Below are 68,491 nucleotides of genomic sequence, written 5' to 3'. Positions count from 1 at the left end.
GAAAAAAATTAAGACTTTTAGGTGCGCCTTATAGTGCGGAAAATACGGTATATATATATATATATATGTATATCTATATATATATGTATAAATATATAAATACATATATACATATACATATATGCATTGTGATTTTTGTATTTTTAGTTTTAGTTTACGTACGCATGTACATACATATGTATTTGTTTTACGTTTGTTTTTTTTTGCTAGACTGTCTGAAACTACTTTCAGTGTTGTTCATGTAGTTAAAAGGCCAGATCAAAGCGGCGCTGCCAAGAGCGGCTGCCTTTTCCAGCAGCTGCCCCTGTTGTTTTATTGTCTGCTCCTATCTTCGGTGTTTTTTCTTCCCGTTTTGACAACTACACTATGGATTACTTCTATCCTATGGACATGGGTTTCAACGCACAAGAAATGCGTGTATTTGAACTCCTTGCCCTGAGGAATTCTCGTGCCGGCGTGATGAAGGGGCCCATGGTGGAAGAAAAGCCGAAGCTAGCGAAGCGGCTAGCGGCGTTATAAGTCTTCGGTACCATCCGTAATCATGGTAAATGCGAACTCACGACCAAATATGATCATCGAGTGCTTTTTGAAATACATCGAAGCGCACAGGGAGCGCAGTTGCTGTGTTTTGCGGAAACGTGGCTCACGTTTAGCATTCCGGACGCTAACGTGTAGCCACCCGGAGCCACCTGGAGAAATCCGGCTTCAACGTCGCTAAACAGAGACATGAAAGCCGGGGGGAATCGGAGAGGAGGCGGACTTGCTAACACGAGGTGGTGTATCCCTGGATTCTCACAAAGAAAAGATTTCCATCTGCCGCAGGAATGTCGAACTTTTGGACTGGCGTGACGTCATCCACTCCGCTACAAGCACCCTCGGGCATCATGTTAATCTGTTAATAAACAACGGGGTAGACTGCTGGAAGTGTGAATTTCCCTACGGGGATGAATAAAGTATCTATCTATCTATCTATCTATCTATCTATCTACTTTATAAATATATATCCCAACAAAGACATGGGTTGAGACGCAAAATAATACAAATGTGAAGAAGCTAATTAAGTGGTCTGACTAAGCATGTACTGTATCAAATGGCGAAATGCTGCACTACACAATACAGCAACATCTAGAGTTTAAGTTATACATCGTATAACTTTTAAGTTACAAACAAGCTGGATGTAGTTAACTCAATTCGTCTTGATCAATTCAAGATATGATGAATCAGCTTAAATATGTGCAAGTAGCAGAACACACAAGATTCAACCACCTTTGCTTTAATCTTGAATGTAAGTTTATCTGTAATACGGATTGATGGGGATAATGTCTTCAAAACATTTGTTCAACATTTGTTAAATTGAAAAAGTATTTATCTTATGGTGCACATTGAAATTATGTTTGTCTATCTTTTCCAGGATAAAACTAGAGTAGTGTCTCCCATTATTGATGTCATCAACATGGACAACTTCCAGTATGTGGGAGCCTCAGCTGATCTCAAAGGAGGTACAGCAGCATAAAATTATCTAGAGTTTACTTTTGGCATCACTAAAAATGTCACATATGAATCTCTATAAAGCACATTTTGCATACTCTTCATATGTCTTTCAATACGGCAAAAGTTACTACTTGGATGCCGGGCTGTCTTCATAAAGTAACATAACAATGTAACGTACATTTAACAAACTACACTCTAATTAACGTATTGTCTATTTATAGGTTTTGACTGGAATTTGGTGTTCAAATGGGATTACATGACTCTGGACCAAAGACGGGCAAGACAAGGCAATCCTATCGCCCCCATTAAGTAAGGCACAAAACTTCTATCACCATCAAATTATGAAATACTGTTTGACTTTTAACCAAGATTGTTTCCTTTCCTGTTGTAGGACCCCCATGATAGCAGGAGGTCTGTTTGTCATGGATAAGGAATACTTTGAGATTTTGGGGAAATATGACATGATGATGGATGTTTGGGGCGGAGAAAATCTGGGTGAGTGAAGTTTATGTAAATGCAAGATATATATATATCATTAGATATACACAGTGAAATATACTGTTATTTGGGATTGATTCACTGCCGTTTTTGGAATGGTTTATATTTTTCTGAAAAAAAAGCTTAATTTCAGGCAAGGAAATCACTCAACTTTAGGAAAAATTCCCTGTTTAGAAGTCATAAAGGGTGATCTACGGTAATTGTATAGATCTGGGGAGAAAATCTTTTGAGGTTGGGAGGGGTATTGTGAGATTTCCCAAAGTGGATCAGGCGTGTTTATTGGTGTGTTTGAATAAAAATAAGTATAGTTTGCGCGAGCAGGAGTACTCTTCGTATTTTTGTGCGTAACGCAAATTCGATTTTATTTCATTATCACACTATTTTCAGGGTTTGCACAGGTGCTTGAAATCCTTGAAAATGCTTGAATTTAATGTTGTGTCTGTGTCTGATGTTTGAATTTTCGTTAAAGTACTTGAAATTGTTGCCGATACCAAGTTTTGTGGCAGTCTGACTAAATAGACCACGCAATAAATGAAGAAAAAAAATGGAAAAGAAAGCTTGTGTAAATGACGCCGAAACACCTGCTCTGGTGGCTTGTTATTATGGTGTTGTCATGTGAAGCGTCACCGCCCCCCACTGGTCGCATCCAACTCAGCCCCCTACTGGTCGCACCCAAGAGGGCAGCTCTATTTAGAACACTGACTCTTCCGTCTCCCAAACGGCTCCTCAGATTTTTAGTTGTTTTAATTATATATTATCAATGATAATAAAACATGCACCATGTGATTTAGTAAATGCACCGAATTATTTGGTAAATAGTAATTTCAGAGGATCCATGAAAAAAGACAAAATATAAATGAAAATATTCACATATCTATAAAAAAAATTAAAGACAAAACTGTTTTGGCTTTTCACACACACAAAAGATTTAGAATTCGAAAAACGACACATAATCCCTGGTAATGCAAAGCAATGAAGTAAAAATAGAACTGTTAACAATTCATCCATCCATCTATTACAGGGGTGGCAAACAAGTTTGACACAGAGCCAAAATTTTTAACTGTGAGAGTCAAAGAGCCACACCACGCACTGACCTGCCATGACAGACACACACACACACACACACACACACACACACACACACACACACACACACACACACAATTAAAAACATTATTTCCCATAACACACTCCTCTTTTTACAATACAACAAGTATTGTTCTTGTGTTGATTTCAAGGAAAGTGTCCACCCTCAATACACACATCAAATGCACCTTAGCCAGAGTTAACACGGCAGCGTTCACGCGAGGGGAGGAGGATTTTATTAGAACTCTCATATTCACAACCAATTGAGGTATTTGGACTCTCCAGAATTAGATTTCAAAAACTGATATAAAATCATGCGGAAAGAATCGATAGAGCAAGACAAATTCATTGAAAAAACGTTATATACCAGGGGTGGCAAACAAGTTTGATACAAAGAGCCGAAATTTTTAACTGAGAGTCAAAGAGCCACACCACACACTGACCTGCCATGACCGACAGACACACACAAACACACACAATTAAAAACATTATTTCCCATAACACACTCCTCTTCTTACAATACAAGTATTGTTCTTGTGTTGATTTCAAGGAAAGTGTCCACCCTCAATACACACATCAAATGCACCTTAGCCAGAGTTAACACAGCAGCGTTCACGCGAGGGGAGGAGGATTTTGCAGGGGAGTCGGATTTAGGCACTACACTGGCATTAAACCTAACTTACGCAGATGATTGGCAGTCAATTATGTGTTGTGAGCAGCATAAAAACAACAAATCTGCCAAATTAATTTCAAAATATTATTTATTATTTGTGATTAACTCTGATGGATTCAAGTGTGTTTTAAGAGGGGGAAAAAACTAAACCTGAAACGAAGCAAAGAGCCACAGTACATAGAAAATATGCCGCATTCTTATTGGCCAAGAGCCGCATGCGGCTCTAGAGCCGCGTGTTCGCCACCCCTTATCTATTATCTGCACTGCTTTTTCTCAGTATAGTCGCGGGGGTGCTGAAACCCATCCCAGGCATCTTCAGGCAGTTTAGACACAGATCATCTCTGAAAAACATTGAAAATAAATTAAAATAAATAACACTGAAGGCAAAAGATCAGCAGTTTCTAAGATTGAGAGATTGAACGCACTTTGCTTTGGAGCATCAATATTATTGAAATGAGTCCAGATTTGGCTCATCACCAAGATGGCGGACAATTATGTCACCTCCCTGTAGAACATGGTTCCAAAACTATGTACTTGAGCAAGGGTTTGTGTGAATTTTTCCTCTAGAAAAGTCCTTATAAAAATATTTTACCGGTCTCATATATTTTTAATACTGACAGTACTTTTTTTTGGTCTTCCGTTTTGAAGTCAATTACTACCAAATAACTATCAAGCCCATTTCAGTGTGACGTAGCCAAGCTGCTCATCCATTGTTGATGCCAGAATTCATGTCAGTGTATAGCAGCCCATTGACAAAAAAACATCATAGATCGGAACAGCTCAAAATAGCTCAATGTTTGTACTATCAGCAAGATAGCGACTTTATTATTCATCAAAGTCAACAAAAAGAAAATACCTTTTCTGATCGGTGCTGGATTTCTTCTTATATGAAGGTACTGAAAAAAAATTGAGAAAGTGGCCTTGAAAGTGCTGGAAAAATGCTATAATTTGGCCATGAAAAAGGTGTACGAATCCTGTATTTTTATTCACCGTACAACGGACAAATGTGACAGAATTAAGAAAACAAAGTCGTCCTGATATATAAATAAATGCAAAAAAAGCACAACGAGGGAAAGAATTCTTTGGTGTACAGTGAAGAAAGGTATTTGAACACCCTGATATTTTGCTATTTGTCCCTCTTCGAAATCATGGAGGGGTCTGAAACTTTTATCTTTGGTGCATGTCCACTGTGAGAGAGATAACCTAGGAAGAAAAATCCAGAAATCACGATGCATTTTTTTTAACGATTTATTTGTGTGATATAGCTGCAAATAAGTATTTTAACACCTGAGAAAATAATGTTAATATTTGGTACTCTAGCCTTTGTTTGCTATTACAGAGGTCCAACGTTTCCTGTAGTCTTTCACCAGGTTTGCACACACTGCAGGAGGGATCTTGGCCCACTCCTCCACACAAATCTTTTCTAGATCAGTCAGTTTTCTGGGCTGTCGCTGAGAAACACGGAGTTTGAGCTCCCTCCAATATTTTTGATTGGGTTCAGGTCTGGAGACTGGCTTCTTATGGAGCCACTCCTTGCTTTTCCTGGCTCTGTGCTTTGGTTCGTTGTCATGTTGGAAGAGCCAGCCACGACCCATCTTCAATGCTGTGACTGAGGGAAGGAGGTTGTTCCCTAAAATCTCACAATACACGGCCCCAGTCATCCTCTCTTTAATGCAGTGCACTCGTCCTGTCCCATGTGCAAAAAAAACACCCCCAAAGCATATTGCTACCTCCGCCCCCATGCTTCACAGTAGGAGTGGTGTTCTTCGGCTTGTACTCTTCGTTCTTCTTCCTCCAAACACGCTTAGTGAAATTATGACCAAAAAGTTATATTTTGGTCTCATCTGACCACAAAACCTTCTACTATAACTCCTCTGTATCATCCAAATGGTCATTTGCAAACTCAAGACGGGCCTTGACCTGTGCTGCTTTAAGCATGGGAACCTTTCGTGCCATGCATGATTTCAAAGCATGATGTCTTAGTGCATTACCAACAGTAACCTTGGAAACAGTGGTCCCAGCTCTTTTCAGGTTATTGACCATCTCCTGTTGTGTAGTTCTGGTCTGATTCCTTACCTTTCTTAGAATCATTGAGACCCCACGAGGTGATATTTTGCTTGGGGCTCCACTCAGATTGAGATTGACCGTCATGTTTAGCTTCTTCCATTTTCCAATGAATGCTTCAACAGTGGACCTTTTTTCACCAAGCTACTTGGCAATTGCTCTGTAGCCCTTTCCAGCCTTGTGGAGGTTTACAATTTTGTCTCTGGTGTCTTTAGACAGCTATTTGGTCTTCTCCATGTTAAAGACTTACTGATTGTATGGGGAGAACATGTGTCTTTATGCAGCTAACGACATGAAATTATCTGAAATGATCTGCATTTATATAGCGCTTTTCAAGTCAATGACTTCCCAAAGCACTTTACAATGTGCTCCACATTTCCCAATAGCGGCCTTGTATTGCAGCCATGTAAGACGCTAACCTGCTTATTGGGGGTATTAGGGGTTCAGTGTCTTACCCAAGGACACTTCGACATGTAACACGGACAAGCCGGGATTCGAACTGGGATCCCTTGATCCCAAGACGAGTGCTCTACCTCCCGAGCTACTGCCTCCCTCAAACAGGTGCGTTTTATTCAGGATGATACAGGGAGTGCAGGTGGACTTCTAATGGGTGGACCAACAGGTCTTTCAAGGTCAGAATTCTGGATGATACACAGGTGTTCGAATACATGTACTTATTTGCAGCTGTATCACACGAATAAATGGTTCAAAAATCATGCATTGAGATTTCTGGATTTTTCTTTTTAGTTTATCTCTCTCACAGTGAACATGCACCTACAATGAAAATTTCAGATGATTTCATGATTTCTAAGTGGGACAAATGGCAAAATAGAAAGGTGTTCAATTACTTATTCACTGTATGTGATGATAAATGGGACTTTGAAGGACATAACATAGATACATTGTAAATGTAATGTTGGTATTGTGTAAATTATTGTCAATAAATGATTTGTATCATGGCAAGTCAAACAAAATTTTATATTTTTATTTTTGATCAAAAATAGGGGTGCGCGTTATACACAAATGATTTCGGTATTTTCCTCAGACCCTTCTCACCTTTTTAAGCCCCGACTCATTTTCATGCCTGTAGTTTACACTCTCTGTTGTAGTTTATCCCTAAACATATTACCATAAAGTCTTTCTCCCTTTTATTTTTTTGTTCGAATTAATTTTAGATTGGGAATTTGTCTCGAGCAAGCAGATATCTGACAGTTGAATTTGCCATAATTATATTTTTAATGAAGTGAAATTGCGAATTACACATGCTCAGTAGCCTAGATGGTAGTGTGCCGGCTTTGAGACTGGGAGGTCGCTGGTTCGCGCCTCGACCGACACATACCTAATTGGTATAATGGCGGCGCCCTCTGGCTGCGGCTGCACCGACTCGCTACAACGGGTCAGGTGTATCGACATTTCGTTCTGTGTACATTGTTACAAAGAATGACAATACAAAGGAAATTATTATTATTATTATGTATTTGATCTTACATTTCAATGAATAGAATGTGAGTTTAACTCTGCCGCGGCGCTGCCGACATTTATAAGGCGCTGATAGCTCGTATAATAATCCAATGTTTTTTTTATTGGCCCACTTTTGTTGCGTTTCAGAGATCTCATTTCGTGTCTGGCAGTGCGGAGGAAGTCTGGAAATCATCCCTTGCAGCCGTGTGGGACACGTTTTCAGGAAGCAACACCCGTACACTTTCCCTGGTGGTAGCGGCACTGTCTTTGCAAGGTGACACACTGCCCATACATTAAACCTTAAGCTACTATTGCTGCATCAACTTTAATGATCATCACTTTTATGTTTAACCCCTTATTGATAATCGGCTGGCCGTCGTTACATTGATAAACAAAGTCGCGTCTTTACGATGTCACAAGTCACTGAAATACGTCATGCCACATATCAATTAAAAGCTTTTAAACTCTTGGGATTCAAGATATGATGACCAATTAAATACTCAATTTCAATACTCATCACAGAAAAAATCCACTGTCAGTCTGAAACGAGATACAAAAAAATTTAAAGACTGGATAGCTCACCCAAAAGCACTGGAAACTTAAACATGACACGATTCCCCACAAATATGGTGTGAATGTAAATTCACGAAATTCCATTGAATCTAAACGTGTAAAATTATTTACTCAAACACACGATAATGCGGACAGATTAAAAAATAATAATCCGCCAGAAGCATTTCTTTATCGTTTGACGATCTTTGTCGTGAACCGTCTGTTTGGCTCCATAAATTCCCTTAAACAATTAACAGAAAAATGTTTTAATACACTGTTTAGTTTTTCAGATTGTGATAAAATTTGACAAGGTATTGCATACCTGTGAACCTCCACGGTTCCATGCCCGTACAAACTGTCGTATTTTCCCATCCAAAATACAACATAATCGTACACTTTATTTTTTTTATTTTATTTTTTTCTCGGAATGATGCATTACGGGAAATCCCCAGTCGGCAGGCGCATGCGATTGACAAATTTGCGTTTTTCCGTACAGATTTCCTTGTACGTCGTACTCGTCTTAAAATGCATAAAAAAAACGTACAGGTTGACAGGTAAGGTATTCGGGTAAGGCTTCAAGCAATTGTCTGACCTGTTTTCCAGCTAAGATGCCCATGCTACACTCATTTGCAGGCATTTAATGGCAGAACAAAATTCAGGCAAGAAAAAACTTTTTCTGTGTGTTTCAAGTCAGATTTCTCAATGTAAGTATATTTTGCAGTGATTATTTCATTTTGTTGACAAACTTTGTAGTCTTTCCTTTCAAAATAGACCAAAAGCATTTATATTCTCCAAACGGTTCAAGAACAGCATTCAATTTACTTTGGGTAACGTCTTTGATTGGGATTTTAGGCAAATTTTACAGGAGCGGGACGGGGTTAAAGAATTACACTATGTAGTTTGAGGGTGTGACTTTATTAGCTGTTAATGTTCAGCGGCTGAAGACGACATTTAATTATAGTCCTAATATTCAACGGTAACATAATTTGCACTCATCCATTACATAGTCATTAAGATTTTCTCATCTCATTAGATGTGCTTAATGAAATGAGCAGCCTTTGCAGTGTCAGCCGTTGCATGTTAGAAGCTGTGCCAAGTGAAACTTTCGTTCTTTTCGGTGTGTCGAAAACTAAAAGGTTAATAGTGTTTGTCACTTAAAAGCCTTGTTGTGTAATATTTGACCACTAGATGGCACTCTATAGTCTAATGTGAACAAAAACCAATGCACAGTGTAGCGACAAGTCGCAAAACAGACATGGCAGCGATCTTGGGTAGGGATTCCACTTTATAAAACAAATACAATTTCTTCACCTATAACTTTTTTTTAATGAAAATTAACAATGGTCCAATAGTTCCGGTATGTTTTATCTAGTATTCAAATTAAAGTTTTTTTCTAACACAAGAAAGCACTTAATATTACACACTGTCCCTTTAACTAGAGAACTCACTTGTTCTGTGCATGGAAATTCAACTCACCCGTGGCCACTTTTAGAAGGGAAAAAATGTAAACATAACAGATGATACCTTTAGTAAATTAACATTGACATATTTTAATACGAGTCTGTTGGGGCAATATTTATTTCAACAGTTGCGGGGTGAAATGAAAATGCCTCAACATATCTTGTTTTTGCAAAACATCAGATGATTTTCTTTTAAAGCATTTTAATGCTACTTTTCTATGTCTATTTTCAGAAAACGGGTCAGAGCAACATTTACATCCAAAAATTAAGTTATGTTCTGTTGCCAAGCTATTTTGCTATTTTTACTCAATTTTCTTGTTGTACTAAAATAAGAACAAAATAGTTTCTAATCAAATTGAAATGAGCACATTTATTTCCAAATATGTACAATTTGTATTTTTATTTACTTCTTTTTATATACAAAAACTACCTCATAAAGACATAGAAAATTAGCATAATGTTAAAATTGTAACCCGATAATTTGACTTAAAAACATGATTTTGTTTTACCTTTTTTTTTCTAGACTTTCTAAAACGACTTTTTCCAGTATTGTTCATGAAGTTAACCAAGTTCATGAAGTTTACCAAGTTCCAAAATAAACCTTACTTCTTAAATAATATATGAACATCAATCTTTTTGTTTTTATTTGAAGTTGTTCCAAAGCCCAACAAAGACATGACTTGAGGTGCAAAATAATAGAAATGTAAAAAACCTTCTCAAGTGCGCTGACCATGCATTAAATGACAACTGTAACCAGTATTTACCCGCTGCTTATGTGCCCCACATGCATAGGTGTCAAACTCTGTTTAGCCTGTGGGCCAAAGGGTAGAAAAAAAACTCCATTGAGGGCCGGACTTTCAGAGTAAGGAGAGAAAGAGACATGCGAGAGAAGGAGAGAGAGAGAAAGACGGAAATAAAATAAAATAAAAATAAAGAGAACACGGGAAAGCGTGAACAGCGAGAACCAAATTGGGGGATCGACAGAAATTAAAAACAACAGAAAAAAAAAGCAAAAGACGGAAAAGACAGATGAAAAAGAGAAAGATATAGAGAAAGAGAACAGAGAGAGACATTGAGAAAGAGAGAAGGAGAAACAGAATGGAAGAGAGAGAAAGTGAAAGAGAAAAATGAAAAAGGAGAGATAAAGCAATAAATCGCTAAGCAATACAGACTATGAAAGCATTGAAAAGGAAGAGCACCGCTGGCAGTGGTGCTTTTAGGCATGGGTTTTTAGGCATGGTGCGGCATTTTTTCCGTGACACATGAGGGGTGGCACAAGATCTTAAAAATATATATATGATAATAAATGTGCGCCGCAAAATGGTTTCTGTTTATCTAGCAACATACGACTTTGCCTCTTGTCAAATGGGCGCCCCCTTTGTTTCAGCTCTGACACCCCTGTTTGCTTCCAAGGTATCCAGAGACTGACACTCAGGCTGTGCGAGCGAGGAAAAGCGAAAGGGAGAGGCGCAAGGGGGAAAGTTCACCTCTGACTGGCTCTCTAAAAATGAGCAGCTGGAGGAGATTTTGTGATATGCATAGGGAGGATTTTTTTTTTTTTTAAAGACAAAATCGTTTAACATAACAGGTCGTACATGGTTTTGTTTTTTTCCCCATTGCAGAGAAAAGAAAGATAATAAAAACTTGTGATATTTAATATTCTCAATCATACAATATATTCAATATTCATAAAGAAGCAACCTCCCCAAACATACACGCATCTGAAATACCAAAACATAATAACCAAACAAACCGAAACAACAACAACAAACAAGGAAAAAAAGGAATGATAATAGTAAATCAAAAAATGCTTAAGGAGTATTCACTGTATTACTATACATAAAATAATTAGTTGGCGGCTTAAGTCTTCCAAATGATGCACATTATTCTTAACTTTGAAAATACAAGCTATGCATTTTCTGGACTGTGTAGTATGGAGGTGAATGTCCATCCTGTAATCACCATTAATCTCGAAATAGGGGAGCAGATCGCTTCTGACGATATTATTGATTATTTTGCATCAAGGAAAGCCATAAATGTCAGATTTTGGTTTGATTTCTTTTCATTATACAACTACATTTTATTTAGTGTGTTTTCAAATTTGTGTGATTGTGTGATTTGCTGATTAAGAATATAAGTCTATTTTGTTATTTTATATTATTGTTTTCTTCACAGTTTTTGATAAATATTTGCCATTTGTATGCATATAGTGTATTTGCATTTATTACTTAAGCATTTTTTTATAAATATTCGCCACTTTTTTGTATAACGTGTATTCATATTTTGGGGGAAGGGGGGGTGATTGGCTGTGGTCTCGCCCAGGGAGTTATTTAGTGTAAAACCGCCACTGATCCCTGGCCTCACATCAAAAGAATGTTCTCCCTAAAAAAGGGTGCGAAACACCAGCTACAATATACAATGTCTCATGGGTTTGAGCCTGTTAAGATAAGTATTGGGGCTTTAAATGTGCTACTTGATGCTACATGTGCTTAATTTATTTATTTGATTTATACTATTTTTATTATTTATTTATTTTTAGTCACTTGAATTTGCGTTGATTATTTTAATCTACTTTTGAATTAAATGTTTTTTGTTGATTGGATGTACTTTGATAATTTGATAATCTGATTAGCTGTTTTTAAAAAAGTCAATAAATATGACATTGCTACAGTTGCTCAATACGAGTAATTTTTTCTCCAATTTTTTACTTTCACTCAAGTAAGTATTTAGATGCCTGCTTTTACTTCTACTTGAGTAATATTATTCTGAAGTAACAGTACTTTTACTTGAATAAAATATTTGGCTACTCTACCCACCTCTGATGAAAACCCACAAAACAATCTGTAAATACTTGAAAATACAGGCCAAGCACCCAGAGCAATTTGATTGGGTGGGTGGATTTTTGCACACATAGCGCACTTCCCTCTCTCTTTTCTGCCCAGCGCCCTCTGCGCCAAAGGTAAATTTATCTGTATCCTTCTTGTTTGCAGTATTTTGGTACATTTACACAAAAGAACCCTGCTCTAACCATTATTTACGGAAAAAAAGCGTCAAAATGAGCCTCTACAATTTTAACCCTCTTACAACCACGGAGGTGCCAGTGCCCCCGTTTTGAAAGCGCTATTTATATCACCATAATCCTGCGACTATTGGGCTAAAGAGAAAGACGGGCTTTGGGGGAATATTACAAAAAAATCAAGTTCAATCAAAGTAGTTCTCCAAAACACACACATGGTGGCAGCAACTTCTCACAATAGTATCTCACAGCCGTGATTGGTCCATTGTGTGGCAATGGACAAATCACAGGCACGAAATGACAAAGAATGGGCATAATAAGTAATGCATTTTGTAGAACATTTTTGTTATCTGTAATCAATAAAAAAAAAACATTTAAATCCTTTAAACATTACTGTATTACTTTTGATTCCTAAAGGTACTAATGGGTCATGCATGATGTGCGTTTCTATTTCCAGAAATTGCTTCACCATCTAGAATACAGGGCCATAAGATTCAAAATTCAAAGTGTTTATTGTCATATGCACAGTAAAGAACCACAATTCCCTGCACAATGAAATTCTTACTTTGCTGTCCACACAGTTGCCAGCGGAATAAAACTAAGAAACTATATACATGTATACATGAAAAATATAAAACGACTGCTCATCGTGAAAAATAGTTGACAAAATATGGACTACTGAGAGAGCCAGACTTTTTTTGTTTATAGTTCCTTTTTCCAATTTATGTTGTCTTACAATGTATTCATGTTCCAGTCTCTACTTTATTATAATCCTAAAAAAAAAGTCAATTTTTTGTTTTGTTTTTCATTATAAACTATTATTACATTGTCTTAAAACAATATTTTTAGTAGCTATTGCCAGATACTGAAAGTTTGAGTTGTTTTGAAAAAAAGAGCCAAAGGTAATCACTCACAACATGACTCAATCCTAACAAAACAATTCCAGGCGGCTTGTATGATACTGGGTCAATAAAGGGTTAAGTAACTGCGGGAGGGAAAATGATAAGTGTTAGTTGTTGATATCGGACACAGGGTCTGACATTATTAGTTTATTAGTTTATAGATTTGATCAAATCATCAATCAGTGAAATAAAAATGTACTGAAGAATTAGCTTTTTTGACTTAAAATACGATAAGAAAGAAGAGAAGAGCAGACAAGATGAAAACAAAAACATATATTTTGCTTATATTGCTTTGGTTCAAAAGGGTTCCTAACCCATGCTTTAAATTAATTTAGTATACAGTAATATGAGGCCATGTATTCAAGTACAATCCATTAACCCCTGAAAGTTCCTGTAAAATTTGCATAAAATCCCATTCCAAGAAGTACCCAAAGTATATTCAATTATTTTATTGAACTATTTGGAGAATATAGATTGTTTTAGTCGCTTTTCAAATGTAGTACTTTGAAGTTTTGTCCCAAACTGAAATAATCACTTCATGTCTGACTAACATTGAGTAATCTGAAGATGAACAAAACTAAATCGAAGGTTTTTTTTTTCTAGCCTGACATTTTTTTTCAATGAGTGCCTGCAGATGAGTGTAGCATGGGCATCTTAGATGGAAAACAGGTGAGAAAATAGCTTGAAGCCTCACCCTAGTACCTACTTTGATCACAATCTGAAAATAAACATTATATGTATTCTACATATTTTTATGAGGGTAATGCTAAATGTAATTCACCCTGGTCATCCTGGAAGGGGAATACCACTTCTCAAGGTTTCTCTTTTTTAGGTTTTGAGTTGTTCCTTGCCCGCATGTTGGTTTAAGATCAGGTAATTGTATCATTGTAATCCTGTGCAGTCCTTTGAGACATTTTTGTGATTAAGGGCTATATAAATAAATTTGACTTGACTCTAGGCGTTTCCAAAAGTAGCCATTTGTAGATACCTGTTTACAACACTAAAACCTTTCATATAAGTATTTCACTTTGGCCATTTTTTTAGACATTGTGAAAGAGTTGTAAATGTTTGACTTTTCCCAGAAATCAATCAATGATTGCGCATAATTGCCTGTCATAATGGTTTGTAAAAATGAATCAGAAATTACGTTGCAAACGTTTATTTTCAGCTGTGATATGAATACGACCCCAGAAAATGGCATACAATTATGTTGGGAATTTCTTAGCCTAATCAATGTGTCAATCAATTATCATTGTAATCTCTTACTACTGGCTGAAGATATTCGGAGCTACATGAGACGATTACCGTTTTATCAAACAGGCTCATATAGGCTAATGTGGCTGTGAACTGTTAAGAAAAAGCCTGCTATAGGCCGAAAGTAGTGTCAATCAAAAGGTCAGAGGCTAACTACCATATTGGGAACAATTTTACATGTCTGTTTATCTTCAAGGTAGTTTTGGAGCCAAACAAACCGAATTCAACAAGAAACGTCCAGCAAAGCAGAAATGCGTTTAGGAATATTTTGTTTATCATTTGGCATTATTGTGTGTTTTGTAAACATGTTACGCGGTTGGATTCTCTGGATTGTCCTAGATGTATCAAATCGATTTTGCAAACATTTAACTCATTAGTGACCGCCAGGGACGTCATTGGTTAGTTCCGCCGGCTTTATAGTTTTCGGGAATCTTGTTTCAGACTGATCGTGATGTTTCTGTGATTAGTACATTTTGAAATGGTCATAGCATAGCTAAAAATATAATCCCAAGAGTTTAGGCTTTCCAATGAAATGTGGTATGATGTATTTCAGTGACTGGTGACGTTGTACAGACACATATCTGTTTATCAACAGTCTGGGGGCAATTCTTTATGAAATATTCAGTTTCTGGTGAAAATGACTAAATAAATGCTGCATACATCAGCACAACCCCCCCCCCTCAAAAAACAGATGCGACCATTAGCGACAAAGATGAAACCGGCAAAGCTTAAGGTGCAAGTTATCGTAGTATGCACTGCAGTTGATGAAAGACCAGTTTCTCTCGTCATGTCTGCCGGTGGTCACCCCAGGGAGGCATGAAAAGGCTCCAGCTGATGACATTTTGCTTGCTCTCCCAGCCACTGCTGTGTATTCAGGTTGAGCTGGCCCATCATAGGCAGGAGAGTCTCTTTTTTTTGTTGTCTTTTTTGCAGAGATGAAGGTTAGGAAGAATGTGTTCAGATAGCAACCTGACGACGTAATGATAGATAGATAGATAGATAGATACTTTATTCATCCCCGAAGGGAAATTCACTTTTCCAGCAGCATCCCTAAGCTGAGAACAATCGAAAATAACTGAGAACAATCGAAAATAACACGGGAGCTGCTGGAGTGGCTGCCATTGTATGCAGCTCTCCTCTAATGAACCTCTTCATTAATATTACATGTCATCCTGTGTCACCCCTACAGATGCAGTTAATTAGAAGTGAATTGTACAAACTCTAGACTTTTTTGAAAAATGTCAAATGGAAGCTAAGGATTCTTTTTTCAAAGGTTTTTTCAGTCTATTTCAACATAGACACTCACATTTTATCTAAATCCCAGAAGGGGTAAAAAAATAAAACCTCAAAGGCTTGCTGCCCGACATAATGTAATAATTCAATACATTTTATAAATAAATATGTGATTGTAGTTGCCTCAATTGTACTAAGATGCAAACCACATATTCTGACAATTATTTTTTATTTGATATTCTTTTTTAAGCACCTACCACTAAATCCCTATGAGATAAACATGGAATTTTGGAATGTAGGCTGTACAAACATGGGGACAGTATGCATCATCCGCTATACACAGGGTTTGCATGAGTGCCTGAAATCCTTAAAAATGCTTGAATTTTAATTTTGTGTTTTTAAGGATTGAAAGCTGCTTGAATTTTAGGTGAAGTGCTTGTAAATGCTCTAATTTTTGCCATCTTTCCCAACAAATCTTATAATGCCAAAATTAAATGCAAAAATTTAAGGTAGCATTTCCCAGTGGTGAATTGTAATAAAAAGAGCATCCTGTAACCTAAAATGTAAGCTACATATCATTTTTAATACCTATATCGGGAGAGATTTGTCTCAAAAACAAATATACATATTTTACTCAAGATCTACAAATCATATGTCTGTGAATGCACACCCAAGATATATTTTTTGCACCACAAAATTCCTGATTCACAACGTATTTTTTCCTCAATGGTACTGGAGTAATTGAAAAACTGGTTTCGGGAGTCCTTAAAAAGTCTTTGAATTGGGCCATGAAAAGGCGTACAAACCCTGAATACAGCACATCTGCCATTTCGATGGATCTAGCTGACTCACTGTTCAACAGCTGTCTGTGACAACATGAGGAAATAATGTAAATATAGCCAAGTGGCTCCGGGCTCTGTGTCAACACTGCTTTGCCAGGCAACCTACACTGAGAGAAATAACTAGATAAATAAACACACGACCCCACTTGACTGTCCAAATAGAAGACAGCTGCCCGAGATTGCTGTTAAGATGCACAAAAACGCTCATCTAATTTCAGGCTCACTTTTTTCATCTTCTCTGCTCTTTTGTTCTTTCTTACCGTCTCAGGAACACAAGGAGGGCTGCTGAAGTCTGGATGGACGAGTTCAAAAACTTCTACTACGCCGCTGTTCCTTCAGCAAGAAATGTACCGTATGGAAAGTAAGAGCTCATCTTCAAAAAACATTACCTTTTTAAATCAGATGAATTAAGTCATGTTTTTTTTGTATAGCCCTCATTACAGGTCTTAAAGGACTGCACAGAGCATGAATTATTACAGTCTACAGATTATTATTACATTTAAATTATATTATTATTATTATTATTACACACCATCCCCTAATCTAAAACCTACAAAAGGGCAAAGAAAAAACTCAACCTCAGCATGAGGAAATAAAAAAACCTTAAGAAGGGGCCGCACATTAGGTAATTCCCCTTCCAGGATGACCAGGCTTCAATGGATATCGCAAGGGCATCAACAAACAATACATGGACATCATCAACATGAAATATAGGTAGCTCAAAGGCCATAGAATATCAGTGTCTTTTAAGCCAAGATTTAAACCGTTCCACAGAGATTACAGATCGACTCTCAGAGGACAGAGAATTCTACAGCACCAGGGCCGAACGCTCTTGAAACTGCAGATTTTTTTTGGGCCTTTGGGATCACTAGTAGACCAGCATTGTCCAAGCGAAGGCTCTAAGCAAGAACATAAGGGGAAACTAAATCTGAAAGATATGAGGGGGCAAGTCCATGCATAATATTTTAGAATACCAACAGAACCTCAAAATCACATCGTGTAAGATGGGAGGGAGCCAATGCAGGTTAGCTAAAATCGGAGTAATGTGATCAAGCTTTCTTGTCTTAGTTAAAAGCCGTGCTGCAGCATTTTGTACCAGCTGCAGGCTCTTGATGCTAAATTTCGGGAGACCCGAGAGCAATGTTCCCTCTAAGCTGCTATATGCGCAATTGCGCACTGCCCAGAGCTTTTCCGCGCGCACGAAAATCTAGCCAGCTCACACAAAAAAGGGCTCACACTTGCTAATCAAGAAGCGAATTAAGTCAAAGTTACAGTGCAGGAAGGTAAAAATACACGGGTTCCCCTGACGTTGTGTTCTAAATGCGGTATTTTGAAGTCAAGGTCGAAGTAGAACGAAGTTGAGTAAAGTCAGTTTTTCGAGAACCGACTTTTTCGGCTCGACTCACTAAAAAGAACCGGCTCTTTCAGGTCCTTAACGGCTCTCCAGGTTGTTTTTGCTTCTTACAGGACCAAATATTACGTAAAATTATACACAAAATGACTTAATGGAAGGGGGAGAAATAGAGCAAAAAATGCAAAAATACCAAAAGCTGAGAAAGAAACAAAAGGAGAGAAAAAAAAAAGAGCTGGACAATTTCAGAAAAAAAAGCCAGAAAAATTGTAATAGAGAAAAAATAAAGTGAGAAAAAAGTAACAGCTAGGAAAAAATAAACACAATGAGATTTTTTTAAAGGAATTTTAAAGAAGGAGAAAAAAAACAGAAAAGGTTTTTGTTGCATTCAAATAATTTCCAATTATATCAAGTCAATCTTGTTGCCAACATTGTACTTCCACTAAAAAATGTAATTAAATACAGTTCTGTATCGTGCAACCGTCTATAAGCCCCCAAAAATGTTAGTATTATGCGACAAAAGATACCAGGAAAAAAAGAAATGGAAATCTTAAAATCTGTAAAAACAAATGACGTTTGTAGGCTGTGCAACCTTTGGAATAGTACATTAGTCAATTCATTCAAAAGTGAAAAATAATTTAGCTTTGCCGGAAACTCAGCAAAATGTAACTTGATGTCAAGTTTTGGACATGTTTGATAATTAATTATCTTGCCACACTTGGGATTATGGTTGCTCACTGTTGTTTCAAGCGTTGCTCACCGACTTTGTGAGAACGCTCAGACCCTTGGAAGATTAGAGGGAACATTGCCGGAGAGTAGTACATTCAGTAATTAGCTCTCCATATTTGATTCCTGGCTAAATCCTGGGTTTGTATTTATCAGATAACTGGCCTATCAATTCCTATCAATTGAAGTGCTCTTGGGACATTTGCTAATTAAAAGGATTGTTGGATGTGTTAGACAAGTGGTCATTTCTTAATATGGCCATCATTAAGGAACTGATTGCAATAGTGGAACGTCACTCCAATGTCCATGGTGCTATATAAAGGTGTCGCACTGCTGGAATGGGGAGACGAAAACTAATGGCTCCCTCTTGCGTCTTAGCAAAAATCAACATTATTTAATGTGTGTTCCCTAAATCGGAATTGAGAGAGATAACAATGTCTACTTTGTGTCACCTTAATGTGTATGCAGTCCAAATAATATAGATAAAATAAACAACATAAACTGCAAAAAGACAATTAGAAAGTAAAATCAGGGAAATAATCTTTAATAGTAAACTTTTCTTGTTTTATGTTTGCAAGTTATTTTGCTTATTTTGAGTCAATATTTTTGATTTACCATTTATTGTAGTAACTATTGTAGTTAAATGGAAATAATTCCTAAATGGATTTCAAAAGACTCATTTTTCTTTTCCATCAGGCATAGAATGTGTCGTGTTCCTCCCCACAATAATGCAGATATGTTTCAAAATATTCCACGCACCATGGATCTTGAGAAATTAATTTTCAAAGTTGACAGTTTGATTTCATATCCCTTAGAGCTGTGACATCACTGGAAGACATCGAGAACCAAAACAATGGTGCGCCCCGTTGAAAAGCAGACGGCGTTTGTAGTAAACAGCGAATGCATAGCCCTCATTTCCACTATAACTAATTTGAACTTAGTTTACTGTGTCCCCGGGGGACTTCTGGCTGGTTTGTACCAGTTGCGTACTTTGATCATCTCAAGCTTTGTGGGATACGTTTACCTACCGTCTTGTACGGCATGCGTTCTTTTTTTGCCCTCGCCCTATTTTAGTTGTTTGATTGTGACTTTTCCTATAGTGTTTTTGCCATGTTTCCTGCAACTGATATAATATTGTCAAGATAGGTCCCTGTTAGCGTGCGGGCTACCGAAGGCTTCAAGTTTTGTTTGGTCTAGGTCAGCCCCGTTAGCATTCAGCTACCTGGCTTGCCTGCCGTGCTCATTGTTTTTTCTCCGGGCTGTGTTTGTGTCTGTTGCCGTAATTGTTTTTGTCATTGGCTCGCAGTCATCCTGGCTGCTCACTGCATGTTTTTGGTCGGCCAGCCCCCCGTTTTTCCGCTGATCGGTCCCGCCGTGTCCCGGCTGGTTCAGCTCCATTTAGCTTTCTGTGTGTTATTTTTTTGCCCGTCGCCCCATTTTGGCTGCTCACCATTATTTGTACCGTCGCTACACCCATCTGCGACAACAAACTACCAAAACTCGGCTTGAAACAACAAAACCTTTTTTGACTATTTAACATGTAAACCAATATGGTGACTGGCTTGCTAGGCTGCTGGTGTGCTTCGCACGTCATAACTCAGGAGGTGAAAGACCAGACAGACTGTTTTGGAAATGTATTACCACGGAAAATGGAAAATAATTGGAATATACCAATGACACACACACACACACACATATATATATATATATATATATATATATATATATATATATATATATATATATATATATAATATGCAGTTCTGGTCAAAGGTTTACATATACTTACTAAGAACATAATGTCATGGGTCTTTTGCGTTTCCAGTTATTTCTACAACTCAGATTTTTCTTTGATGGAGTAATTGTAACAGATATATGTATATATTTTTTTAAACATTCATGAGGTTTCGTTCTTTTATGACTTTATTATGGGTTAACAGAAAAAGTGATCAAATCTGCATACAGCAACACGAATTGGAAATTTTGGTGACTTAAAAAGTTGTGTCAGGGAAATGAGCCTCATAGCATGGCTTCTTAACTTCTTGTTAGTGATTATGAGTGACTACAGCTGATGACTTCTCTGAGGCCATTCAAATAGGGCTCATTAGATGCAAACACCCACAAACACTACAATGGGATAGTCAAAGGAGCTCAGCATGGATTTCAAAAAGTGAATCATTGACTTGAACAAGTCAGGAAAGTCAATTCGAGCCATTTCAAAGCAGCTGCAGGTCTCAAGAGCAACAGTGCAAACAATTGTTCTTAAGTATAAATTGAATGGCACTGTTTTGTCACTGCCTCGATCAGGAAAAAAAACTCAAGCTATCACCTGCTGCTGAGAGAAAATCAGTCAGGAGGGTGAAGAATCAATCGAGAATCACCAAAAAGCAGATCTGCCAAGAATCAGAAGCTGCCGGAACACAGGTGTCAGTGTCCACAGTCAAGCGTGTTTGGAGGAGAAAAAGTGAGGCCTTTAACCCCAAGTACACCATGCCGTCAAGCACAGTGGTGGTAATATTATGCTGTGGTGCTGTTTTGCTGCAAATTGAACTGGCGCTTTGCAGATAATAAATGGGATAACGAAGAAGGAGGATTACCTTCAAATTCTTCAAGATAGGATAAGATTAAGGTTTTAGAATGGCCTTCCCGAATTCTTGACTTAAACCCCATTGAGAACTTGTAGACAATGCTGAAGAAACAAGTCCATGTCTGAAAGCCATCAAATTTAACTGAACTGCACAAACTCTGTCAAGAGGAGTGGTAAAAGATTTAACCAGTCGCTTGCCAGAAGCTTGTGGTTGGCTACCAAAAGCGCGTAATTGAAGTGAAGATGGCCAAGGGACATGTTACCATATATTAGTGCTGCTGGATGTATATTTTTGACCTAGCGGATTTGATCACTTTTTCTGTTAACCCATTATAAAGTCATAAAAGAACCAAACCTCATGTTCCAATACTCTATCAGAGAAAAATTAGAGTTGTAGAAATAACTGTAAACCTAAAGAGAGCCTTGACATTATGTTCTTCACAAGTGTATGTTAACCTTTGACCACAACTATTATCACATTTCGTATATTTTAGAATTTGGGTATCCCTTTAAAATCCTTTATGCGGATTCCAGTTGTAAAATATCTCACTTTAAATATTATTTTATTTTAAATATTTAATTTAAATATTATTCCATTAAAAGTCAATATATTTTCCTTTCAATAAAAAGGAAAATATATTCAACATTAGCAAATGTGCCCATCATATTGCCGTATTACATAATTTTGCTCTTGTCTAATATTATGTTCTCATTTAACAAGAATATTTTTATATGTAGAATATTTCTTTAACTCAAGAAAACTATCTGGTAACAGAACCCTTGTTTGATCATAGTATATAACAGGGGTGGCGAAAACGTGGCTCTAGAGCCGCATGCGGCTCTTGGCATATAATAATGCGGCTCTTTGCCTCATCACATTTTGTATATACTGTGGCTCTTTGCCTCGTTTCATGTTTAGTTTTTTGTGTGTATTGAGGGTGGACACTTTCCTTGAAATCAACACAAGAACAATACTTGTTGTATTGTAAGGAGAGGAGTGTGTTATGGGAAATAATGTTTTTAATTGTGTGTGTTTGTGTGTGTCTGTCTGTCATGGCAGGTCAGTGTGTGGTGTGGCTCTTTGACTCTCAGTTAAAAATTTTGGCTCTTTGTATCAAACTTGTTTGCCACCCCTGGTATATATCGTTTTTTTCAAAGAATTTGTCTTGCTCCATCGATTCTTTCTGCATGATTTTATATCAGATTTTGAAATCTAATTCTGGAGAGTCCAAATACCTCAATTGGTTGTGAATATGAGAGTTCTATACATTTCGTTATCATTTTAACTTCAGTTAAGAACAGGGGGCACATCTATTGTTAATGTATACAAATAATTACATTTAAATTGGTGAATTATTTTCCTTCTCCAAGGGTTCCCCAGTAATATACATTTATTAAAATAATTCGATCTATGGGCTGTTTTCTACTTTACACAACAAAAACCTTCCAAAGAAACTCAAAAATGGATCAAATATTTTCAGAACTTTGGTGTTATATACCCGTCCCGCCCCTTTCTTTTCTGCTCGTATCTTCTGCTGCAGTCAAGCGGTGGGCCCCTTTAGTCCTTCATTTTGCTTATATAAGTGAACCCATTTTCACCATAAGCCTCTCATCCTCTGTGTCCCTGGTTGTCTCCCTCAGCATCCAGAGTCGTTTGGATATGAAGAAGCGCTTAGCCTGTAAGCCCTTTAAATGGTACCTGGAGAACGTCTACCCTGAGCTCCGGTAAGATAACGACTATTACATTTTGTATGCATGATTGTTTGCATTCAATAACTACAGAGTTTACCCACTGTACTGCGGCTTAATGCAGTTTGCTACCCCCCCTGTCATGTTTTTTTTTTTCCCCGCATAAATATTTCAAGACCATCAAAATGTGTGCATTTTGAAACAGCGTCCCAGACCACCAGGACATTGCCTTCGGGGCCTTGCAGCAGGGCTTGAACTGCCTCGACACGCTCGGACATTTTGCTGACGGCGTGGTGGGCGTTTACGAGTGCCACAACGCTGGTGGGAACCAGGTAGCGTTACTACAGCAACTTGGCCCGCCAAGACACAGTCATGTCTTCACGATGTCACCAGTCACTGCAATCCGTCATGCCACGTATCATTGGAAATCTTAAACTCATGGGATTAGACAAAATGTACTCATCACAGAAACATCACAATCAGTCTGAAACAAAATACCCAAAAACTAAAAAGCGGGCGTCGCTCACCAATGACGTCCCCTGGCAGCAATGTTCCCTCTAATTTTCCACGGGTCTGAGCGTTCACACAAAGTCTGTGAGCAACGCTTGAAACAACTGTGAGCAACAGCAATCCCAAGTGTGGCAACTAAATCATTATCAAACATGTGCAAAACATCAAGTTACATTTTGCTGAGTTTCCGGCAACGCAAAAAAATGTTTCAATTTTGAATGAATTGACTAATGTATTATTGCAAAGGTTGTACGGCCTACAAACGTCATTTGTTTTTTACAACAATTATTTCACAAGATTTCCATTTATTTTTTTTCCTGGTATCTTGTTGCATAATACTAACATTTCTGGGGGCTTATTTAGTCGGTTGCACAATACAGAACTATATTTAATCACATTTTTTATTGGAAGTACAATGTTGGCAACGCATTGCAAGTGACGTCCTATGTCCTCTTCTGCGCAAGCAGGACGCTTGGTATAATTGGAAATTATTTGAATGCAACGCAAACTTTTTCTTCTTTTTCCCCTTTTTTTTTTAATTCCTTTAAAAAAATCTCATTGTGTTTATTTTTTCCTAGGTGGTACTTTTTTCTTTTTATTCTCTATTTACTTTTTTTTCCTTTGTTTCTTTCATTTCTTTTTTTCTCAGCTTTTCACCACTTTTTCATTTTGGTATTTTTTTCTTTTTTGTTCTATTGCCCCCCCTTCCTTTAAGTCATTTTGTGCACAATTGTACATAATATTTGGTCGTGTAGGGATTAAAGAAGCAAAAACAACCTGAAGAGCCGTTTGGGACCCGAAAGAGCCGTTTTTTTTTAGTGAGCCGAGTCGAAGAAGCCGGTTCTCGAAAAACTCTACTGACTTAACTCAACTTCGTTCTACTTCGACATTGACATCAAAATACCGCATTTAGAACACAGCGTCAGGGAAACCAGTGTATTTTTACCTTCATGCACTGTAACTTTGACTTAATTCGCTTCTTAATTAGCAATTTCGAGCCCTGATTTTTGTTAGCTGGCTAGATTTTCTTGTGTGCGGAAAAGCTCTGGGTAGTGCGCAATTGCGCACATACGCAGCTTAGAGGGAACATTGCGCTGGATAGATTTTCTTGTGCGCTGAGAATGTGCGGGCAGTGCGCGATTGCGGACGCGCGCAGCTTTGATGGAACATTGCCTGGCAGTCATAAAATGAGATCATTCTTTGCAAACATGGTACCTTTAAAAATAGACCAAAACCGTCCATATTCTTCAAACAATTAAAAAACAGCATTCAGTTTACTATGGTTACCTCTTGAAGTACGATTTTAGGTAAATGTTATAGGGAAGTTAAGGGGTTAATTATACTTTAGAATTTCTTTCTTTTTTACCATAATTTCACGATCATAGGATGCACAGTGATGAAATCTACGCAGCTGGTTCTAATTCTGTATTTAACAATACACAGGGCACGAAAGGGCACGATAGGCCACGATAGGGCGCGAGTGCCCTCTGGTGCGGCTGCATTAAAACAACACGGACAAGCATACAAGTATGCATATTCAAAAATATAGTGGTAGCAAAACTAAGTTTGTGCTTTATTTAAGTATTGATTACAAATTGAAACACACCAACTTGAGTTTGTTTTTCAGCTTTCTCCACTTGCGAACGATTCCTTAATCTTCAATTCTCTTGCGGCTGCTCGGTTTCCCTGTTCTTCTTCTTAGCATGGAAATCAACACACCATGACAGATAAAAACGCAAAAAGCATTCAATGGAAGAAAAGTGAGGTTTTGGATTAAATCAATATTTTGGGGGACAACTCTGTTCAGCCTCCGGTAGCACAATAACTTCTAAATTGCTAGATACTCTACGGCAGGGGTGTCAAACTCATTTTAACTCGGGGGGCCACACGATAGAACAAACATTGTCGGGGGCCGGACTAGTAGATTAATGAGAAAGAAAAAGAGAGATAAAGAAATTAGAGAAAGAGGGAGGGAAAAGGAGAGAGGGCGGGACAAAGAAAGAAAAAAAGGGAGACAGGGGAGAGTGAGAGAGTGAGAGAGAGAGAGAGAGAGAGAGAGAGAAATACAAGTACAGTGTCTTTGTTTGAGGCACCTGGCTTTGGCAACGTCAAGTTGACATATTTCAACCTGCAGCTCGTTTTTCTCTTGCGCTTCTCTGAGTGTTGTCTCCCTTAGCGTGCCTGATCCGGCCCGCGGGCCGCCTGTTTGACACCTGTGCTCTACGGCGTTAGCATCCATGAGTACTTCTGCATCAATGAACGCATTGCAAGTGATGTCCTATGTCCTCTCCTGCGCAAGCAGGACGCTTGTCGTGTTCACACAGGAGTCACATAGAAGTTACAGCAGATGGCTTTACAAGTAGCATTGAGTTGGAATGGTGAAAGATCTCTCAAAAACATGGGGTTTCCCCCAAAATCGTAATTGAGCATTAAGTGAACCTAGCCTTATATACACGCCCACACCTCACCAATTAGTGGTAACGCCCACACTTTACTCTTTAGCAGCCTTATGGTGTCCTCAGCTACATCCGCCGCTTTACATCACACAGGGAACTATAAGGTTCACTGCACCATTCGAAGAAAATCAGAGGCTTTTATATTCCCCTTACGTTCTTGGCTATATGGTAAGTAGAACTGAATTTTCAAGACTATAAGGCACACCTAAAAGCCCCAATTTGAAATGAAGAAATTTGAAAGTGCACCTTCGTGTGCCTTATATACCGCAGAATACATTAGATAAGCTCGGAAATGCAGCTCGTCGTTATTGGTATGCGTTTCCATATAAGGTTTTACGGTATTACCAAATTCAAGCAATGATAGTTCAATGAACAATCAAATCGATTAACAATGCAAAATGCATAATGCAAAATATTGTCACGGTCGCGCATACAGAAAGTCACGCCCACGTAATGCACACACATACACACATACACACACACACACAGAATATTCCCCATGTTCCCAGATAGCAACACACGATACATTGATATAAATAACAAAAACAATTCAATACAAAATCTTTGAAGCAGTGAATCAGCGACAACCGAAGCGTGAAGTACGGGGGGTTTCTGTTCTATACAAGCTCTTTTACATACGCAAAAATATTAAACCGAGAGGTTATTGACACACAGGTGAAGAAGTGGAAAGACTGCTGAACCATTCAGAATACAAAACGCAAATCAGTGTTGTGGCACTATGAGTGTAACGATGAAATGAGCTTCAATGCCTTTTCGTATGACATCTGTAACACGAGTGGTAATATGTCAGCACTCTCACCTCCATTATTCAGGTTCAGTTCCCATTTGAGTACAAATACATAAAAATATGTGTTTTTGTATGGCGGCACTAATAAATGTATTTTATCAATACTTACCTGTTTACACGAAAGCTCTTACTGTGTCTTATAGTATGTGTGAAAAACATGACCATATATTTTTTGGGAGGGCCTTATAATCTGGTCCACCATATTGTGCAAAAAATAAGGTCATTTGCAGATGTATACAACAGCATGGTTTTTAATGTTACCACAAGCACTGTAGAAGCAGTACAATACCACACAACTACAGAGCACAGATACTGTAATAAGTAACTGCTCCAATTAAGCAAGCCTCACATGTCTACTTCATCTATTCATTAGCAGAGAACTTTAAATATGTGCCATTTTACTCTCTCGTAACCTATTTATTACATTTCTATTCACAGTTCACTGCATTTTCCACTTAATTTGCTAGCCTGTGGCTTCATTAGCTTATTTGATAAAGATTACAACACAAATCTTTCCTCTACCTGTCAAGCGTATCGTCAAATTAATAAAGTTACCGCTCTGACACAGCAGTTATTACCCTAAGGTGAATCATCTTGTAATTGTTGAATCTTATCACGTGAGCACAAGAGAGAAAAAGTATAATGCAACACTGACTCTAATTTGGTGCTATTGGGGTTCTAAATGCCTTGGATTTATAATGAACAATTACAATGTCTATTTAAAGTAGCTGGAACTAACGATTGTTTACATAACCTAGTAATCAGTTGATTTTTTTGGGGGGGATCAACACATTTTTAATTTCCTCCTCTTTATTCAAATATTGAAGTTTTGGACGGATGTAAAAACAGTGCACAAAACAACAGAATATTGTATAATATAAAGCAATTACAAAATCCAAGTGTTTGAAAGTGAAAAAAATACATTGAAATGTATGCAAACATGTTAGGCATTATTTTCCTACCACCTCATCCAAAGATTATACTATATTTGGACTTATCATTCCAAACAAAATAGAAATAGCAATACATTTCATTTTATATTGAGCAATTTTTTTAAGACGTGTACGACGTACAAGAAAATCTGTACGGAAAAGGGGGCGGCAGTAGCTCAGGAGGTAGCGCGCTCGTCTTGGGATCAAGGGATCCCAGTTCGAATCCCGGCTCGTCCGTGTTACAAGTCGAAGTGTCCTTGGGTAAGACACTGAACCCCTAATACCCCCAATAAGCAGGTTAGCGCCTTACATGGCTGCAAGGCCGTTATTGGGAAATGTGGAGCACATTGTAAAGCGCTTTGGGAAGTCATTGACTTGAAAAGCGCTAAATAAATGCAAATCATTTCATTTCATTTTGTATCCACTAAAAATATCAAAAATTTAAACCACTTTTCAATGTTGTCAATAAGTTTTTTTTATTTTGTTTTAATCTTTGAATATAAAATTAGCAACATGAAAATGAAATATAGAATGCCTAAGAATCTGCCCCTTGTGTAGAATTAAACATTATTTTTATTGTTACTTTATTTTATTTCTGATTTTTTTCTCTGTACTTTTGCAGCTCCTTTCAATATATTAAAAAAATGACACTTTCATGCCAAGTGGGTTTCTAATGATGCAAGGTTCAATTAAAAAAAAAGGTTTAAAAAAAGAATAAAGTAAGATTACTTTTTTTTAAACGGTCTTGGCGTTCTCTGCCGGACTAAAGTGGTACTACAACTCTCAGTATGCGCCCTTATTTGCATTGACTAAACCTTTTAGTGGCTGATAAATCACGCGATACAACCAATCGGGGATCTAATTACTGAAGTTGCCAACGCTTTTAATAACCAATTTGAATCGTTTTAAATCATTAGCTCTTGCAGCCCTAATTTAAATAGGATGAGCATACCTGTCAACTTCCACGGCTCCATGCCCTTACAAACTGTTGTATTTTCCCTTACAAAAATACAAAATAATCTTACACCATACTTTTTTCATCTATGTAGTTTAGAATAGAATATACCTTTACTGTCATTGTAACAAAATGGGTTGAACATATTGTGACAAAAAAATTGGACGTGGCACTCCAGCTTCACATTTTACTGTGAGGATAAAAGAAAATAAAGAAGATAAAGGAACAAAGAAGATAAAGGTTATAAATTACACAGTATTTACACAAGAAAGTGTGGGCATGTAGGGTGTTACATACAGTTTTGGGATCGTATTAGTGCAATATGCGGTAGTGCAAAATAGGCAACATTGTGCAAAGTGAGCAAAGGCATGAATACAATTTTACATCTGTATGAGGCAAGAGTTTCAGTTTTTTGTGCGGTGTGTGTTAAGGGTGGTAATGGCTCTGGGAAAGAAACCATCTCTAAGTCAGTTTGTTTTTTGTGACCTGTAGCGTCTGCTATTGTTTTAATAAGCTTATTATATAGAATACAATTGCTATTGTCAGAAGCGCAGCAGAATGCGCATTTACGCGAGGGGGGGAAGATTTTGAAGGGGAGTCGAAATTAGGCACTACAGCGGCATACGCATGCGGACAGTAGCATCAAACGCTCGCTTCGTTTGCAACGGAAAAAAAACGATGCTGAGATATAAACGCGCGGCAAACTCGTTTGACTTGATTGACTTGCCATTTCATAATTGACAAATTTGCGTTTTTCCGTACAGATTTTCTTGTACGTCGTACACGTCTTAAAATGCATAATAAATGTACTTTGTACGGCAAAAATGTACAGGTTGACAGGTATGGATGAGTGTCATTTTTTTCAGTCTAAATGGAGGTATTTTCACTTTCTCTATCTAAAGCTTTAGTTTCTGTATCAATACTTTTTTTCTTCCTCCCTGAAGGAATGGGCCTTGACTAAAGATAAGTCAGTCAAACACATGGACTTGTGTCTAACAGTGGTGGACAGAACAGCCGGCTCCCTCATCAAACTGCAGGGCTGTCGAGACAATGACAGCAGACAGGTAAAGTCATAAAAATATTTATACATATAACATGCAAATAGAGAACCATCAAAGGGATTATAATTGTTTTTATTTCATTCCTTATGGCGCAGTCTGCAGATGAAAATATAAATGAAGATTCTTGGTCATAGCTCATGTATTATTTTTTTCTGTTTTAGAGAAAATTGCTTTAAATTTATTTGGTTCAGAATCTAATTTGGTGGTTACTAATTCGGGCAGCAGGTAGTGGTCATGCTTAATTTGTAATAGCCTCATATTGTGTCTAGCATTTATCATGAAGATAGCAATACTCTAAACATATTTTATTTTTAGCTTTAAATTATTGATTTTGGAGTTCAGGGATAATGATTGATCAGTCCAGAAGGGAAATAATATCAACACACAAATAAATAATGCACGTGGTTTGAATCTAACAAACTGTTTTATTTACATGCCAAGGAAAATTGAATCAAAAGAAAGAATAAGGAACATTGTTGACACTAGCACATCCAGCATGGAGGGAAAGGGAAGAAATTATGTTATAGGTTAACAGTACTAATCAATAAACCTGGTATTAAGATTATTAACTCATTTAAATGATCAGAAATTATTTTTATAGCGTGTCGGAAATTAAAGATTATTTGCCCCTGCATCAAACGGTCCATTTCGTTGTCTTGCGTACTTTTGAGGACTAAGTGGTCCTCGAGTGGTAAGGGTATGTTCCCATCTGCACATGGCCTCCTAGACTGACGAAACAGAGTCCTTCTTCCTTGGTGCTCTCCTCAGCCTACCGACAGGGACAGCCAGAACCATGGGCTCTCACAGCCTCGAGATTCTGGTGAGAGCCCAGAGACCCTGTTCGGCCGTCTTGATCGAAGCCTGAGCACCCCCATTTTGGGGCATTTTGGTCAGGGTCATTTGCTACCTTTTTTTAATAATAATAATAATAATACATTGTACTTTCAAAGCGCTTTTCGGGACACCCAAATAAAACACAGTATAGTTATAAGGAGGCTGTATGTGAGGCAGGTGGTCAAGAAAAGCCAAGTCTGAAGAGGTGAGTTTTGAGTCCGTATTTGAAGGTAGACATGGTCGCAGAATTTTGGAGGTCCGGGGCAATGAGTTCCAGAGCTGGGTGGCAGAGAAGGTGAAAGCTCTGCTCCCCATGGAGGTGAGGCGGGCAGCAGGTATAGTGAGATGGAGGGAGGAAGATGACCTGAGGGCGCGGGATGACGTGGCAGTGTGAAGGAGGTCGGAGAGGTAGGGAGGGACAAGGTTATGAATGGCCATGTAGGTGTAGACCAGGATTTTGTAATTGATTCTATGGTAGATTGGGAGTCAGTGGGGTTGCTGAAGGACAGGGGTGATGTAATGGCAAGAGGGGTATTTGGTGATGATGCGTGCAGCAGAGTTGTGGACCAGCTGAAGTTTATGGAGGGACTTTTGAGGAAACCGTAGAGAATTGCAAGGGAATTTTAAGCTTTGCTTCCGGCTATTTATTTGTCTTTTTACTCTTTTAGCTAGCTATTTAGCTCACTTTTTGTTTTTTACCTATTTACGTTTTGCCTGATTATCAAGCTACTTTTTACCTATTTAGCAAGCCATTTAGCTAAATTGCTATTTTAGAAAATCATACCAAACTGGGTGTCCATTGCGCTAATTAGTAACAAAAAGTAGCTCACTTTTAAAAAAGATTGAAGACCTGTTATGTAGAGGTAGCGCCTTGTATAATTTTATCATTGGGAAGATTTAACGTTAATATGACACCCCAGATTATGGCTTGTTATAATGGCCAAAAACTGACATCAGCATTGGTATTTGCTCATCGCTTGTAATGGTGGTAGTTTATAGCAGGGGTCTGTAACCTATGGCTCTTTTCACGAGTTCATATGGCTTAAAGGGAAAACAGATCTTGTGCAATTATCTAACATATACATCATGCAGAACTGAATCCCGCACACGTGAAGCCGGTACACTAATGATGCATTGATGGGTTCAATCCAGTATATATAGGACACAATTTCAACTACAGTTTACAATGAAGTTGTCACCCAACAGCCCCTGTTGTGGCTGTGGCTGTAAACAGCTAAATTATCCTTTCCATAGAATCTCCCTCAACAATCTTTGTTAATTTTTGAGACACTTAATGATGAAAGGTCACAGAACAAACTTTAACCCAAAACAAAAGATTTACCCCGAAGCTTTAGCAAAGAATATAGAGCAATTTGATTAGGTGAGAGTTAGGAATGGGCAGAGCTATACACCGTACACGTGCACTCTTTCTTCTTTGCCCATTGTTGTCTGCACTGAAGGTAAATATGTCACAAAATACTCCAAACAAGGATCCCAACATTTTTACAAAAATGGCAGCAAAATGAGTTGCAACACTCTAAGTAACTGGAGAGCGTGTTTGGTGGTTTTGTTGAATTTTGTCTATAAATTCATGGTGTGGCTCTCTCAAAAAAACAATAAAATATTTCTGCTTTTATGGTGCTTTGGCTCAAAAAGGTTCTCAACCGCTGGTGTTATAAAATGAAGCAACTGTTGTGAATTTTGACAGTTAGTTTAGAAAGAGCCAAATTAAACTTTCAAACCGCTAATTATGTTTCGTCTTCACCCTTTTCGTGCTTGCAGAAATGGGAACAGATCGAGTCCAACTCGAAGCTTCGACACGTGGGCGACAACTTATGTCTTGACAGCCGCAGCGCCCGAACGGGTGGACTCACCGTGGAAGTGTGCAGCCCCAACCTCAGCCAGCAGTGGAAGTTCACCCTTAATTTACAATCCTAGGGGACTGGACCACCAATGGAAAAGAATTAGATGTGGACTGGAGAAGAAAAACAAACATGATGGATGATGAGTCCATCTGCCTCCTCTTCTCTAGGGGTCTGAGGTCATTTCTACACCACCACTCCCACCTAACCCCTCGTCCTCCCCCCCTTTCCCTCCAACATACAAACTGGCAAAAGGAGGGCTTTTGTAGACGTTAAAAAGCAAACAGACTAATAAGTAGGAGGACCAGTGCTGGCAATGCTGATAATGATGAGGAGAATGAGGATGGGGTAAATGCAATGAAGGCTTTCCATCCAACTACTTAGAATACCTCAGTGTTTTTGTCATTGATGGTTTGGGGGAGTCAAAAAACAAGATTTTTTTCATGTTTCTTAAAACAAACTCTTTAATTTCCTTTGAATATTTTAATTACTGCTCATTTGTTGTGTGGGGGGGTGATTATGTGTGTTTTTTTTTCTAAAGCAGACAATTAGGTTTTTCAAACCGAGCCAGAACTTTTGAATTGGGGGAAAATGTTTTCCTTCTTTTGTGTAGAATCTCATGGGTTTTATATATCGTACTAATTATTTTCCCCTTACAGACGATGAAACTGAGTTTCCTCACAACAGACGGTAAAGCTGAGGAATTCCCGAAGTAAGATGTGGAGTAGTTGTGTTCGCTGATCAGGCTGTAGCACTGGCTGCTGCACTTTGGCGTACTTTCTTTTGTCTTCAAAGCAACAACACGCCACAAAAGCTCTTAGCAACCTATTTTTGTTTATGTCTTAGCATAATGAAAAGAAATTGCAAGGACAATGAAGTCTGGGAGGGCCAATAGCTATTCTTTAACATTGCTAGTCTTTGGCTACTCTCTCTGGAGTTGCCTCCCTTTTATACAATTATTGTTTGCGGCATTTTTTTTTAGCTCAACACGTCCTGCGGAAATTTTTTGTTACTTTGACATTTCTACAAGCCACTTGATCCCCATCTATTTTCCTCTTGTAGCACAGACTGAAAAGTTTTGAATTGACTGACAGTATTAAAAGAAACACAGGTTAAAGTCTTATTTGGACAGTTTTAATTAAGCGTTTATGGATGCACTTTTGGCCCAATTTTTGCTATAATCCGACCTTTTGTGGAATCATTATTTAGGGGTCTACTGTATTATTGCTGTCAAATGGAATCACAAATTATTGCAACTAAATTATGCACCAGCCACAAACTCAATCATAATGTACTTTTTTTCCTCTGCTGCAACAATGTAAAACTATCCATTTGATTTGCTTTATATACCTACATGTAATAGCTTTACCCAAAGAATGTAATGGGATCAATGTATTTACATTTTTCTTAAAATAGATTTTGTTAAAGGAGTTTCCAATTATTAAAGGATTTTTTTTTTTTTTGTAATTGATGAGCATGTTTTAAAATACTTAAGCAACTCAGACCCAACCACTGGATCAGGAGTCTCAAACTCCCGGCCCAGGGGGTTAATTGCAGCCCTTGGGATGATAGGTTAAGGCCCCCATAAGAAAGTTAAAGGGACAGTGTGTATTATTTTTCCACTAGATGTCGCTGTATTGTGTTGTGCCACCGAAAAAGGAGTGCTTAAAGCACAACAGAAGGACACAAAATTCAAAGACTCAAAGTGACCAAAATGCAGAAATAAAAAGAGGAACAGCAAAGAATAAGGAGGAAAAAATTGAAAATGGACAAAGTAAAACTCAAGGATAAAAAGGAGAGGAACATGTAAAAAATAAGAGAGAAATAAAAAAATTTAGAGGAGAGAAAATTAATTTGCCGTTTTTTGAACTTTAAAAAAAATTTCTTCATTATTTTTTTATTCCTTTCAAAACAACCTCTACTCCCATATTTTTGTCTTTCTTTGAGGAAGCCTGGGTAAAAATTGGAAGAAAAAGGATGCTTTTTGCTCACTTTCAGTCTTCATTGTTGGTAGTCTTCCTTGGAATCATTTTTGGTTGCACTAAACATTTCAGTGACATATAGTGGACAAATATAAAAAACTGTTCCTTTAAAAACAGCGTAATGTTTTTATAAGTGCTATTTTTGTGGAAAGCCCATTCTCACCCAGATCCCAGAATTAGTGGCCCACAACTCAATTGAGTTTGAGAACCCTGCACTAGATGGCGGGAGAAAAGTTGACTTTTTTTTAGCCATCATCAATTCTCATTTCCTTGGAATGAAAATGAAGTAACATTTTTTTCCTTTGCAAGTATATTAGTTATCTGCTCTACCAAGTTAGCAAATCGTGACGCTCTTTTATGTCATAAAAAAAAAATCTCACTCTGAAACTTATACATATAGTTTGACAATCTGTCGTCAGAGGGGGAAAAAACGATTTAAATGATGAAATAAAGTGGATTTATGAGTCCTGCTTGAACAGCAAAGCAAGTGTAAACAATTAAATTGTTTTGTGACCTGCTATTCAATGGCATGAGGTAGAGAGCTCGTCTTGGGTTTAAGAGATCGCAGGTTCGATTCCCGGCTCCTCTGTGTTACATGTCGAAGTGTCCTTGGGTAAGACACTGAACCCCTAATACCCCCAATAGCACCTTACATGGCTGCACGGCCGCTATTAGGAAATGTGAAGCACACTGTAAAGCGCTTTGGGAAGTCTTGACTTGAAAAGCGCTATATAAATGCAGATCATTTCATTTTTCATTTCATTTAAATGATCTGACAAATGATCATCTTCAAAATTATCCACACCAGATTCAAAAGGCAAGCTTCCCATTTCCCTCTCTATCACTTCTTTATTATGGTTTCATCTTTTACAATTGTGTCCGGTGTCTTAAACATGAGTTGAGGCAGCCACGCTGAGACTGCAGCTGCTTGCTGAGCCTATCCTGACACTTGATAGGCTTCTGCGCTGGGCTGCCAGCAGCTATGGGTGCGAGGGCAGGTACAGAGCTTTGTTGAGAGGAGAGCCCTGTTGCCATGATGACAGTACTGCACTCAGATCATTTTGAGGGGATCTTTGTGTTTTAATGAATACAATGTTTCTTGTTTTATCTTAGCATTTCTATCTTTGCAACATAGAATTCAGTTTCAATTGTAGACTTTGAGGCAAAGTGTTAAATCAAGTGTTAAAAACTCTTCAAAGCGGTCTCTATTGTGTTGTCATGGCAACCCTCTGCACAAGTTGGTTGGACTATTACATAAAAAAAAACAAATAAACAGTTTTCACGCTGTCGTGTTTTCAGTTCAGTAATGAATTGATATCTTTACGTTTGTTGCGTCATATTATTGTACGAAAACCGTTCCTGAACCTTACTTTGTTTGTGCACATAGCGCCCTCTAGTGCAATACAGCAACAACGAGTTGAAAATCGCATGAACCAATGAGAGTGGATAAACATGTGTCCTGTGGTTCAATGAGCGGCCCACAATAGGATTTGCTCAGTTTTGACATGCCTTTTTCCAAATATGTTTTTTTTTATAATAGCAGTGTATATTTTTTAAAGCTGTAATTGGCCCTGATAACGAAAAGATACCCAACCTTTACATTTGGGGTCTCAAACTGAATTTTCTTGGGGGCCCAATGTATCCAAAATAAGATCTGAAAATAAAGTAGATTTACAATTATCGTGAAAATGAATTAAATTAATCCATTATCTGCATGGGCTGGACTTAAAGGGACCGTGTATAATTTAGCTTCTCTTGGAGCACGTCAATATTGATTTGTATAATCAACAACAAAAAAATACATACTGTAAACTATCATTGTATATTACTTGTATGGGGATACTTTGTATTTATTTGACATAAAATAGACCTAATGTCTTGTTGATACGAATCGCATCGGCCCGGTATTGCTTTTCAAGTCAATGAAGACCTCCCAAAGCTCTTTACAATGTGCTTCACACTTACCCATTCACACACACACTCACATACCAATAGCGGCCATGCAAGGCGCCGACCTGCTTGTAATAGAAATATTTTTATAATGTCAAAGATTAAATCGTAGATATTTAATAAAAATAAAAAAAAAATTAGTGCCTAAAATCTTTGTTCTGTGTTTATCACATACACATACATATATATATATATATATATATATATATATATATATATATATATATAAACTAAATCAAAGGAAGAGGGTTAGATTATTAAATGATCCAGATTTTTTCAAACAAGCCTAAATTATCGGCTTAGTATTGATCGATACTACCATTGATTTACTTGGATAGGATCGATTCTAAGTATTGCATCCTCCTTTTTTTTATCCCCCTAAAGAGTGTATTTTTCTCCCGTCAGTCATAATTGGGCCATAGAGTAAAAATACGGATGACAAGAATCCCCTTTTAATCGCTCTCTTTCCCATTTGTTCTATTTAGAAGGCAATGTTCAAGGCTCTTGACCGGGGGTATCAAAAATTCACCCCACGGGCCGGATCCTCATCTAAAGCATGCACTATAGTTTTGAAGAAATACACTATTAATCGCACCCGACGAGATAAAAGAGTGTAATAATCGAGCTTCATATTTTAATCTTTCAATTTTAATTCACCAGCCTTATGGTGTTAAACTTTGACTTGGGTCAGGAGGTGTCCCATTCTTATGATCACACAACCAATAAAAATAAAAGGACATGAACAATGTTCTTGTTGCATGGTGTAAAATTGTATATTTTTGTATATACCTCCTTCGTTGTGTACGCTATGTACTAAAATGAACAATATAGTCAGCCCAAGTTTGCTAGAAGGTGTAAGTTTTGTCACACTGTGCAGCGCTTCTGACGGTTTCCTCTTTTTATAAACAGTGCAAACTTTGACTGAGGTGAAATGATTAACTTAAATAAATAGATTTCTATAAAAATCTTGTGTTGAGTATTTTGATATGTGACCCTTATACAGTTTTGCTTGAGTATACCAGTAATTTCCCCTTAATTGTTACTACCACCATCCAACAGGGCTGATGATTCAGCCCTTAACTATTGTCGATTTTACATGGTTTTATTTATAATTGTATAAGCACTAAGGCAAAGATACGTGTTTCTGAAAAATTGATCAGTTAATGAAACAATCGGATTGAACAAACTAAACAATTCAAGTCAAATAGCACAAGATTTTAAAAAAAAATCTACATTAACACTGAAATATGATAGATTTTCTTTTCAGTTCAATAAGCATTGCCTTGTTAAAATTAAGTCATAAATGCAGCCCTGCCACTATGGGAGGGCCATAGGGACCCAAAACGCCTAGTACAATCAAAGGGATTTGAACCCACGACCTCAGAACTGTACCACAGACACACTAACCACTCAACTGCCACCCATTTCCAATATAATGACTTCCCTAGTGGAAGTTGGTGTATTTTTTCACTGAAATATGAAACAACTGCGTCCACCTAATTTACCAAGAGACTGTGACTTTTTCAAAGAATTTAATATTAAGAGGCTTGCCAGACGAAAAATACAGACTACAAAAAGCTAACTTGAAACAAACACTGTGAAAAGCTGAAGCAACTGAAGTGTTTTAATAACACAGTAACGCTTTTTCATCTGACCCTGCGAGTCAAATGAAAATGCTACAAAGGCGAGCTACGAGGTTGCAAGCACTGCAAACCTTTCACTGAGGGTGAATTTATTTAGGACCGTTCAAAGAATTTCAGGCCGAATAGTCAGCTCTTACACATTTTCAGCTCACTACATCCGACCCGCTTTCTGAAAAGTTTAGACAAACCTGGGTCAAATTATTAAATATAAAAGCACGCATCTGAAAGAAGCGCAACCAAGGAGAAGCAATAAAAGGATGCTGACAGACAATTTGAAATTTAATTTATCGAATAAATATTGATGGACAATATATAATAACATGATTCTGATAAGAACACGATCCCGGATACAAGTGGCCGAAATGAGTTTCCTCCGCAGGGTGGCTGGGTTCTCCCTTAGAGATAAGGTGAGAAGCTCAGTCATCCGGGAGGGACTCGGTGTAGAGCCACTGCACCTCCGCGTTGAGAGGAGCCAGTTGAGGTGGCTCGGGCATCTAACAAGGATGCCTCCTGGACGCCTCCCTCGGGAGGTGTTCCGGGCATGTCCCACCGGCAGGAGGCCCCGGGGGCGACCCAGGACACGTTGGGGAGACTATGTCCCTCGGCTGGCTTGGGAGCGCCTCGGGGTCCCGTCGGATGAGCTGGAGGAGGTGGCTGGGGATAAGGACGTCTGGGCTTCCCTTTTAACGCTGCTGCCCCCGTGACCCAACCTCGGATAAGCGAAAGACAATGGATGGATTCCTCAGCAGAGTAGGTCTTGCAGGCCCTGACTGCCCACCACTGATGGCATATATGCAATTAAATTCTACATATTAATCTTTAATTTATGTATCTAAAATACGTTGAAAATCCACCTTTTCGGTCATGCAAAGGTGGTCAGGGCAAATATACGTTCCACCTTAAAATGTTCCCGCATCGTGATGGGCATTGTGATGTGATCTGTCCACAAGAGGGCGAAAGCGCGCAATGAGCCGCGAATACAATATTGAACTAAAGAAGAAGAAGCATTGACACACTACTGCCTAGAAGCCATTGCTGATAAGTCAGACACTAAATGCAAATAAAGACACTCGAGGAAGCATGAAGAACTACGGCATAGAAGGGACTGAGCAGTTTTTCAGCCCAGACAGGGGCAGAGGTCTGCGGGCATTGAGGCACTTCGTGGTGGGCGAGCTGGTTTTCGCCTGCCCAGCTTACGCGTACGTACTGACTGAGAGCGAACGAGGAGCGCACTGCGAGTACTGTTTCGCCAGGTAATCACACTGTTAAATTAACTCTCCCTGATGATTTTTTTAATCGACCACTTCTGTAATCACGTGTCGTGCCAACGTTAAGATTTTAGAAACAAGAAGGCACACCTGACTAAAATGGGTCACTGCAGATATTTTAATTACTGCACAGATAATTGACAGTTAACACGGGGTTCGTGAACCCTTTTGACCCAAAGAACCATAAAAGCAGATATAATATTGTGAATGTGCTTAATTGCTGTTGAGATTGTCATGATTGTTTTCTGTTTTTAGTGTCAATAAATTTGTTCAAACCAAAAAAATAAAAGCAGATACCATGATCATGAAGGTGGTTCACCCAGACTATACTCTTAGGGATCATTTCTATAGTTTTTGACTTGCTTGGCCTTTTGTGTACTTTCTATGAAGTCACTATCTTTGATTTTTGCATTTCGGAGATGGAATATGAGCTTGCTCTGTCCACTCCACGCATCGGCCCGGTATTGCAGTACCTCCGGGAACGGTGCATTCGCAATGATCGCAGCAAGGCTTTAGGGCTAGGACCTTAGCTTGGCCTTTTGGCTGAGAGTAAGTGTCCCGGCTCCTAGGCTTTGTAGCGTATTATGAACTGACCGATAACGGATAATGGATAATGAATAACGAAGATAGATCAATAACCCTTAAAAACCCCAAAACCCCATAAAAGCAAAATTATTTTGATATTTTTCTTTTCTTTTTTTTAATCTATGAGAGCCACACGGTATATATATCTAAGGAATGCTTTTACAGTTTTTGCTCTGTGGCATGATGCATTGTCATTTTGGAAAATGAGTTCATCATCCCCAAACATTTTCAATTGACGGAATAAGAAAGCCGTCCAAAATGTAAATTTAATAATAATAATAATAATAATAATAATAATAATTTCCTTTGTATTTTCATTCTGTGTAACAATGTACACAGAACGAAATGTCGATACACCTGACCCGTTGTAGCAAGCCGATGCAGCCGCAGCCAACAGAGGGCGCCGCCATTTTACCAATGTTTCTGCATTTGTTGCAGATTTGACCACAGCCATCTCCCCAATGCATTTGCCTGACATACAGTCCCATATTATTCAGTACTGTGGGAAATGTGATGTTTTCATTAGGCAGTCCTTTTTGTAAATCTCATCGGAACAGCACCAAACAAAAGTTCCAGCATCATCACCTTGGCCAATGCAGATTTGTGACTCATCACTAAAGATGACCTTCATTTAGTTATCCTCAGTCCATGATTGCCTCTCCTTAGCCCATTACGTTCTTGTTCTTTTGTGTTTAAGTGACAACGATGGTTTCTTTTTAGCTTTCCTATACGTGTGTTTGGTCTATAAAAGTAGCATTTACTGAAAGTGTTTTCTTCATTTCTTTTAGTGTTTCAATATACCAAGGAGTTTCACATTTGAAAACCTTTTTTTCATGCTTTTTATCTGAGTTTGTTCTACAGAATAATATGTCTGAGTGAGTACTTATCCAAGACTGATGATTCCATACTTTTTGCTAGGGTTCGTACCACTTAAAATTTGTCTCCTTACTGCAGTTACTTAAGACTGTTGAGGCTCATTTTGACAGTAATTTTTGTCCTAAATATTGTTTTCAAAACAAGGTGCAAGGAAGGTTCTTTTGCAAAAATGTCACAATAAGGGATACCAACGTATTCAGTCCAGACGGCGCTGGGCGAGAAGGAGGTCGCGCGTCCTGTGTTTAGCTCCTACCGCTCACCCAAACAAATATCTTTAGGTGCTTCTATAAAGCTTTTTGGTAAAACGTTTGTTTTGAGTTTAAGTTTGTCCCTTGGTTTTTCATCATAAAGTATCCCAACAATGAAAACATTTTTTTTCAATGAACTTCCGTCTAATGAATTATTTAGCGATTTCCAGCTACAATCTGGTATGTTTGTGTGACACATTGATTCTAAGCTGTCGTTAAAATTGTGTCCTCTTGGTACTGGATCGAACCCTGCACACATTAGGCTTTCCATGTGTGATAATTGATGCTAAGTTATTCACTAAATTAATTACACAAGTTATATTTTATCTCATGAAAAGAGGCATACCAGCTCAGTAGCCTAGATGGTAGGGCGCCCGCTTTGAGACTGGGAGGTCGCTGGTTCGCGCCTCGGCCGAGTCATACCTAAGACTTATAACATTGGTAAAATGGCGGCGCCCACTGTTGGCTGCGGCTGCATCGGCTCGCTACAACGGGTCAGGTGTATCGACATTTCGTTCTGTGTACATTGTTACAAAGAATGACAATACAAAGGAAATTATTAATTATTATTATTATATATGGCTCACGGGCCAGTAGTTCCCGACCCCTGAGCTAACGCAAAGGAGTTTATGAATCAGTCCTCATCTACACTCATGCACGTGTTGTCACCTCTTTTCTTGGGAAAAAGGCCCTTAATAATTTTGATTTGTTACAATAAAAAGGAGACTCATGTGTTGCCATACAAAATATTTGCATTGTACAGGCAGTTGTTTAAAATTATAAAAAGTCACCATTTGCCAACAACTTTATTTATATTAAACATGTTTTTTTTTTTTTTTCATCAGAAATCGACGTGATTTCAGCTATATTTTATCTTGAGTCTCTAAAATTGTCCTTTCTTTAACTTGTACATTTTTGAATCCTGAAAATAAAGCTCCTTTCAACGGGTGGATAAAAATGCACTATACAGACGCTGCCCTTCTCAGAACAAAATACATACGGACAATCGTTGGTAAATTAAATAGTTTCGTAAGATGCTTCAGTGCTATGTTTTCTATGTTTAAGGTTTATATAAGTATGTTTAAGGCTTGTATAAGTAACCTGTATTGTTTTTTTTTAAAAATTTTTTTTTTAATATATGCTCTATAAAGTGAGGTTTAATTTAATTTTGGAGGATGCGCTTAAAGAGGTCCTTCTCCGTGGTAAAAAGTGGCTGAAAAAAAGTGTTCCGACCATTTTCTCAACTGCATCAAGCGTTTTTATTCCACTTTCATTTCAAAAGCAAAGTCCGGATATTTTTCAACATCCCCCAAAAAATGGTCGTATCTATCGTTTTAAATAAGTCGAATGGCCGTAAGTAGGAGAGCGTCTGTATTTCAGATATTGTCTTTAGCTGGCCATTGCATACCTGTTAACTTTTACATTCCTCCCTTATTTCATACATGTTTTTATAATTTCAAATTGTGTATAACAATGGTTCGTTTTTTTTTTGTTTTTTTTTTTTAGTATATCCTGCATGAAGCGAACTGCACTAAATTCACTGCAAGTGGGGGACAGAACTAAGACTCAGATTTTTTTGTGTGTTTGTTTACTTGGTAAATAAAATAACCTTGTTTAGCCTACACACTATATTTGGTTTTATTCCACATAGTGTGTCTAGCTATGAGTAAATCAGAATTAGTATTCAAGTTAGGATTGTCTTTATTGACATTGATATCAATGTTGTGAGACATATGCAACGAGAATAGTCTTGGCACTCCAGATTAAACATGTAATATAGAAACTTTAAAGAGAAAAGGGACTATCTGGATGAGTAGGCCAAACAATTAGTAATCACAACATGGTTCAAAGAAAGCCTGGCCTAAGTTATGATGATTATAATTATTATAATGCAATCAAGAATAGTACATTGTAGCAATAGTGCAATTAAAATATGTGGAATAGTAATTGGTTCTGCTTTGTGTTTGTAAGGTTTATTATCGATTGATAAGGGAAATTGTAATCATTAAGAAGTTGACAAGAAAATTTCATAGAACCCGTGCTGTATGAAGATTTGTAGAGCAGTAAAAGGTTAGAACGCTAAATATAGTCACCCATGTGCCCCAATGGTGGAGAAGGCCAGAGAGACATGTGTTGCACATTAGCTTTCATTTCATTTATTTCGAATATTCCAAACAAATCCCCTCAGAGGGCAGAGGGAAATGAAAGCTGTACATTTGTGTCACATCATCATCGTTTAATCAATTATGTGTTGAATTTGTTACAGAAAAGAAGACCTTTATAAATGTGGCAAATGTAAACAGGCCCATTATTGCAACATTGACTGCCAGGTAATTCCTATTAATTCTAGTACTACATGTCTATCTCAGGGTTAATTATTGCAATTATGTATGCATGTAGAGAGGTGACTGGCCCATGCACAAGCTGGAGTGTGTTGCCATATGTGCCTGCGGGGAGAACTGGTGTCCCTCAGAGACGGTCAGACTGGTGGCCAGAATCATAATGAAACAGGTAGTTCACTGTTCACGACCAAAGTGGGTAGATCAAAGGTCTCAAAGTCAATTGACTTAAGGGCCGTAGCTCAGGTCTGAGTGAGATTGGGCCAATTTGGATTTTACACAAGAAAACTTCTTATTGAAAAAAAAAGAAAATCCACTGCTCTCAGATATATTTTTTTTTAAAATGCTACACAAAATGAGATCTAAAAATGTCAACTATCAAGGATTAATGTAAAAGTAAATCTATCAGTAATAAATTAATCCAAAAATTGTGTGGGCTGCACTTACATCAAAGGAACAGTGTGTATAATTTGACCACTAGATGTTGCTTAAGTGTGCCATGCAACCGACAACGAGTGCTTAAAAGAGAATACTAACTACGGAGACTTTAAGTGACCAAAATATTGTGTCTCGTTACAAAGGTGTTTCTGGATACAAAGTAAAAAAATAACAGTACGTGCTGCAACTAGCCTCTTCCAGCGTCTCCAGAACGTTAACAAACATATTTCTTAAAATCTGCCTGGCAAACCAGTGCACATGCGTGTATTCCTGCATGCTCTTAGTATCATCAAAACATTTCAGAGTTCACAGACTAGGAGGAGGAGGGGTTCTGGGAAAATGGCTGGGAGGAGGGTGCAGCTATTATTCAATCAGCCCAAATTAAAGACATGTTGGCAAAATTCCATGAAGTCTCGGAATTGATGGAAAGGAATCTCCTAGAAAAAGTGTTGATTAGTGGGGCCATCGCTCATTATGATGACGTTTGCCTAGCGGATTTCCGACAGATTGTCAAAAGCAGACTTCGTTGGATCAGTTTTTCAAGAAACACGCGGCAAAGGGGTAAATAACATATTTATTGTTTACTTTATTCTTTGTTTTATATTATGTGCAGCTCGTTTTATGATTTTTGTGCGGTAATCTAATTTTAATATGCATTTGTTTCATGTTCTGATGCTCTTCTATGATTGATAAAATATCATACTGTCTTTTTGTTGGGTTGTGGAATGGATTAGTCCATTTACATTCAAAATGCGTCTCTACTTATAAAGTTTTCAGGTTATGAAACTACTCCCAGATCAAATTAGATTTGTGATAAGAGGTACCATTGTACTAAGAATCTTCTGTCGTTGACTAGGCCATTTTCTATGAAAACCAAAAATAGAAAGAAAAATAGAACAATGCTCATTTTTGTATTAAAAATGTCGATTGCAACAAACATTTAAGTTATTGTGCTACCTTTGCAAACATGGATTTAACCAACACCTTTCTTTTGCCAAGGACTCATCTGATTTCTGCCAGCAATATTTAACAAAGGAAATGCGTCACAGACGCCATTTTGGCAAGCTACGTGCTCGCGGCTGATTAGCATATTATATTACAACCGCTACGGCCAAATCTTTATTATAAACAACAAGCGTAATAACGAAAAATACAAGATAAACAAACAAGTGAAACTTACCGGCGATGGAAACTCCGCACAGGAAGGCTGGTAGCTGGATTTGATCCCATGACCTCAGAACTGTGCCGCTGATGTGCTAGACACTCTGCTGCCGTGGCGGAAATCTATTTAAGTAGTGATAATTAGTTGTAAGCAATTAATTAAGAGAATAGAATGAGTCTATTTTTTTACTGAAATATATTTATTCATCTTTTTTATTAATTTACACGAAATACATGAAGCTAAATTCTAATTTATTGATTTCATAAAGCAAACAAGCAAAATATATGCATTTTTAGCGAACTGTCTGGCTACCTTTTCAGCTTTATAGCTAGCTATCTTCCTACCTTTTTAGCTATTGAGCAAGCCATCTAGCTAGTTTAGAAAGTCATATCAAACTGGATGCACTTTGCGCTAGTTAGTATCAAGAAGTAGGTCGATGCTTGCAAAAGGTTGGAGACCACTTGTATACATAATAGCCTAAAAATTGTTAGAAAATCTTTCTTGGAAGTTATACTTCACTGACATCTAACCTGGGATACAAATTGAGGCAGTTCACTCTCATAGGAAAAAAAATGTTTTGAAACCCAATTTGATTTTAAGTCGACCAGTGACCCACAATCTAGGGCTGTTACAATTGTAAATTTCTGGGGACGATTTTTTTTGTCACACAATCACGATCAACGGATATACTGTCGTCACCCCCCCACCCCCCACCCTTTTGCATTATATGCTACGATGAAATATATGAGCCTAATGTTAATAAAGAAAAGCAATTTAATGGTCAATAAATCAAGTCAAGAAATCATCAGGAAAATATTGTTAACTTAACATTATGTTCCTTTTATAAAAATTACTCTAACAGTGCAGGATTTCAGCCTGTAAGGCGGAAACCTTTTGAGGAACAATGCACATGTAAGGTAACTGGTCGTAAGGTATTTGACTCAACTTTTCAGTACCGCAGTACAAAATTGAGACAAATATGGGGAAAAAGAAATAAAGGAAGAAAATAGAACTTTACATGTTTATACAAACACATTCACACTGAAAAATACAGGAAATATATTAAACTATTTATAAATCTACAAAACAAAAGATAAAATATAATACAACTTTCCCCTTTTTTTATAATCAACAATTTTTAAGTCAACAACACAAAATCCCCAAAAATGCATATTGACAAGGAGAAAAATGCGTCACAGTAGGAACCAGCTGTTGATTAGTTGGGAGCCGGTGCCGTTTGCACACTTCCAAGAGATGCTCATAGAGGTGTTTTGTTCGCGAACGACACTAGTCTGTTGCGACCCAGCCATCATCTGCCTTTTCTTTTGGCGGATTAGTAAATACTACATTCGTGATACTTATCTAGGTATATGGAAGTTGCTATTTTTAATGGTGACATGATCCCTAAAGACATGACATGACGAACTGTAATAAAAGCAAAAAAAAAAAAAAGAAGAAAAGGAAATAATAAAATATTAATTTACCTTTTAACTGGCCTCTTTGTTTACTAGTCCTCAGCAGTGTTTTTGCTCATGTTTCTTGAAAACTGATCCAACGATGTCTGCTTATGTCAGCTTTTGACAATCCGTTGGAAATGCACGCTGCAGACGTCATCGTGATAAACGATATCCCGACCTGTAAACACTTTTTCTGGGTGATTCCTTTCCCCAAATTCCGAAACTTCATGGAATTTTGCCTAAGTGTCTTTAATTTGGGCTGATGGAATTAGGTCTGTGCCCTCCTCCTTGTCGTTTTTAAACTGCATGGCGGCGTATGTTTTCATACTTTTCTATTAACTCTTGGTTGGTTTCAATGACCAGGAAAAGTTGCTTCTTCTTTCTCCTTGTCCTCTTTTCTGCATGTCATTCACGAGGTCCATTGTTACTAATAACTCTTCATAGCGGTACCATACAGTAGACTGTTTACAGAGTGGTACACTAAGAGCATCCCGGGATTCACGCATATGCGCAGGTTGCCAGATAGAACTCTGGGAGGGCGAATGGCAACGTGTTCCTTACTGTATTTTTTGTATCCTTAAACACCTCTGTAACTAGAGGCAATATTGTCCTATTCAGGTACTTTGTAACCTGAAACTTTCAAATGTAGAGACATTTGTAAGTAGTTACCACTGTATTCCCAAGAAGCTGCATGTTTTGGGAAATAATTTTGAAAATGAGCTTGCAGCAGGTTTTTCGCAATAGGACTGATTTTGAATCTTTTTGCAATTCGTGTCATGTTTGCAGAGAGTCACCACAGAGCGCACGCAGTCAGAAAGACTACTGCTACTCAAAGAGTTTGAAGCACGTGAGTATGAACATGCTTGTCTAATAACGTTGACATGTGAGCCAACACTTTGCAAGGATTTATCCAAAAAATCTTGTGCTCACAGTAGGGCTGCAGCTAACGACTATTTTCTCAGTTGGTACAGGTGCTTGAAATCCCTGGTATTGCTTAAATTTTAATGTTGTGTTTTCAAGGTCAGGCGAATGTTTATATTTTGGGTGAAGTGCTTGAAAATGTTTGAATTGTTGCCATCACCATGTTTCTTGGCAGTCTGACTCTATAGACAACGCAATATCCATCCATCCATCCATTATCTAACGCTTATCCGGGGTCTGGTCGCGGGGGCAGCAGCCTTAAAAGGGAAGCCTAGATGTCCCTATCCCCAGCCACCTCCTCCAGCTCATCCGAAAGGATCCCGAGGTGTTCCCAAGCCAGCCGAGAGACATAGTCTCTCCAGCGTATCCTGGGTCGCTCCCGGGGCCTCCTGCCGATGGGACATGCCCGGAACACCTCCACCGTCCAGGACTCATCCTTACCAGACGTCCGAGCCACCTCAACTGGCTCCTCTCAATGCAGAGGAGCAGTAGCTCTACACAGAGTCCCTCCCGGATGACTGAGCTTCTCACCTTATCTCTAAGGGAAAACCCAGACACCCTGCGGAGGAAACTCATTTCAGCCTTTTGTATCCGGGATCAAGTTCTTTCGGTCGGCCTCATCAGGGACGACAACGACCTGGCCTACAGAGAGGTGGTGGAGCAGTTGGTGGGCTGGTGCAGAGTCAACAGCCTGATCCTGAATGTTGACAAAACTAAAGAGGTCATTATCAACTTCAGGAAAAAACAGCCCAACTATGCCCCACTTCTCATCAACAACAAGGCTGTGGAGGTTGTCAGCAGCACCAAGTTCCTAGGGGTGCACATCACTGACAAACTCACCTGGTCCGTGAGCACTGCATCACTGGTGAAGAGGGCACAGCAGCGTCTGTACTTCCTGCGGAGGATGAGGAGAGCCCACCTGCCCCGACCCACCCGCATCACATTCTACAGGGGCACCATAGAGAGTATCCTGACTAGCTGTATCTCTGTGTGGTGTGGAGGCTGCAGTGCGCTGCCTATCCCGAGCCAAGAACATCATTAGGGACCCCTCTCAGCCCCATCATGGACTGTTCACTCTGCTAGCCTCTGGGAAGAGGTACTGCAGTGTGCGGTGCAGGACCACCAGGTTCTGCAACAGCTTTGTCCCCCTGGCCATTAGACTGGTAAATGGTCAATCACACACATAGTAAGCCTACACAGCTGCTAATCTGTACATCTGTTTGTTTTTTTGCACTACTGGCAGTTCTCTTATACCTAGCCACTCCTTTGCACATCTGTTCTTGTACTCCAGTGTTATTGTATAGTGACCTGTTTACCTGACTGCCCATTTTGCACATCTGGTTAGCTGCTCCTCTTGCACTCTTTGCACTACTGTATAATACTATACATAGCTATAATTATTTAGTATATTATTAGTACTTCAATACTCCAACTCAATTCAACATTTTATATCTGTACATTCAAGGAAACTGCGGGTCAGATGTATCGACATTTCATTCTGTATACACGTGTACAAGAATGACAGTAAAGTATATCTGAATCTGAACTAGTCTTTGCACATTTGTGTGAATCCTAGTTTAATTAAAATATGAAGTATAAAATATCTTTTAATAACCTATTTTCCTTCAATCACAGCATATAAATGACTTCCTCCAATAGCAGGAGTGTTCTTACTTACAGTGTCTACTTCAATTTAGCACACCGGGACTTAAACCCCAAGACTCATGATGTGTTAATTTCATGTTCTGTGCTGAATGTCATTAACACTGTGCTTTAAGGCAATATAATCAACGATGATGTTAAGCTTTTTTATTGCAACACCACATAAACAGAATTGTGCTTACTGCTTTTGTTTTTTGCGGTCTCTTTTGTATTTGTCGTGTTAATGTTTCATATTACTGTATGTTTATACGGTGCTGCGATAAAGTATTTGTTCCCTTTCTGATTTCTGTGGTTTTTGCACATTTATCACTCACAGAGGTTTCATATCATCAAACAAATATTAATATCACACAGAGACAACCAAGGAAATGCAAAATGCAATTTTGAAATGTTGATTTATTAATGCACAGAAAAATTGTAACCTATGTGAAAAAGTAATTGCCCCCTTAAACTAAGAGCGAGTTTGGTCACCTCTGGCAACGACAACAGAAATCAAACATTTACAGTAATTATTAATGAGTTTTTCATAACGCTGTGGATGAATCTTGGCCCAAACTTCTTTGAAAAATTATTTTGAATCTGCCATTCTGAAGGGTTTTTCTAGCAAAAACTGGCCTATGACTTTCATTTTTGTTATTCTTTTGAGACATTTTGAGGTCACAAAGCTATTTCCAAGGCTGTAGAGCTCCAGTGAACCACTGTCAGATTAATTATCGAAAAACTGAGAAAACTGGGAACAATGGCAAACATTCCTAGGGGTGGTTGACCAACTTAGATTACTCCAAGAGTGAGATGACAGCTCATCCAGGAGGTTACAAAAGAACCTAAGAAAACATCCAAGGGGACGGGATGCCTCACTGGCTTTAGTTAAGATCAGTGTTCATGACTTCACTCAAAGGAAGATCCATGGTAGAGTTCCGTGGTGAAAACCACGGTGGCACAAAAGAACACAGTCCTCTCACATTTGCCAAAAAGCATCTAGATTATTTTCAAGACTTTTGGAGAGACATTTTGTGGACTGACGAGTCCAAAAATTTGAACTTTTAAGAATGTGTCCACCCAGTTAGATCTGGCATAGGAATGGCTCAGCATTTGACTGAAAGAATTTGGCGCCATTAGGAAAGAATCGTGGTAGCAGTGTGATGGTTTAGAGCTGCTTTGCTGCCTCAGGACATGGATAACTTGCTGTGGTCGATGGAATAATGACTTTTGGTGTTAACTGAAAGATCCTAACGGAGAAAGTCCAGCCATCAATTTGTGCCCTCAAACACAAGTGCTCTTGGATAATGCAGCAGGACAATGATCGGAAGCACACCAGAAAATACACCTCTGGGTGGCTCAAAAAAAAAGTTAAATGAAGATTCTAAAGTGGCCAAGTCTGGATTAAAATCCAATTGAGATGCTATGGTGTTACCTTAAACGGGCAATTTTATGGGAAATGCTAGAAAACCCTCCGATGTGGCAAATTTGAAATAATTTTTTTAAAGAAAAGTGGGCCAAAATTCCTCCTTAGCGTTGTAAAACATTCATTACCGCTCATCACCAGATAGGTTTAGATTTTTCTTTGTGGCTTAATAAATGAAATCAACATTTTAAAACTGCATTTTGTATTTCCTTGGGTTGTCTCTGTGTGAAATTAAAATTGGTTTGATGATCTGAAACCTTTTGTGAGTGATAAATATGCAAAAAACAAAAATCAGAAAGGCGGCAAATACTTTTTTCACACCACTGTACTGTATATCGGAGGTGATATTTTACGTCATTGCTGTGGTGAAGCATCACTTGCCAAAAAGTCTATCGTGGGTTGTTTGTCAACTTTTCCCAGATTTAGACAAAATGGACAGCGAAAAGGATGAAATGAACCAGACTGACATTGCCGCTTTGCACCACTTCTACAACAAGCACATCAGCAATATACCAGATGATAGGGCGTTAACAGAACTTTTTGCACAGGTTTGCTGCTCTAATTACTCCTGCATGCAGTATACTAGTGTACACACTGTTGCATTTTTAAATTAATAAAGTATGGCTGGATCATATCATATCTGTATTTTGTTGTGAGTAAATTCACGACACGATGTAAGACAAAATAATTACTGAAATCAATGACAGAAAAGACAACAAAATGCATATAAAAATAAATTGCATTTATGTCATCTATTTGGGTATTACCTGATTTATGTGTTCATCTACTTAGATGGCATTTATTTTTAGGTATTTATTTATACACCCTGCATATGGCAGGATCAGTCCTATATTCACTATACAAGTAAATAAAATGTAATAATTACAGGAAAGACTAAATGTTTTTTGTCATTTAAAAAAAAAAGTGGTTTCCTTTAAATAATTTGAAATAAGAGACTTCTACTCACGCTTGTTTTCTGTTCAGTAATATTCCATTTTGTGTGCAGGTTAATTGCAATGGTTTCACCGTTGAGGATGAGGAGCTATCTCATTTGGGATCAGCTGTTTTTCCTGAGTAAGTTCACCAAAATCTCGTCCTCTCCCGCAAAAACACTTTAGCCTATCAATTTGATCTTCACAGATATGGCATTTCAGATTGGGTGAATGTAGGAGAAAAAAAAGTGAAAAATAAAAATAAAAAATACAGGGGGAAAAAAAGCAAAAAAAACTGGAAAAAATAGAATAAGTAAAAAATAAAAGGAAAAGGAAACTATAAAACGACAACAAAAAGTAAAAAGCTTGGGAAAAAAAGAAAAATTAAAGAAAAAAGGGTAAAAAAAAAAAATAACGAAGAAAAACGCAGGAAAAAGGACACGTTTTTTGGGTTCACTTTGTTCGCTCTTGTGTTACATTCAAATGGTATGCAAATATCACGTGGGTAGAGTAACCAAATATTTTACTTAAGTAAAATTACTGTTACTTCAGAATAATATTACTCATGTAAAAGTAGTCATCCAAATATTTACTTGAGTGAAAGTAAAAAAGTACTTGGTGAAAAAATTACTCAAGTACTGAGTAACTGTAGCATCGTCGTATTTAAGATTTTTTTTAAACAACTAATCAGATAATGAAATTATCAAAGTCCATCCAATCAACAAAAAGATGCATTTAATTTAATGTAGATTAAAATAATCAACGTAAATTCAAGTGCTTTAATAAACAATGTAATAAAAATCATATAAATCAAATAAAAAAATTAAGCACATGTAGCACATTGAAAGTCTGATACTTATCTTAGCAGGCTCTGAAAGCAGAACAACAAGCTAGCCCATGAACTCAACCAAAGGAGACATTGCATATTGTAGCTGGTGTTTCGCACCCTTTCTAAGGGGAAAATGCTTTTGATGTGAGGCTCGGGGTCCTCCTCCTCTTTTGTGTTTTTATAGTTGGTATTGCTTAGCAACATTTTCGATCTGTTTCACACTGAAACAAAATTTAGCACACTAAAGCTTAATATGGTCACGTGACATGGTAGAGCCTGCCAGAGGTCTCATCTCATTAGCCGTACCGCTCATCCTCATTAGGGTCGCGGGGGGGCTGGAGCCCATCCCAGGCATCTCTGGGCAGTGGGCAGGGGACACCCTGAACTGGTTGCCAGCCAATCGCAGGGCACACGGGGACAGACAACTCACTCGCTCATTCACACCTAGGGACAATTTGGACCGGCCAATTCATGTTTTTGGAACGTGGGAGGAAACCGGAGTGCCCGGAGGAAACCCACGCAAGCACGGGGAGAACATACAAACTCCGCACAGGAAGTCCGGAGCTGGATTTGAACCCACGACAGGTTCCCATGACATGAACTGTGCCGCACAAGCGCTAACCACTGCGCCGCCGTGCTGCCCCCTACCAGAGGTATTTACCATAATAAAAACACCAAAGGGGAGTTAGACAGACTTGTACTTACTTGGAGGGGATTGATTAATCTCCTCCAAGTAACGACTTCCTAATTGCCTAATTTAGCGGAGGAAAAGTAAAAAAAAAATTCTACACAAATTTACTCAAGGAAACGTATAGGGATTTAAAAATATTCGTAGAAGTACAAAATTTCCCAAAACGTACTGGTGTAAATTTAACAGAGTAAATGTACTCCGTTCTGGCAAATATATACTAGTCTTTTTGTCACCATTGTACCTCCACTTTAGTCTTATTCAATGCAGTTTTGTATTGTGCAACCAACTACCGTAAATTCCGGACTATAAGCCGCTCCTTTTTCCCCAAACTTTCAACCCTGCGGCTTATTCAGTGATGCGGCCAATTTATGTAATTTTTCTAACGGCGGGCAGCGGCGCTCGAGTACAAAAGGTAAGATTTAAACTGCAACTTCTTAGTTTGTGCACAAATTAATTTAGTGTAGACATATCCTCAACATGCAAATTGCAAAAAGAAAGGCACATGACGCAACTTTCAAGATAAACGTTCCAATCCGCTGGCTGGGGTCTTCACCACCATCTTCAACCGGTCCCTGTCACAGGCGACCGTCCCACCTTGCCTCAAAACCTCCACCATCATTCCAGTCCCCAAAAAGTCAGCAGTGGAAAGCCTCAACGACTACAGGCCTGTAGCTCTCACGCCTGTGGTCATGAAGTGCTTCGAGAGGTTAGTGTCCCGGCACATCAAAAACTCCCTGCCACTCACACTGGACCCCCACCAGTTTGCCTACAGGGCAAACCGCTCCACTGACGACGCCATAAACACAGCACTTCACACCGTGCTGAAACACCTGGACCACCGGGGGAGCTACGTCAGAATGCTCTTCCTGGACTTCAGCTCAGCCTTCAACACCATTATCCCGGAGATCCTGGTGGAGAAACTTGCACACCTAGGACTCTCTCCCTCCATCTGCCACTGGATAATGGACTTCCTCTCCTACCGCCCACAGTCGGTGAAACTCGGTACCCACGTCTCTCCCACCCTAACACTGAACACTGGCTCCCCCCAAGGTTGTGCACTGAGCCCCCTGCTTTTCACCCTCTACAGCTCCGACTGCTCACCGACCCACCCCACAAACACTATTATTAAGTTTGCTGACGATACCACCTTGATCGGCCTCATCTCTGAAGGGGACGAGGCGGCATACAGGGATGAGGTTGAGTCACTTTCAACGTGGTGCTCGGAAAACCACCTCATATTGAACACAACAAAAACAAAAGAACTGATTCTGGATTTCAGAAGGAATGGCAGGAATCCAGCACCACTCATCATAAAAGGAGACTGCGTAGAGAGAGTCCACTCGTTCAAATTTCTGGGCGTGCACATCTCCGACGACCTCTCCTGGTCTGCAAACACCAGAGCGGTGGTAGGGAAGGCCCAGCAGCGACTGCACTTCCTGAGATTGCTCAGGAAAAATAACCTAAAACAGCAGCTGCAGGTGTCTTTCTACAAAGCCACAGTGGAGAGCATCCTAACATACTGCATCACGGTGTGGTATGCGGGGTGCACAGCAGCAGACAGGAAAAAGCTCCAGAGGATCATAAAAACAGCCCAGAGAATCGTCGGCTGCTCTCTGCCCAGTCTGGAGGACATTGCCTGCTCTCGCTACCTCAGCAGAGCAGAAAACATCGTCAAGGACTTTTCTCACCCCGGCCACCATCTCTTCGACCTGCTGCCTTCCGGCAAGCGCTACAGGTCACACAAAGCAAAAACGAACAGACTCAGAGACAGTTTCTTCCCCACAGCCATTACCACCCTAAACAGACACCGCACAAACAACTGAAAACTGTTGCAAAAAAAAAAAAAAAAAAATACCTCACACGTATGTAAAATGGTACTCACGTACATGCTGTCTGCACTATGTTTGTTCACTGCTCAACAGACACCGCACAAAAACTGAAAACTCGTGCCAACACTACCTCATACGAATATAATGTTACTCAAGTCTTGTTCTTGCACATGTCGACTGCACTACGTTTAATGCTCAAATTGCACAATGTCTGACCATTTCCTTTTTTTGCACTATGATGTCTATGCTTGCACCAATGTATATGCGGACTATTTTTGCACCATGATGACTTTGCACCAAATGCAATATTGCACAACCGTTACGATACAACGTTATCACGACAACCCTGTATGTAACATCCCACATGCTGACATTGCTGTGTAAATACCATGTAAATTATAACTCTAGCCTTATTCCCCTTGTTTTATAACATTATCTTCTCTGTTCCTTTATCTTCTTGCTCATACCCTCACTATGTGTAAAACTGGAGTGTCATGCCCAATTTCGTTGTCACAATATGTTAGCCCATTTGTAACAATGACAATAAAGGTATATTCTATTCTATTCTATTCTATTCTAAACGCAATCGAGCAGTCTGATATAGTAAGAAACAGAGCTACCGCACGTAAACTGTACTTAGCGAGCTTGATGCTAGCGTGTTTTCGAATAAGGGAGCGTGGGACGACGTCTATATGACCAAGTCTTTCCCATACTGAAGGAAGACGACTTTGATGACGTCAGTTATAAGGAGGAGGATGAGGACGGTTAACCGTGCTTACTACAAGCACGATATGTTTTCTTAACAGAGCTGTTTACTGTGTTGCGAGCGTGTTGGTAGTAGCGTTCTGCTACCCTTCACAGGCATGGTTAGGGATGAAAGTTATAATATTATTATTAAAGCTTTGAAAACTCGGTGTACTGTCTTTCTTTGTAAATATGTGTAACCATGTATAATATGTATTTGCAACTGTATATTTTTGTAATGTATCTATTTTAGAAACTTATTCTGATATGTTTTGTACGAGCAAATGAGAAAGAAGGGGCGGGGCAAACGCGGGCTGACGGGAAGTGGAGTAAAGGTGAGACGTGTTTGTGGACGCGGCCGACAATAGTGGATATATATTTTTCCCACCCTTACCTTTGGAAATATACACTTTTTTTCCTTGGATTACTTTCAACGGGCACCCGGACTCTGCAGGTCTGCATTAAATTTTAAGTACCGGTATCATTTTCCGTTCATTTTGCCGGCTGTGATTTTTTTACTTTATCGGGTATGGGTTAAAACGTCATATTGGATAAAATTTGTTCAAACCTCACATTGTTTACTTGCTGTTAGTATTGTCGATAAAATTGATCAAACAAAAAAAAATTGTGCTTGTATTGCGTTTTTTCAATGTGGGCGCATGCGGCTAATATACAGGTGCGGCTTGTGTATGTACAAAATCGTTTTTCCTCCCGAAATGTGGTGGGTGCGGCTTATAATCAGGTGCGCTCTATTGTCCGGAATTTACAGTAAGTAAATTTACTAAATGCTCGTATTGTTAGTATAAATGTTGCAATTTTTTTAAAACTGAAATATCCTGAAAAAGTTGTTGAATAAACAATTGACGTGTGTGGGCCTTGCAACCTTTCCAATATTGACATTAGTCAAGTCATTCAAATTTAAAAAACTAACTCGTTTTGCTGTAAGTCAGCAGAAAGTCACTTGATTTGGTCTCAGGACATGTTTGATAATGATCTGGTTGGCACACTTGGGATTGATGTTGCTCACCATTATATCAAGCACCGCTCACAGATTTTGCTCAGACCGTGGAAAATTAGAGGGAACATTGCTCGTAGCGGTAACTGTTTTGTCTACTTGCAGCTACAAGATTGTTTTTTTCCAATTAGAATTTCACAGCATGTACATTAAGTAGATGTTTCTGCCTTTATCATTCTCATTTTACAAACATGATACCTTCCAGTGTAGCACTCATGAACCACAGCTGCAGTCCCAATGTCATTGTCACTTACAATGGCACAATGGCAGAAGTGAGAGCTGTTAAGGAAATCAACCCCGGAGAGGAGGTAAGTGTCCCCTCCCATTAACTCTGAATCCGATTGATTCCAGATCCACTTGACTCACCATTCTATTTTTTTCCTCTTTAGGTTTTCAATAGTTACATTGACTTGCTCTATCCCACCGAGGACCGCAAGGAGAGGTTGTTGGATTCATACTTCTTCACATGTCAGTGTACAGAGTGCACAACTAAGTCTAAGGTATGAATGTTTGCACACGTGGACATGCTTAGTGGTTAGAAAAACTACACGCCCCAAACAATATGTTTTTGTGATATTAAAGACTGTGATCCTTCGGATAATGCGGCCAAAGAACCCTTCGCAAAGTAGCGTCACACCTTCATAAAAGCCCCCAAGGGTCAGGCTTACCTCAAGATGACAGCCTTACCGATTGAAAGTATACAACTGTAACAAATGGCAGAGATCTGAAAATAAAAACACAGAATTGCAGTTAAATGAATAATGAAATAATGGTCTCTATTGTCGTTATACAAAAGTACAACAAAATTGGAGTGCTGCTCCTTTCAGTACAAGAAACAGACGTCCCTCAGTCGGTTCCCAGATTTGATAACAATCCACGGAGCACTCGCTAGTGATCATCCTTTCTTCACACCCTTCTGACTTTCCTCATTATCAGATTTAATTTATGAATTTATTTTCAATGTAACAAGCCACTTTTAGGAATTAAATATCAAAATCTACCGTTTACCAAATTGTTCGAATTAGTTATCTGACTCCATTAACTAAACACAACCTACATTCACCCAACAATTTATGCTCGCTCGTTTCTTGAGGGAAAAGATGAACAAGAAAGCTGACATTTTCACACGGCGGCAGATTTAATTTCATTAACAATTTAACTAAGTGTACTCCATCGAAAACGTCCGAATTAGTGTCGTTGCAGTCTCTGGGAAGCCCTCTTCTGAAGTCCTTTAGCTCTCTCCTGTTCACCATCTTCTCCCCGTATAATGGCGTGCCGACTCCTCCCGTGGGCTTGCTAAAGAAGCACCCCCCCCCCCCATTTTCCACCAGGGTGCCCTGACATTGAACTACAGCCCAGTCAGTGAATATCTTTTGCATTAAATGTAATTTGTAGTCAGTCGTATAAAATCCTTTATTCAAATGTATAAAATCCTTCACTACTAATATACTAGATCAGCTGTAGCCATGCGCCGCAGGTGGTCTTGAAGGGGTGGACACATTGACTTGTGCGTAAATACTGTAAAAATCCTTTTTATTTATTGTTTTAGTTTTATCCATATCAAATATATTTTTTTGTTTGTTTATGGTCGACTTGGTCTTGAATTTGATTTCAAAGGGAAATAAATAAGTCTTAAAAAGTTTTGAATTTAACTTTCTTTAAGCTGTAGGAACCCTGTACAGAAAGCTAACTGGAAACGCATGCTGTGAAAACGTGAAACGACTGTAAGTTGTTTTAACGGCACAGCAGCGCTTTTCATGAGACCCTACAAGTCAAATGAAAGTGCTACAAAGACGAGTTACGAGTAACTTACCGTGCAAATCTTTCAAGGAGGGTAAATGTATTGTCGACTTTTCAAAGAATGCAAGACTGAAAAATCAGCCCTCACTCATTTTCAGCTTTTCAAATCTGGCTGGCTTTCTGAAGACTTTGGGTACCCGTGGATTACTGTTTAGTCTAAACTTTTCATTTCATTTTTGTGGACATCACCATTTCAATTCAATTTTAAATGAAACTGATTACAGTATTTGTTTTCAACCCGTTGAATTTAGCCAAAAGAAAAGCATCACAAAATACAAAGTCATGTTTCTCTTTCTTTACAGGACAAAGAAAAGATGGAAATCCGAAAGTCAATCTCCGGCGCACATTCGCCAGAGGATATCCGAGCCATGGTCCAGTATGCTAAGAATGTCATTGAAGAATTCAGGAGAGCAAAACATTACAAGAATATCCTTTTCCTTCATCCCCGCATTTTAGCTTTTAGTTCTTCATTCAATGATTTGATTTCACTTTGGTGACACCCTTCACTCTGTGGCACGCCCAAGCGAGCTGCTGGAGATGTGCGAACTCAGTCAAGAGAAGATGGGCGCCATCTTTGCAGACACAAACGTCTATATGCTGCACATGATGTATCAGGCCATGGGCGTCTGCCTCTACATGCAAGACTGGTTCGGAGCCATGTATTACGGGGAGAAGATCATACAGCCATACAGGTAAACATGGAATCATTGTCACTCTCTGTTATGTTGTATTCATATCTGTGTGCTGGCCACTGCAGTAGTTACACCTTCGTATTTTTATTTGTTGTGTCAGCTAAATACTTTATTAAATAAACCCAGTTTTAAGTTTGTTAATTTTGTCAGGACTACAATAAAGTTATGACAGGCAACACTCAATAGGGGTGGGCGATATTGGGACTTTTGGTATCCATCTGATCAAATTAAATAATTTCAGCTCATGAGGACATGTAAATCAGTTCAGGACATGATTCTCATTTTTCCAGGACTTCTACAACTCCCCCTTTTATTCACAGAATTGTTGGGGGAAGGAACAAGGGGACCCAAAACATTGTATACATTAAACGGAAGCATGCAGCCTTTCCTCCACAGACAAATGGCAGCTCACCTCCCCAAAGGGTGATAAAACAATTTGAAGCAAGGAAAATACGACTCAACTGTAAGGGTCTGTGTAATGCTCAATAATTGTAGTTAGTGCATTACAAATTTACAATAATCCTATGATTAGGACAAAACCCACACAGAGATTTTAGGCATGAAAAAATGTCATTTTTTATTAAAAGATTGGCTGGCAACCAGTTCAGGGTGTCCCCTGCCCACTGCCCGGAGATGGCTGGGATGGGCTCCAGCCCCCCCGCAACCCTAATGAGGATAAGCGGTACGGCTAATGAGATGAGACTAACAGTATAAAAAATTAAATTGAAATATTTCTATTACTACTGTTTCATAACAAAAGCCAAGAGTCAAACTAAAAAAAGCAGCAATGTAACGAAAATACAAATATCGCATAACAATGCCAACCACGGAACTAAATACAAATACTTAACATTTAGAAAAGTAGTAATGCAAATAAAGTGTCAATTGTCTTTCATTGACTTTGTTGCCATAGTTACAACTGATTTACAGGTTTTTTCGGGAATTAACTCAGTTACATTTTTTGTTGCAGCTCGTTGCTTTCTGCTGGGTGAGGGTTTTTTCAATGTTTTATGTACATGGGTGGTGTTTCCACAGTAGCAGAACACTTTACACCTGGCGTTGTGCTTTTCTGTAATTGGAATAAAAATCCTCACCACGCTCCCCTTTCATTTAGCTTCTGGTAGGGTGGGGCACCTTTGTTCTGCCTGGCTGGCAGGATGCAGCAGCAGGCCAGGTCGGGAGAGGTGCTGAAAGGGCCACTTTTGAAAATTCAAAATCTTATAAAACATTTATGAATCATTTTCTGTAAATATTATGTCATTGTCAAGTGTCTTTGCTGTAAAAACTGGGGGTATTATAAATTATATTGTAATTAAACATACTGTTCAGTGTCATTTTACAACATTTTTGGTCAGTGGTGTGCCGTGAAAATTTTCCAATGTGAAAAAAAACGTGCGCTGGCTCAAAGTAGGTTGAAAAACACTGCTATAGCATATGAATAATCTATATTTTATGTTGACAATGTCTGTGTATTATTTGTTATTGCAATATCCATTGCAGCCTGGTCATTCTGGAAGAGGGATTACCTCATGCGCGGTCCCTTCTCAAGAATTCTTCATTTTCCTCATGTTGATGTTTTTGAGTTTTTCCTTTGTAGGTTTTATATCAGGGGATGGTGTAATAATAGTATTCAGTTTGCAATACTCTGTGGTCTGTGCAGCCTTTTGAGACTCTTTGATTAAGGGCTATACAAAAAAACATGACTTGTTTGGAGAGCTGCGTGGTGCATTCAAATGCAATAATTGATTATCAAAGTAAAAGCCATTGATGCATGTTAATTATTTCAAATAGGATAGCAATTTAGGTATTCGGTTAATCTATAAACCCTAAAATATGTTAAAGGGACACTGTTAAATGTGTGACCAATTGATGTCACCTTTTTGTCTGGTGAAACCGAAAACTAGTACCGTATAGCACAAGGAAGAATACAAACTACTCTATAAGTGCTGAAACTGTACCATTTTTTTGCCCTTTTTTGTGTTCTGCTTTCTTAAGACAATCATGTCAGCTCCCAAGAGTTGACCCTCATGTTATGTGAAATAAATGCACATGCATATGCTAGTTCATGTGTTTGTGCTTATTATTCAATTCTCTCTCTCTCACTCTCACGCTTCAATGTTTTTTTTAATGGTTGGTGTAAAATAATATTTTTCTCGTAGTTCTAGTTTGTTTTTTTGTTTTGTTTTTTTAAACAAGTCTTTCGCCCTATCAAATTTATGGCCAAAATCTATGAAGGGGGTAGTTTTGAACATTTTAACATGCATGTCATGTTTATTTGTGACGCCACAAATAACAAGACGTCTCAAGACGCTATAAATCAGACTATTATTACACCACCCCTTATCTAACGCTTAAATGAGGGCAAGAAAAAACTGAAAACCTCAGAATGAGGAAAATGAAGAAACCTTGAGAAGGGACCGCACATAAGGTAATCCCTATTCCAGGATGAAGGGGTTTGCAATGAATGTCACAAGGGCATCAACAAACAATACACATACATCGCCAACATAAAACATAGATGATTCTTAAACTATAGGATATAAGTGTGTTTAAGCCTAGATTTAAAAAGTTCCACTGAGGTTGCTGATTGCAGAGGGTAGTGCATTCCACAGCACCGGTTCCAAGAATAGAGGACTCTCTCGAGACTGTAGATTTCTTCTTGACTCTTGGGATCACTAGTTGACCAGCATTTTCCAAGCAGGAATGTTGCTTGAAATTAAATCTGAAAAATATGAGGGGGCAAGTTCATGTATCATTTTGTATAATACCAACCAAACCTTAAAATCACATCTTAAGCTGACAGAGAGACGATGTAGGTTACCTAAGATCAGGATAATGTAATCAAACTTGATTGTCTTAGTTAAAAGTCACATGAATAAACTATGAGTTAACTAAGGGGGATATGTGATTGATTAAATATGTTGATAGCTTGACAGCACAAATTGTAATGGGATCCTATACATGAGCTGTATCAATAGACTCCCTTTATGGGGACAGATTTTTTATTTGCTTTTCCATTTTTGAGTCTGGATAGAAGAATGTTCTTGTGTTATGCAAGTGTATTTAATTATACAGCCAATTTCATTCAACTCTGCAGTGTGCACTACCCTGCCTACTCTCTGAATGTGGCGTCCATGTATCTGAAGCTGGGTCGCCTGTATTTAGGATTGGAGAAGAAGAAACAAGGAATCAAAGCTCTAAAAAAGGTATGAGGACACAGTACGGTCTGGTCTGCTATGGAGTGGAGGACAACGCCTATGAAAACTAGGGCTGCAACAACTAATTAATAATATTGCTTAAAATAAATTATTAAGTGTTGGCAACAATTAGTCTTGCTGCGCTATTTTAAAGCCACAAAGTACGTAAAATCAATGCCTTTTGTGAACTTAGAGTTGGAGTACCACTTTGGTCTGGCAAAGGGGGCCTTGGGACTGTTTTTCTAAAAGTTATCTTACTTTTTTTTTAAATAATAATAATAATAATTTGTTGAGCATTGCATCATTACAAACAAAATTGGGATTAAACCGTCAAACAAGTTTCAAGGGAACAAAAAGAAAAACAATTAATAAATCATATAAAGTAAAAGAAAAATACACGTTTATCTCAACGGAAGCGAGGGGGCTGTTATTAAGCAATTATATATTATTTGCACATTGGGAATATTTATCATACTTAAAGATTTAACCAAAAAACAGATTTGTTGTCAACCTTTTAAAAAGTGGGTTTACATTTTGAATATTTTTTGGGCGGATAAAAAGAAAAAATGTGGGCAGCACGGCGGCGCAGTGGTTAGCGCATATGCGGCACAGTTCATGTCTTGGGAACCTCCTTGCGTGGGTTCAAATCCAGCTCCAGACTTCCTGTGCGGAGTTTGTATGTTCTCCCCGTGCTTGCGTGGGTTTCCTCCGGGCACTCCGGTTTCCTCCCACATTCCAAAAACATGCATTTCAGGTGAATTGGCCGGTCCAAATTAGGTGTAAACGAGCGAGTGAGATGTCTGTCCCCGTGTGCCCTGCGATTGGCTGGCAATGAGTTCAGGGTGTCCCCTGCCCACTGCCCGATGATTGCTGGGATGGGCTCCAGCACCCCCGCGACCCTACTGACGATAAGCGGTGTAGCTAATGAGATGAGATGAGATAAGATAAAAATGTATTCCTCTTTGTTTTGGTTCTGTATGACGAATCTAAATGTAATAACTCTTCGCATTATTTTTTAGAAAAGTTGGCAGATGTATAGCAATTATTTGTATGGATTTTTGTTGATTATGAAGGTATTTATTTTATATATATTATTTTATTTTGCATGCACTATTTTTCTATCCGTCCAAAACTTCAGTCTTTGAATCAAGTAGAGATGGAAAAATGTGTTTTTTAAAAATCCAATTCATTGATTTATAAAATAATCGTTTGTTTCAGAGCTACATGTAATGGTCATTTTTTTTTATGCGTTTGTGCAGGCACTGGCCGTCATGGAGGTGGCTCACGGGAAAGATCACCATTATGTTGAGGAAGTCAAGCGAGAAATCGAAGAGCAGACATAAATAAACCGGTTTTCAAGCAATGAGGAGAGGAAAGCACACACTAACTGCATGGCATGCGTATTGCTGCGGCCCACCCCCACTTCCCAAACAACTCTTTGTGTAAGGATTTCATCTGATGATGACTACAAGGACTTCAATCCCCTGGTTACTGTCAGAAAGATAAAGGAATGGGGTTTTTGACTGCCTTACAAGATGCCTTTTGGACAAAGTTCATTCTTTTGTAATACAAATCCTTAACTGACATAAGTTAACACTGCAGCATATTTGTGACGCTAATATTTCATTCACAGTGTCCTATTTTTTGGATGGGCTGGTTGGGCGTCTTCATTTGTTGTTTGTTACGTGTTCAGATGTTCATCAAGGTTTGTGTAGCGAATGAAAAGATAGTGTACAGTTGTTCCTTTGTCAGTAATTAGCTTGTGTTGTACTCAACTGCATGTTTTAAAGTTTGGAGGATTGTTGACAAAAAAGTATAATTTGTGAATTGTCTTTTATCAGTGAATATTAATTTCATCAAGCACAACTTGAGGTAGAGGTAAGATCGGGCCTAAAAAAATCCAGCCCAGCCCGACCCGACATAGCCCACGGGCTTGAGTAAGACTACTCCTAAAGTTAACAGGCTATCTTCAGTAGAACATTGCTCCATTCAACTGTAGCAGGGATGGCCAACCCGCGGCTCGCGAGCCGCATGCGGCTCTTAAACTAGTTTCATGCGGCTCTTTAGGAGCTGTTATAAACTGGTTTAATGCGGCTCTTTAGGAGCTGTAACATGTCACGCATCGAAAATGTTTAGCCGGCGCTGTCATTTGCCTTCCCTACAGCTAGATGGCAGACAAACAATGTAAGCCTGTTTGAGTGACGTCAAACGAGCGGCGAGAAAATATTTGCTTGACAAAACGTATTGTAGTCAATTTACGTGAAATTATCTCTTGAAATGGCAGGTGAAAAAAAGCATTGCCAAACGAAAATATGATGAAGAACACGGGACGTCTTTGCCAGAGTGGGAGTTTATATTTTTTTAATTGAACCTATTGGCAAGCCGATCTGCCTTATATGTGACGCAGCATTAGCACATTTCAACGCTTCAAATCTTCAGCGTCACTTAAGCTCACTCCACCCTAACATCGAACAAGATTTTCCAAGAGGGAGTGAACTTCGTAAGAAAAAGTTGTTTACTATGAAAAGCAAGGCAGAAAAACAGTTGCATCTTTTCCAAAAAAATTATGAAACACTCAGAGACAGTAACACTTGCATCGTAGCAGTGAACTTGGAACATAGCACGGGCTAAAAAGCCATACAAGGAAGGGGAATTCATTAAAACATGCCTCATTGATGCATTTGAAATCTTGGCTCCTGTAGACAACAAACTAAAACAGCATATCAGTTGTTCAACTGTCTCGCCACATTATGGAACGAATAATAGCCTATATCAATGCAGCTGTTGAATTACAGTTGCACACTGACCTTCAAACATGTAAATATTTTGGTGTGGCATTGGATGAGAGCTGCGACATACAAGACAAGCCTCAGTTGGCAATAATTGCGCGGTCTGTGTCAGATCAATGTGCGGTCAAAGAACAACTCCTTGATATTGTGCCATTAAAAGACAGAACCCGTGGCATATATGTGAAAGAAGCACTGATGGCTGCGTTTGCAAAAGCAAATCTACCCACACCGAAACTAACTGCACGGATGGAGCGCCAGCCATGATCGGATCCATGAACGGGCTTGTGGGGCTGTGCAAAACATCAAACATTTCCAGACATTTGGGATTTCTACTGCATCATCCACAGGGAGCAACTCATGTCTAAATCACAAAATTTTGACAAGGTCATGAAACCTGTGATGGAAATCGTCAACTTAATCTGCACACATGCACTAAACCACAGGCAACTCAGGAATCTCATCTCTGAGCTGGACTAAGGGCTTCCAGGTGCCACTGCACTGTGAGGTGTCTGTCAAAAAGCCGGGTAATCTTTCGCTTCTTTTAGCTTTTGGATGCAGTGAAACTGTTCATGGAAGAGAAGGACAAGGACTATCCTGAGCTCTCAAGTGGATTATGGATCTGGCATTTTTAGTCAACATCGTATGCCACCTGAACAGACTGAACCTTATCCTGCACGGGAAGTTAAAAATGCTGCCTAACCTAATGCAAAGTGTGTTTGCATTTGTTAATAACCTAAAGCTCTTTGAGGGGAATATTGAAAAGGGAGATTTAACACATTTTCAAACTTTTCTAAAAGCCAGTGAGCAAGTCACCAGTGGTGCCCTAAATAAGAAAAGAGACAGATACGCAACACTGATTGAAAACCTGAAAGTGTAGCGACTAGGTTCTGTGACCCGGTTAACTGTTGAAAATGATTGATATTATCATGTTGGTGTGGTTATTTTCATCAGAGATCCGAGTAGAGATCTGTATATGCGTTTATACATGATTAAAATATTATGTTTATGTGTACCCATGTGTATAATGTGGCTTTTTAGTAAACAAAGAAAAAAACAAAAAAACAAAACAAATCGCCCCCGATAATGTGGCTCTTTGTAGTAACACAGATGAACAATTGGCTCTTAGTCGCTGAATGGTTGGCCACCCCTGAACTGTAGGATCCCTTTAATATTTAACTTTGTAATCGATTTACAATGGAAATAACATTTTATGTATTATTCAAGTCACTGAAGACCTCCCAAAACGCTTTACAATCTGTTGCACACTTTATTCACACTCACAAACTCGCACACCAGCGACAGACATGTGAAGAATGCCAGGGGAGAAGATCACCGCAAGTCAAGTCTGGCTTCCGTCCCTGTTAAAGGGACATTGTGTAATATTTAATGCCTCCTAACGGTACAAAAAAAACCTTGATCCAGTTAAAAAAAACGTATTGATTGGGAAGCACAGTAGCTGAGTGTTTAGCGCGTCCGCGGCACAATTCTGAGGTCATTGGATCAAATCCAGTTACCATCCTTCCTGTGCTTGCGTGGGTTTCTTTCAGGCACTCCGGTTTCCTCCCACATTCCAAAATCATGCATGTCAGGGGTGAACGAGTGAGTGAGGCATCTGTCCCTGTGTGCCCTGCAACTGACTGGCAACCAGTTATCTCCACCTCTTATCCTCAGTCGGGTTGCGGGGGTGATGGAGCCCATCCCAGCTGTCCCCGGGCAGTGGGCAGGGGAGGCCCTGAACTGGTTGCCAGACAGTTGCAGGGTACACAGAGAAGGGCTACTCACACGCTCATTCACACCTAAGGACAATTTGTATGAACCAATAAAACTGACATGCATGTTTTGTTTGGGGAATGTGGGAGGAAACCCATGCAAGCCGCCCATCGACTATCATACTAATGTTAATCGAGCCACTTATTGTTTATAATTCTGTTTGTTTGTTTTTTTGTGCCAACTTTGTGCCCATTGTCCCTTTTTGTCTGCAACAAAACCAATACTACAGAAATACAACAAAATTACTAAGAAACTAAATATAAATCTAGTGCTTAAAAACAGAGTTTAACATATTATCTTGTCTTAATTTTGGTTAGAAAAAAATACTATTAAAGAAATATTACAACAGAAGTACTTTAAAAATACAACTACAGTAATATTAAAAATGACTAAAATACTAAAAAAAACACAACAGTGTTCTACGATGATGGTTATATGGACGGCTCACAGCGCTTCAGCTAATTTTCTATTTATTACTGTTCTCTTGTCTATTTTGCTTTCTTTTCTGGTCACATGTGTGGCCAATAATACTTATAGTCGGGAGGAACTTATAAGTCTGGGTCTGCGTCTAAATTTCGACTTTTTGGGCACTTTTTATACCATCTTTGATATACCGCAAGAAATACAAAGGGTTGCTGGATCTCCGTGGGTGCCCTACCCACTTACGAAGCGGCGAAGACGGCATAGAGATCGCAAACAAAAGCGGGGCTGTCGCTCGGGCCACGGTGCTAAGCTAAGAGCTACATTGGCGAAACAGCAGAGGACATGATGATGATGATGATCTTGCCTGTCAACAGACGCCCGAGACGCAACGCTCCCGAACAGCGACATCTTGTGGTGATTTCTACAAAGACTTCAGCTAAGTTAAAAGATTCAGCAAAGCTTAAATTTGGTCTTAAACATTAGATAGCTTGCTCCTAAAGCTTTACTTGTTGATAATCTTATTCGTGGGGGGTTTGGGGTTTTTAAGGGTTATTGATCTATCTTCGTTATTCATTATCCATTATCAGTTATCGGTCAGTTCATTATATGCTACAAAACCTAGGAGCCGGGACACTTACTCTCAGCCAAAAGGCTAAGCTAAGGTCCTAGCCCTAAAGCCTTGTTGCGATCATTGCGAATGCACCGTTCCCGGAGGTACTGCAATACCGGGCCGATGCGTGGAGTGGACAGAGCAAGCTCTTATTCCATCTCCGGAATGCAAAAATCAAAAGGCCAAAAGCCAAGCTAAGGTCCTGGCACTAGCCTAGGGGTCGGGACTCTTACCCTCAGCCAAAGTCAGTAGTACACAATCCTAGAACAACATAAACAACCTGATTGGTCTGTGTGAAACTTTGTTGAGACTGGATGTGTTTTACCGTTAAATGAGGCTTCTCTTCAAGACTACGTGAGCAGTCTTGTCACTTAACGCGTTCTTTGAAGAATGATGGCGGTGTGTGCTTATTTCTGAAAAAATACTCAAACTTACTCCCCCTGTCTCTAATAATTATTAGGCGTTTGAGGCTCTTGTAATATCAATTTTTGTAGTAACTATTTATCGCGCACCATGACCATACTCAGTTTTCTTAGATGAATTATCTGAACTGTTGTCTGACCTAGTAACCCATGCAGACAAAATAATAATTATGTGGGACTTTAACATTCATATGAACTCCCCACTCAGTTAACTTTCTATTGTGTTTCGTACTCTAATTGACACATTTGGTTTTAAACAACTGATTAATTTGCCCGACTCATAAAGATGGAAACACACTGGACTAGACTTGGTTCTTACAACAAAGTCAGTTAGTTCTTTGTTCCTTTATCTCTTTGTTTCCTTATCCTCACTGTAAATGTGGAACTGGAGTCGTCCAATTTCGTTGTCACAGCATATCCCATGTTGTAACAATGACAATAAAGGCATATTCTATTCGAGGACTTTCAACATCAAATGTGATGGTGTTACCGCTAAAGGAATATGGAAG

At 38.7% G+C, this 68,491-nt stretch overlaps 2 protein-coding genes and 2 pseudogenes across 2 annotated transcripts in view; 3 read left to right on the top strand and 1 right to left on the bottom strand.

Annotated features, from left to right (window-relative positions):
- galnt2 (UDP-N-acetyl-alpha-D-galactosamine:polypeptide N-acetylgalactosaminyltransferase 2) overlaps nt 1–33,559 on the top strand; it is a 181,643-nt gene extending 148,084 nt beyond the window's left edge. Inside the window, exons 8-16 of the mRNA XM_088334829.1 lie at nt 1,412–1,499; nt 1,713–1,800; nt 1,883–1,986; nt 7,421–7,547; nt 16,801–16,893; nt 22,838–22,921; nt 23,091–23,217; nt 29,491–29,610; nt 32,224–33,559. Of these exons, the coding sequence (XP_088190955.1) occupies nt 1,412–1,499; nt 1,713–1,800; nt 1,883–1,986; nt 7,421–7,547; nt 16,801–16,893; nt 22,838–22,921; nt 23,091–23,217; nt 29,491–29,610; nt 32,224–32,379 (987 nt within the window). The 3' untranslated portion in view covers nt 32,380–33,559. The remainder of the gene's footprint in view (nt 1–1,411; nt 1,500–1,712; nt 1,801–1,882; nt 1,987–7,420; nt 7,548–16,800; nt 16,894–22,837; nt 22,922–23,090; nt 23,218–29,490; nt 29,611–32,223) is intronic.
- Nucleotides 33,560–38,855: 5,296 nt separating this feature from the next.
- On the top strand, nt 38,856–63,795 carry smyd2a (SET and MYND domain containing 2a). The gene is made up of 12 exons (XM_088334828.1): nt 38,856–39,131; nt 43,122–43,185; nt 43,256–43,366; nt 47,038–47,098; nt 50,660–50,787; nt 51,246–51,313; nt 56,485–56,587; nt 56,669–56,779; nt 58,382–58,505; nt 58,597–58,771; nt 61,869–61,977; nt 63,228–63,795. The coding sequence occupies exons 1-12, from the start codon at nt 38,959–38,961 to the stop codon at nt 63,309–63,311; spliced, it is 1,311 nt and encodes a 436-aa protein (XP_088190954.1). The 5' UTR covers nt 38,856–38,958; the 3' UTR covers nt 63,312–63,795.
- Nucleotides 39,485–39,641, top strand: LOC148368110 (U2 spliceosomal RNA; annotated as a pseudogene).
- A 3,847-nt stretch (nt 63,796–67,642) lies between the features above and the next one.
- Nucleotides 67,643–67,758, bottom strand: LOC148368108 (U2 spliceosomal RNA; annotated as a pseudogene).
- Nucleotides 67,759–68,491: the final 733 nt, after the last annotated feature.

Source organism: Urocampus carinirostris, chromosome 4 (genome assembly GCF_059441175.1).
Source record: "Urocampus carinirostris isolate Australia breed hairy pipefish chromosome 4, RoL_Ucar_1.0, whole genome shotgun sequence".
NCBI lineage: Eukaryota > Metazoa > Chordata > Actinopteri > Syngnathiformes > Syngnathidae > Urocampus > Urocampus carinirostris.
This window is presented reverse-complemented; position numbering and strand designations above follow the sequence as displayed.

Bases quoted from the DNA above. Each gene is read 5' to 3' on its own strand.
- smyd2a (XM_088334828.1), top strand. From the start codon at position 38,959: ATGAAGAACTACGGCATAGAAGGGACTGAGCAGTTTTTCAGCCCAGAC. The intron at 39,132-43,121 runs GTAATCACACTG...AATTTGTTACAG, and splicing joins TGCGAGTACTGTTTCGCCAG to AAAAGAAGACCTTTATAAAT. The intron at 56,588-56,668 runs GTAAGTGTCCCC...TTTCCTCTTTAG, and splicing joins AAATCAACCCCGGAGAGGAG to GTTTTCAATAGTTACATTGA.